We start from the raw sequence: 72,089 nt of genomic DNA on the forward strand, positions 1-72,089 counted from the left end.
CAATCCCCATCATGGATCGAACCATGTCCAATAAGGTCCGATTCCTCTTTCAGACACACCATTATGCTTGTATCCAGGAGAGTCCACTGAAAGAATCCCATTCTCCCCAAGATACGTCAGAAACTCATTGGAAAGGTATTCACCTCCTCGATCAGATCGAAAATTTTAATACACTTTTCAGTTTGTTTTTCTACCTCATTTCGGAATAGTTTGAATATTTCAAACGACTCTGACTTATGCTTCATTAAGTAGACATATCCATACCTCGATAGGTCGTCTATGAAGGTTATGAAGTAGAAATATCCACCTCTTGCACTTGAGCTCATAGGTCCCATACATCAGAATGTACCAGATCCAAGAGTTCATTGGCTCGCTCACCTTTTCAGTAAAAGTGACTTGGTCATCTTTCCAAGAAGACAAGACTCACAGGTTGGAAGTGATTCACAATCACCAAGTTCAAGAATTCCTTCTTGAGCCAACCTGTTTATCCTGTTCTTATTGATATGACCTAGCCTACAGTGCCAAAGGTAGACTTCTGACACATTATCTATTCTAGGACATTTACCGAATTTTGAACCACATAACAGCTGTGATAGTAAGTAAATTTATTATTTAATTATCCAACAAACATTGTAACACCATTCAAAATGATATTGTAAATATTTTTTTTTATTAAAAAATCATAATCGTACATGGCCAAAAGGCCTACAGAAATAATATTTAATAAAAAGTTTGGACAATAGTGACATTCACTCAGAATTACATTATGAGAATTGATTACAAGACTTATGATTCCTAAAGCTAGAACTGAACTCTGCTTCCATCTCCAACGTTCAGGAACTTTTCGCCTTCATCAAATCTCCTACTGACCTACAAACCCTGCATCGAATTACAAATATGATAAGGGCTTCTGGTATCTAATACCAGACAGTAGTATCACAAATGAAAAAGTTGCAAGGAGTTATCATATAATTACCTTGCTTCTTCTTCGGCCTGTTCGGGTCCAGGGAGGCAATGTATTGAGGACAGTTCCTCTTCCAATGCCCCTGCTTCTTGCAAAAGAAGCACTCCGTCTGGTTCTGGTCGGGCTTGCGCTTCTTGGTCTGACCCTGTGCAACCGTCCCAGCATAAGGCTGCACCTTCTTGTTCTTCTTCTTCTTTTCTTCTTCCCCTTCCCAAAGGGTTGACGATGAGAAGAAGACCCTCCCACTACATTCACCGACTCCTTATGGAGCTGGTGATCCTTCTCAAAGTTCTGCAGCAACCCCAACAACCCGTGGTAGTTTACTGCAGGCTTTGTCATTCAAAAATGAGTAAGAAATGGGAGGAAGGACTTGGGCAAGAATTAAGGATCGCATCCTTACCGAGCTGCTCGTGCAGAGGAACACCAGACCTCTATTAGTACATAAATTAATACTAAAGACTTGGACTTTAGTCTAAAATTTTTTCAATATTTTTACGAACTGGTAGCCTCAACCTCCAATTCGAGAATTACTTTAATTCCTTAATGGGTACTAGAATCCATACAGACTACACACGAGCCCAACTTTAGTTGGTCAACCCATGTGCATCTATGGATAGGTTCTTAACCAGTTTTTTTCTAAACAACTTCTAGTAATTGATTTTGCCCCAGAACCTAATCAGTAGGCTTTGGCCTCCACTGAAAAGATCTGGTTAGGTCCAATCATCAACATGACTTAATTTAGTGAATCAGACCAATAAATGATCAGGCCGACTTTGGCCGGCCAACCTAACCACCATCAAAAAGACTCAACCAAATTATCATATTATGAATGATAATTCCATTAGCCAATGAGCACCAGGCCTTTGGGCCTCCAATGATCATTGAACTAATGGACTCATTATCACTCACTTAATGGGAGGCTTTGACTTAGTTATCATTATAACTTAATCATTTTAGGGACCTAATAATTTTTGAAGATTTTATTAAAGATAGTAGAGAAGAAATCATCCAGCCAATTTCAATCCTCCCACTGACTTCACCAAGTCAGATTAAAAAAAATTAATTTAAGCTGACATTAGGAGCACCTAAATCAGTCACACTGATTTACCTAATGACATGGGTGAGCTCTAATCACCAAGTGATCTAATCAAAATCTAACTTATCATATTGGCCAGGTAAGTGAGATCAGTGGTGGAGATTTGCCATTAACTCGTCAATGATCGAATCAATACGAGTAGCTCCCGCTTAAGAATCACTGGTCAAAACTGCCGAACTTACCTTAGACACCAACCGGTTCATTAGTTTTAATTTTGATCAACTTAGTAAATAGGGCTCCACTGCATAGCCATGAATTAAGTCCATCTTGGTCTAGTTAAAGACATGGACCCATTCAACTACAACTATTGAAGTTGAGTCTAGAGTATCCTTGACCTAATCTAATTCAACTTTTGATTAGATTTGACCAATTACTCTATTTAGTCTATTTTTTAAGCTAACCTTAGGTCTAACCCAATTATGGACCTAATTCATCTAACCCATTGACCCACAAGTTTATGCAATTGTCTTAGGTCTTAATTCAAATTTTAGACCTACTAGACAACACTTAATTCTTTTAATTAAGTACTTGGACTGATGGGTCAGGATTTGGTATTTCAAAAATAATTTTTAAATTTTGAAAGATTTTATTTTCTGTTCACCAAATGTGTTGACTCATTTCACAAACGGGTCAGCACAATTCATAAACAGCAATCCTATTGCTCATTTCATAACAGAAAATAACTAAAATAAATCATAAATTTTTTTTTAGATCTAATCTAACACATTCATGATAAATTTTATAATTAAGTCCTTTCGCTGCTTCATCGGCATGAGATATAATTGCATCGGCACCCCTACCATCATAGGAGACCCCATCGAATGGAAGAGAGGGCCTTTAAACCCTACTTTTCTCCTATGACCGGACGGCCATGGCAACCAACCCAATTAGATTACTTGCTACTTGGATCAAGTATATCTAAATATACCAATTTCAAAATTTAAAATTTGAATTTCAAATTTCAAATTTCAAATTTGAGATTTCAACCAAATTTCAAATTTTGAATTTTCAATCTTTGAATTTTAAATTTTGAATTTTGAATTTTAAATTTTAAATTTTGAATTTTAAATTTTAAATTTCAAATTTGAGATTTCAATCAAATTTCAAATTTCGAATTTTCAATCTTTGAATTTTAAATTTTGAATTTCTAATTTTAAATTTCAAATTTAAAATTTTAAATAAATTTTAAATTTCAAATTTAAATTTTAAATTTTAAATTTCGAATTTTAAATTTGAACTTATAGATTACACCTTAATCTATGCATGCATATGTATATCATATTCTAGAACCATGCTCTGATACCATTTGAAGTGAAAATTCAATACAGGGGCAAAATAGTAATTTTAAAATTTTTTCAAAATTATTATTTTACAGCAAAATTATTAATTAATCTCATTAATTAATACTAGTTAACCCTACACTAGGATCTAAATATGATACAACAGCATGCATTTAAATTTGAAATTCAAATTTGAAACAGTAAACTTTTTACTGTACTGTGTTCAGAACACATCACCTTTTGCGGGTAGTCGATCACCGCAATCTGATCACCGTTGGAGACTCTGATCATCACATCACAGCCACATTAGTGTCTAGCCTCTGCGGATCATCCACACGAAGCTTCTGTCTGATCGGCTCCTCACGAATGCTAGTTCGTGATTTCACCCTTTTGATGGCTGATGTTGATCGAACTCCTTCGATCGATGTGTACCGACTCCTCGGACACTTCGGATCATCTGCACGATTGGTTGAGAGGTAGATAGATCTCTTCCTGAAATTTGGTGGACTCACGACACTCGTGGCACACCAATCTCACTTCCCGAACCCTAGGTAGAAACCCTAGGGTACACATCAAAAATCCTGTGCCCAATTTTCTTTCTTTTTCTCTCGGAAGGTTTTGGACCTTCACCTCACGCACAAGGCTTCCTCACGCCCCACTTTCTTTCTCAGAATTTTTCTACGCACGCCCCAGCTCCCTATCTCTTTTAAAACAGTTCAAAACGTGTCTTATCCACGTGAGAGGATAAAGACAAGTGGTTACACATTTGAATTCAAATCAAATTTGAATTCAAACTAAAACCAACTCATCCTATCCACTTGGGCGTGAGAAGAGAAGGTGCGAGTCTACTTTGTGCGTGAAAAGGTTTCACGAGAAACTCTTTCTCGTGTGAGATGTGAGGCGCTAAAGTGGATAATGTCATGTATGCGCAAGAGATAAGTTATCCATTCAAATTCAAACACGCTTTGAATTTGAATGGCTAACTAATCATCTTTATCCAAATATTAGCACATAAGAGTGGGCGTGAGAAGGGCTTTGCGTGAGAAAAAATTCATGAGAAGTTTCTTCTCGTGAATTCAAATGGACGCAGGAAATTTAAAACAAGGTGGTTTGATTCAAATTGAGCCAACCTAATTAAAATAGGTTAAGCATAATTAGATCAGATTAAATCAACATAATTAAGCTTAATTAGACTCAATAAAATTCTAATCAAATCAGGAATTAACTAAGCCTAACCCTGATCAAATCAGGGACTAAACCATCTTAGCGATTAGATCAACACTTAACCTAATCGGGTCAATCCAAACTGAATCCAATTCAATTGGACTTGATCTAAAAATAATTACTCAATCAAATTGAGTTAATTAGTGATCAAATCACTAATTAAATCTTCATAAATATTGAGTCCAAATTCGATGGGCAATTAGGTATCAGAGACCATCGATATGAAATCCTGATCAAAGAGTTCAAATTTTAAATTCAAAATTTTAACCCCGGTACCCAAAATGTGTGAAACTCATGATCAGATAATCCTAATTTTCAATCATAGAGTCACAGACACATAAGACTCATAATCAGCCATCAGATCAGAAAGAAACCTCTAATGTGTGTGACCCGCAGGTTCGAACCTAAGCCGGTAGCATAGAAATCAATTCCTGTACTAATCGAAGTGACCATCTAGCAATGGTACCCGACGATCGGATAGGTCGAATAGTCACAATCGCAACATTCAGAACCTACATGAATATGGTTACCGTATAATTCATCCCTTTTGACCCATGTGTTTAGGATGACTCAGGGTTAAACTGTCAATCCTGATTAGATCATCCGAGTCGTGCTCAACTCAATTAGTCCTGTGACTCCTCACTAAGACTATCCTGGCAAGATTTTGCTAAATTGAAACACGACTGTACACAGCTCCTAAACTGGAGTGGTCAATCCCATCTTGACACATGCACCAACAAGTCAAGTACTTGACTACACCCAGCAGCCTTCCGTCACTGAATTAAAAATTCAGGTAGTCTAGTGCCTAAGTGCAGTGAGTTACTTGCAAGTCACCATGGCGGTCTCAGGTCGGAGGGACATTTATACCCATATCCCATCGGAGCAAATCTTGACAGCAGAAATAGCTCCGGAGTCGGTAATGTTCAGTGCAGATGTACCATTACATCTCACCTGTATGCCATACCAGTGTCTCCACACTCCTTGGTTATAAACAACCAACCCATATGGCACACAACGACCTATGCTCGATAAACATTATCGTCCTTGGTAACAACGTATCATTTGATCGCGAACAGGTTTAAGGACTAAGCGACAAATCCTCTTTGTCGAGTCTAAATAGTCCTAAGGACTTCACCACAACACAGGAGTTCATTAGAAGATAAAATATTTATGATGAAAAAATATCAAAATAATTTTTATTTATTTATAATTCATGTACTAATACAAAAGGAGCACAACCGTCAACAGGCTGATGATTGGCTTTGGGACACTATTCCAACAATATGCATATGCTCATAATGCTCCACCTCGTACTAGACTCCCATTGGCTCTTGAAGCTCCACCTCATGCTGAGCTTCCTGTCAAGAGATAGTGTCCTCCATACTTTCTTCCCTTCATCACAATCCTATTGCCACGCATGACCTTCAGGATTCCATCATCAGCTCTCTATCTGTAGCTGTTTGAATCCAGTCTGCTCAGTAAAATTAGATTATTTCTGAAGTTGGATATATATCATACCTCACCCAACTTCTTTACTATTTCATCATGACTCTGTAAGCTAACCATCCCACTGTCCTTGGTCTCATAGCTTGATCCATCTCGTAAGTGAATAGTGCTCTCACTGCTTTCTAGAAAGTCAAACAGTTCTTCTCTACAATATACATGATGCGAACATGTAAAATCCAAAATCCATTGAAAAAAAAATAGATACCTCATCAGATATCAAAAGAATATTATTACTATCTTCTGTATCGCTATCTATCATCATCGCAGGAGCCTTCGTCCGATATTTAAGCTGTGGATAATCTCTAACTCGATGACCCGACTCATCACTCCGATAGCATCTTATCTTGCTTGAATCTCTCATTTTGGATTTGGACCATCGAGTTACGATCCTCTATTGCTTCGTCTTCTGCCATCACCACCTCCAGTCATCGTCAAAACTGAGTTTCAATTGAACTCGAGGCTCAGTTTTTTCTCTTGAGAACCTCATTCTGGAGTAATACTGCAGTCATCTTATTATCTTGATGGTACTCTTTCTTATTAGAAGAGCAGTCATTAAAGACTCAAAAGAAGGAAAAAGTGATGCAAGCAAGACTAACATCCTGTTTTTTCCTCAATCTTCTCACCAATGCTGAAGAGATCAGTAAGGATCTTCTTAAAGTTGCTGAGATGCTCCTGTACACTCTAGCCCTTCTCATCCATAGCTGATAAAACTACTTCTAGAGAAAAAAGCGTTGGTAAATGACTTCACCATGTACATCTTCTCGAGTTTCGTCTATATTATTGTTAAGAAAGTCTCGTCAAGTATATAGATTACTACATCATCCGCCAAGTATAAACTCACCGTCTCAATCTAGAGCCACCTCCAATCCTTTATCTCCATGGTAGTCGGCTTCTCCTCGCACAAGAGAATATCAATCAACTCTTGTTGGATGAGCACATCTTTCACCCTTGCTTGTCATAGGGAGAAATTATTTTTTTCATCATATCGATTGATCTCCACCTTGATTGAGCCTATCTTCTCTATTTTCTTCAATCTTGATCAACACTATCACAACTTAGACAATCTCGTACTCTGATACCACCTGGCTCTGATACCAATTATTGAATATTTGGTACCACTTATTGCAGCAGAAAGAAAAAAAAATAAAAAAAGCACAATCAAATATATAGATCAGCCCAAGGTTTATCTCCACAAGACATGCAAGACTTCACTATGAGAAAGAAAATGAATATATGAGCAGATCACACATTTTCAACTTTCATATATAAATCCTCCCTCAATAAGAAGCATTTACTTGTCATCCCTTACAAAAGCTCCCATAAAAATTTTAAGAAGATCCTAGCCTGTTGTAGCAGGGTCCTCTGATGCCCCTAAATGCTTCCTACTGCTCCAAGCCACTGCCTCAGCCCGTTCTCTGCCTCTCGAGTGCTCTCAGATGCTACACCTATTCTCAGATCCGTGCACCCATTTTATAGGCCCAAAACCTAGTTTGCATCAAAAATAGACTTTCACAGGGACTCAAAAATCTTTCCAGCCATTGAATCTTTCCCTCAAGCTCCCTTGGCCCTTGGATCGCGCTAGATCGCGCATCTACTTCGTGGCCATCAGATCGTGCAAGTAGCTCCCGTGATCCATGATTTTTGCCTCAAGGACCAGGGCGGTCCATAGCGCTCGGGTGGACCGTGACATCCACGCAATCCACATGGACTGCGTCAAATTCCTGCAAGCAAGGCTGCCTCACATGGGAGTGTGCGCGTGTCCTAGGCCATGCGCTGCATTGGCCTGGGCCTGCCTTCGGGCCTGCGCATTGTGGGCCTGCTAGGCCGTGCGCTGCAGCCCTACTATGCCACATTTCCGAACTCCTCGCATCGTACGCTGTATATTGAGCTTCTCTGTATCTGATGTTCGCTGCTGTGGGCCAAATTTGAGGTATCAAAATCTAACAGAAAAAATAACCCCGACTTTCTCATTGATGATATATGATTTTTTTTTTGGGGTAGTACATTAGGTTTCTACAGACTACAACAGAAGAAAATCAAGGCCTTCAAATGCGTTCTGATCATTGATGGTGATTTTTTTTTTTTTTTTCTGGTAGTACATTGGTTCCTGCAGACTTAAAATAAAGAAAAAAAATGGAAGATGCCTCTAAGCACTTTCTTGAGATGAAGTAGATCTTTATTTTTATTTTTTTGTTTGATGGTGTAGTGGGTTGCCGGGACTAAACAAGGGGGACAGAGCCTCCAAGCACTTTCAAGTTGATGAAGCAGAGTTTTCTTTTTTTTTTTTTTAAATAAATTGGGTTCCTAAAAATTGAAAAAAAGAAAAACATAAACAATAACTATATAAATCTAATGATTAGAAAATAAGACAACTCTAAACCTACATGCTATCCTCTTGGACCATTGATTTGCACCTCAAATCCTTATGAGAGACTATAAACAATAATTTTTTATTGCCAACATTCCAATTAACAATAGTGATTGAGGCCAATCATTCAATTAGCATCTAAATTAAAAAGAACTATGATATGAGAATATTTAAACACTGTGATTGAAATATTTAAATATTCAAATATTCAAATGTAGTATCTTAAATATTATTATTCTATTTATTTATAAATTATTTATCTTTTGAAATATTTTTTTAGAATAATATATATAGAAAATAGTTGGAATGACAAGTGAGACTAATTGGGAAGCTAAATGAGAAGAGATTATGAAATTGAACTATTTGATTGGGTGGATTATTCTTTTCAAATTATGAATACATTGGAACAAAAATAATATATGATTATAGTTCAACTTTTATGCATTGTTGTCTATTCCATATATTTGATGAGAGATTTTATTAACAAAGAAAGAGAAGGTGAATATTAAAAATTAATGAAACAGAATTCTAATAGTAAACATTATCATGACTTATTCTATATGGGGTCTCATGTATTTGCCAAATTATATGAAATACTTAGAAGCACTTGTCGGCTTAAGGATAATAGAAACAATTGTGTTAAGAAAAAATAGATAATTTTTTTTATATTTTGACACATAATGAGAGGAATGTACAATTTCACTTTTTTGGTATCATTCGTTAAAAACTATAAGTCGTCAATTCCATGAAATGTTAAAAGCTATTATTATTTAGAAGATTTATTTCTCCAACAACTAACTGGATTAGAAATTCCTCCATATATATGTAATAGTAATAGATACTATCCATATTTCAAGCTAAATACAATCTTACAACTCATTTTTAATAATTAATTATTTTAATATATATAAATATTTATAATAAAAAAATTAATGTGCTATATTATTTTGTCTAATTACTATCTATTCATCATACTTAAATATTACTATTTATATGTTTGAATAAAACTTGATGAACTGTTTAGATGTGAGAAATATACTGCTTATCTGTTTTTTCTTATTAATTATTGATATCAAATTAAGTTACCAAATGAGAACTTGGAATCATGTTTGTTAAACGTTATCTATATTCAATCAAATATTTTTTTTATTTTATTTATATTATTAAATTTTATTACTAATTATTTTAATTTCAATATATAATTTTCATATATAGTTATAAGTAAGTAATTAAAATTATCTTATATTTTTCTATTTATATTTACTATTTTAGTTTACTATTTATATAAATTTTAAATTAATTAGTTATTTACATAAATAATAGATATAATTAATTTAATATATTTTTATACAATTATAAATTATATATATTTTAAGTATATATTATCTTATTTTTTAATATAAATAAATATTATAAATAGATGATAATAATAATAATAATTTTTTATCAAATAATAATTTCATAAAAATATCATATACCTTCTCTTCGAGCACCATTTGCGGTGATCGTGCCCTTGTAGAAAAAAAGTTGATAGCGCCGAGTTGTTCAAATTTCAAACTTCTCGCCCAAAAGAAGCGAGAAAGAGGAAGCGGCGATCCCGGGACCCCCGCGCCGTCGGATGCGGGACACTTGTGCAGATACGGCAGGATAGAAAACCAGCCAATGGGAATCGTCCACGCATTGGAGCACGCGACAAAGGAGTGGGCCCCACCGTCCCCTCCACCGCTCGCGGGATTCCGCTTTTCGAGGATGTACGTGGCGATCTGGGATCGCGGCGCTGGCATGCGTGCAGCGTGCGGGACTCTTGATGCAGCCCCGGTGATCGGAGGCCGGCACGTTTCAAAGTAAGGGGGCGATGCGCTGGAGATTTGTGCCAAGGTCCTCTATTTCGCTTTCCGTTTCGTTGGATTGGGTGGAGGTGGAGCCGTGGAAGTGTTGGGGCGCCCACGGTCTGGTGCCCGTTGGAACCGCATATGGCGGGAGGTCGTTGTGGCTGAGGATTATCGTAACAAGGGAGCAGACACGTGCGCATAAACTTGGAGGTGGGGCCAGCGGAAATATGACGAGAATGGAGCTGGACCGCTTCGTCAACCGGACACTCCCGTCGGAGCTCTGAGGTGCTGCCGCGTGTACCTCCGTTTCCGTCAATTATATATTTTGAACAATAACGGACACATTCGAGGAACACGCTAGTAAAACCTGGAGGCAAAAAAAAAAAAAAAAAAAAAACACTTACAGTACATCCAAAAATATCATATCACGAACGGCGGCTGAAATACTGTACATATTACACAACTCAAATCTGCAGTGTTGTATGTCTTCCGATAGATACGTGTAGGAGCGAGAAAAATACTTTCTTAAAATTCTCCGAGCAGTATGCAAAAAGAGGTGTGCATTAGCCATTGGTAAGAGTTTAACTGGAGTTGCCGATATATGTCACATTCATCATTAAACAAATCCACAATGTATGTGGGTCAACTCAATCTAGCTTATCAATTAAATAGGTTGGGTTGAGCCCAACCATCTTCATCTTTTTATCTATTTAAATTTTATTTAAATTATTTGAGTAGGACAGATTTATTTTTTAAAATGGGTCATGCGGATTGCATTATCTATTTAATGAAGAGGTTGTGATTGGTTTTAGATTTTTGATCTATTTATTTTGTCAAATTTAATTGATAAGTATCTGACTTGACGACTGTTCGACTAAACATTGCCACTATTAAGTATATCTAATATCATGGACAAGAAAGCTAACAACACATTAATCATTCTACCAATTATCTCCTATTTGAATATATCTAGAATTTTCTCATATAGAGCATGGAAGCAAAAATTACTCATAAATATCATGAGTGTCGTGCGAGGCTCAAAGATGGATCCGAGGTTCTCTTGAAGAAACATTATTGCTAATATATTGTAATATCATAACAACAAATATAGATTATAAAAATATAAAATATTAATCAAGGTTGTATTTAAGCAACTATGTTGTTATTGTATAAAAATCCAGTCTCTATCTCTTTTTTTTTATAAAAAATTATGAGTTCCCAAAAGTACAACAATATAAAATAGATAAAGTTTCTATCTTTCAAAAAAAAAAAAAACTTGATTATGTCCACTAGCATATATGATAAAGTATTAATTCATATTGTTATATATTTGAATAATATAAAAACAAAAAAAAAAAAAAAAAAAACATATATATATATATATATATATATATATATAGAATCATTTCTCATGATCATACAAAACCACAATTTATGAGAGTGAGAGTATGTACTTTGCATCAAAGTTAAGTACTCTCAATATGTGTACCCAAGCTATAAAAAAATTAATCAAAGATCAATGAGTATACTAATCTTCTCTCCCTCACTCTCCTTCATCAAAGTATTGATGAAAAATCTTATAGACTTTTCTTTATGTGAAAGGGAGAGAGGGATGAAAGCTCTCATATACACAGTTGCTGATTCGCTAATCCATCAATATTCTCAATCTAACTAGAACTCTAATTCTTCGTCTAAGTAACTGCAAATGGAATAGGCAAATTAACCGATTAGACTAAATTATGCGTAGTCCAAGTTTATTAAAATAAAATGCATATATACAACTTATAGACAAGTAACTATTCAGGCTATATTAAAATATAAATTCTGGTACTCTCCACTTGGTCTATAATGACTATTTATCAATACCTTCTTCTATATTTTTGAAAGAATTTATTCAAAAAAGAACTTCGGATTTCACATGTTTAAAATTGACTTAGTGGATGTTCATAGATATTTTGAAGAAGTATCCCAATCAACTATATTCCACATCAAACTAAAATGTTTAAATCAAATAAAAATCATTGATATAGATTGAAGCAATCATATATCTTAATGACATACTCCCTCCATGCACCATGGTGTCGGTAAATTTCAATTAAACAAGTCATTTGCAATGAAGAGTATAGGCTATGATTAACTAAGATATTTATTAGTGGTCGATTATAATATCGAATTAATTACTCTTTTATTTTTTGTATAAAATCCATAATTATCAATTTACATTGATATAAATAAAAGTACTCAATGATTTTGATTACCATTGTGATAGCTAGAATTTTGAATATATGTAAATTATATAAGCTTACTTAAATTCTTGTTTTTTAAAGAGATATCACAACCAACAAAACATTAATAGTCCATAATCCAAAGTTGTGCATCATAGATGTTGGGGGTAATTTCATCCTGGCCGAAGACGTGAGCCTACAAGGAAGGATTGACCCTCATAGATCCTCAAATCTCGTGCTCTTTCAAAAATTTAAATGATCCTGATATGACAACTCGTCACAAAACAAATAAGACTATATCTCTTCAGATAAAATAGAGTTAATCACTTGATTTTCTCTCCGAGCCAATATTCCTGATGAGGTAAGAGATAACAAATATATCTCCCTCAATAAAAAAAAGATAATAGAAATACCTTACACAACCAAGATCAACCGCTTCTTATGGCTTTTCAGTCTCTGCCTATAAATAAATTAGCCTATACAGGAGATCTTAAGATTTGAAATCTCCTCTTATCACTCCTCTTTTTTGCTGGATTTTGACTTGAGCATTGGAGAGTTTCCGTCGAAGTCGCATCCGGTCAGAGACTTTTCTTACAGGTCTCTGCATCATCTTCGACCTGCCGTCACTGTCCAACTCCAGTTGATACGATCTCGAGATGAAAATCTGCATCAACAATAGATAACTATATTAACTTTATTATTTTCAAAATCAATTATATTTTATTTTTGACCGTACCATATATATTCCAAGTAGACTATTTTATTAGGATGAAAATTTTATAGAAATATAGATAAAGGAAGAAGAATGAAAGGAGTAACTAAAAAAAATGAGACAATTAGATTTTTGGTCTTCCTTGGCTATCTAGATGTTCACACAGCGAATATTTCTTTTTAGTGCTTTTCATTTTTTTTATGTTGTTTTCCCTCCTTAATCTCAATGAGATTTTGTTCTTTTGGTGGGTGTATCTTGATATATCTTGTTATTAGATTAAATATTCCATTTATACATTCTCCAAATCGATTTTATTTTTGTTTTCGTGGTTTCTTCTTCTAATCATTGTCATAGCCGCATTCTTAGCTACCTAGAGACGAAAAGATCATAGATTAAATCCCAAATTCATAAGGCCCAAAGGTTGGATAGGTATATAATGATATCATTAACAATTAACAATAATAATTGTATTAGCTCATTGACAATAAGATATATGTGAGTGTTAAAAAAAAAACTTGATGATACACGTGGAACTTGAGCCAAGAGAGAGATATATATCAACAAGCTGTGACAACATGCGACTCTATTTTATAAGAACAATTTTATACAGGCTTCCTTTGATTTGCTTCGGGATGCTCATTGTAAGAACTTTTTCTTTACGGAAATTTAATACTTGTCCGATACATGGCTTACTTTCTTAAAAGGTTCTTAAAGAAAAAACGGTCCAATTAATACATATAATAGACAATTATATAAAGGCGAGACACCTTATTCTCTGCCACCCAATATTCTATGTGGAAGACGTTTTGTGTCCCACAGCTTTTCCATTTCGTCTTTGACACGCGCCCCTACTAGTTCCCACCAACACGAGATCCTATTCCAAGGATATAATGAGCAAAAGCATACGTTACTTTAAGCTACTACACCGTTTTCATTAGTCAAATATTCACTAGAATACAGGAATGGAAGATTAAGACTCTAATGGCCACAAATTTAGCTGCAGCACTGTTTCCAATGGTCTCTTGGACTCCACAATAACCCACCGTCTAAACTAATGATGTTCCCATAAGGTGGGAGCCCTTTGATGACCATTTGTCATGGCCACAGCTCTGTCAACATGGTAGAATATTTAGGGAGAGGAGGGGGTCTTTGGAGGGGTAGCCGAACAAGTATTATATTGGCGATGCAAGTATAGAGAACATAAAAAAATAAAGGATTCTGTTTTGTGGCGCCCTAGCTAATTAAACATCCTTTTGTGATTCTTTATTTAGGGCTCATAGTACTTCTGAATCACCCATGGTTATTTGAACAACGTAGCGCATCCCTAAATTATATAATTTTTTGTTCAGTTGATAGCTTCTAGGTTGGACCACCCTAGATCAATGATTACCATTTGTTGTCTAGAGTCTTAACGGTTCTTTTTCCCCAACCACGTGAACTCATAGCTCTAGGTCACCAAGTCTGCATGTATTAAAATCTGTATGGTCTCCTTCTTTGAAGAACTATTTAAACTGGTCATGTTCAAATTTCTAATAGATGTCATGCTGAGAATATTGTTGGCTATATCAAGCTCAAAAAGATTTTTTTTTTTTTTTTTTTTGAGTTGAGCTTGAATAGTAGGATATTTGATTTGAAAACTTACGAATCTATTCAAATTTATACATAATAATAACATTATTATATTTATTTATAATATTTATTAATATATTATCAATATATTAATGTTCGAATTTGAGTTTGAATTTGAGCTCAAGTATGTTTCGATTGATATTCGAGTCGAATCAAATCGAACCGAATCATTTCAAGTTTTGCCTAAGCTTAGTTTTAGCTTAGAATATTAAGAGTCGATTAATCTTGAGCCAAATTTCAAACAAGTCAAGTTTGAGTTCCTATATACTTGACTCGGCCTGGCTCAATTACACTCATAGTACTATCAAATTATGTATGAAACACCCAACTATGATAAGATTATTAGAATGTTTGATGGTTTAATATTCAATAAAACTAATTGTTTTGACAATTGTCTAACTATATATACCATAAGCCTTTCTTATCTTCACTTTGTCAAACTCTAGAAACTATATATTTAGAACCTTCCGGCTAGTATCAAGTCAAGAGTTCTCTGTATTTTGAATAATTTTGATTGCTTGAATATCTGTTCAAACAATAACATTCTCATATTATTGAGACAAGGCTTGCTGAGGGCAGCTAATTTTAATTATATTAATTCCACTTGAAAATCTCTTGACCATGTCGCTTGTTGTTTTCTTTGTTCTTGCAGCCCATGGGTCTCTCATTGCACTCAAAAGCTTTTCTTTACTTTTCTTTTTCTTTCATTTTTTTTTTTAATGATTTCGCCTAGAGCTGCCAGAAGGTGAGTATTTGCTTGATCTAAATCCAACTTCCAATAAATTTGGGCCTGAAAATTCAAACTATTTCAACACATTTGTACATAGGTTGGGTCGAGTGGAGATAACAATCCTATGTGTCCCACTCAATTAAAGGATACAAGTTGGACTAGGTTGTAGACATCCAAATCCATCGAGGGAAATACTTGAGTGGGGTTCCCTTGATCCCGTCCCCTTCTTACTTTCCAAAATAACAAATAAAAATAGAGCGCCCCTACGATCCTTCGAAACGTGCTCGACCTTAGGATTTATTGCTTCTTTGTACAGAGATCATGGCGGCAGGCAGGTCGATTATATATTCCATTTAATTTCTCACATCCTCATCAGATGAAAGATTTAAATATATTTATATTCAAATACAAATATTATGACCAGCCCATACTCAACCCAAATGGATATTTGGACTGTGTCAGATCCATTGAGATATCATTTATAAGGACCCAGGAGCTCATACGAAAGGCTAGTCAGTAGGATTGTAATCGGATCGAATATTAATATATCCATATCCATATTTATTTTATTTGATGAATATAAATATAGATACAGGTATCCATCGGATGCAAAAATGTATATATATATTTATTTTAAATGGGTACATATTCAAAGCAGATAAAAGAATATAAAAATAGATATGGATATAAATTATAAATTTTATGATCAAAAAATAAAAAATATTACTAAGTAGATAAAAAATAGATATGGTTATATATTTTTTTAAAAATTTATTGAGTGCTATATCAAAATAAATAAGATTATAAATAGAATCGAAATATTCAGATATGAACATGATAGTTGTCTATATATATATATATATATATATTTTTTTTTTTTTCTTTGCAGGTATGGATGCATAAATTTTTGCGAATAGATTTGGATACGAAAGTAGATTCGGATGGATAATATCTGGTCTATTTTCATCCTACTAATTAGAAGATATTATTAGATTTTTTAATCTTGTACACTAGCTGATATAGGATATGAGTCCATAGACGGCTATTTCCATATTACTGGGTTTCACAGGTCCTATCGTTTTATCATTTCCACAGGTCCACTATTTAAATCGAATTTTGCTTACCTGGCATGGAGGGGTATCGGAAGGATTTAGATGAAAAAAAGCATTAACGGGCCCGGACTGGGCAAGAAGGGTGGTCTAAGAAGCCAATTGTGATACAGGACCGGCTGGGCAAGTGCAAAGAGATGGGCCGGCCCGGAACTCGCGGTCTAAGTTTCTCTCCTCCTGCTTCCGGCGAGCCTCTCTCTCGTGTGAACTTAGGTATATACCCGACCCTTCCAAAAGTTCCTGTCCTTCATTAGGTTTCTTTTTCTCTTCTACAACGGTGTACTTTTTCTTGTTTCCTTTTTTTTCTTTTTTTTTTGCGGGGGTGGAGATGTGGAAGGGTGGTGGCGGTGGGGGGTGCAGAACTTGTGGATAATGCTAAGATGGAAGTAAAGGCTGAGATGGATAGAACGCACAGTGCAAGCAAAGAAAATTTAGGCCAATTATCTAAGAAGTGGGTGGCCAAATGGCACTTGACCAAAGAAGAAAGGAAAGAGATGACCAAATTGTTTAATAGCATTGTAGCCCTAAAACCTCAGTTAGGATGTCCAAGTATGAAGAACTGAGCTAAAGAAAGGGCAAAAAGGTCGAGATATAGACGTTTGAAGAAAACAATATGTGAATTCGTTTAGCTTGCCTAAAGGGTCATCTGAATGGTTAACTTTAGCTCTCAAATGAACAGTTGGAAGAATAACTTATGCATGGAAGATTATTTGAGTTTCTCAAAGGATGAGCTCAAGGGAGTCAATCATATTTAGTTTTGTATTTCTTCAACAATTCTTGTTTAAAGTTGAATGTAGTTATTACATTTATGCTTCAACCAATCCAATTTATTTGTGATTTTGGTTTGGTGGATGGGCATAGTTCAGGCCATTTAAAGTTCTAGGACATTGGCACAAAACTTTGAATAGCTCACATGTGCATATCTGCATGAATTGGAGCTAAATTTGCCATCCAGCTCACATTGTGCTGATACGGGCAATTCGAACAGACCAAGTTTTGGGAGTCGATTACATTTGTTTGGAACTTTTATGAAGTCCTTTTTATTTTTAAGTATTGTCTGGACCTAGACTTGTTTTCAATAAAGTTTTGATTTTTTTGGCAGCTTAGTGTAACGGCCCAATTACTTGGGCCTGTAGCCCAGACGGCCCAACAACACAAAAAAAAAAAAAAAAAAAAAAAAATAGAGGAGGAGGAAGACTCCTAGCCGGAGTCATCTTCCTTCACGATTCCGGCAAAATCGGACTCAAAGAGTCCGGCTAGGGTAGGAAACCTCCACTATAAGATCCCCCATCCTTCCTTTAGGAATTTACAACAAAAATTTCGAAGTAAATCAAGGGATTTGAGAGATTTTTCTCAAAGATTTACCGTGGTGGTTGATCGGAAGAAAAGGGGTCGCCGGAGCTATTTTTGGCCGCCGGAACAAGGTATGTTCCTTCTTCCTTCCTTTCGGTTTAGTCTCTCCGGCCATGGGGTGTTCGGAAGCCGACGAGGTGCCGGTTCGGGCTCAAACAGGGATACCCTGTTTGTGTGATTTTTCTTCCTTCTCTACCGCCGGCAACAAGGAGGGTGGTACTGCCGCCGACACGGTAGCATCGCCGGCGTCGGGACGTTGCCGGGGAAGGTGGCCGGAGGTGCTCTCTTGGTCGGGATGAAGGGAGACGTTCGAATGGGGTTCGGGTTCCCTGTTTTCGAACGTGGGGAAGAGAAGAAGAAGAAGCCTCTTCTCTCTTCTCTAAATAAATAAAAAAAATATAATAATAAATAAATAATATATATATATATATATATATATATATATATATACATATATACATACACATATATATATATATATAAAAAAAAGGGGGGGGACATGGGTATGAGTCAGATGACCTCAATATATATAGAAAATTTATTTGGTTAAAATAATTATTTTGTTTGATAGGAGAATAGTCCAACGACCAGGAGGACAACGAGTAGGGTTTGATTTCCTGACTATAAGGCTGTGAATTTGAATTCTCATTTATCAAGGTAAGAATCCTGTACATGATCATCACTAAATATATGTTATTTATTTGTTAGACTTATATGTGGAATTTGCATTATCGAAATTATAATCGGTGAGTTTTCTATGCTCGAGACATTGAGATATGACTTATATGAATATTTTTTTTAAATACGAGTATATTATGAAAGAATTTTATGATTGATGGTATGAGTCTTATAGACATGATTTATCAATTTCATGATTCTGTAAGTTGAAATAATTCGATAAAAATCAAGAATTAAATGGAAGGGATGTGTTTTGGACTAGCCTCGATATGTGAATTAGCCGGCCAGGAGCTCATGCCTGGGACAGCCCGCCAGGAGCTTATACCTGGGACAGCCTCTCACGGGCTTTCGTACGTGGGACAGTCGGCCAGGAGCTCATCCTGGGACAGCCTTGAAAGGCTTTTATGAAAGAATAATTGGATTGGAAAGCGATTGAGGTATGGTCTGGGTTAGTCCAAAGCCAAAAAGGGATAAAACATTGACAGATCGAAAATGTGAGAAGATACAACATTTAATATGAAATTCAACAATGAATGAAGATTTCACCTGATGATGTATGATGACACATATGCATATTTGTGACATTATTCCAGTTATTGTATACCTAGGAGATTTCTCAATTGCATTGGTTTTAGAAATATTACTTTTATTTACTGGCTTGATGTACATGTGCAGTGATTCTTACTGAGCTGGAGAAGCTCATATTTTCTTCTTATTTTTTTCAGACTCACAGGATGCTTAGTTGGATGGTTTGGGTGAGAGCAAATGAGGACTGAAGCCTTTAGTAATTTAGTTAGTTTAAATTCTCTGATGCCAATGAACATTTGAATAATTGTATTGAACAAGTTTACATTCGATTTGAAGCTGTGACATCGGTTGATTGATTTGGTATTTAATTGGTTACTTAAAATTTTGAAGTGTTAAATTTTAGGCCTTACATGATCCTCAGGGCATTGCTCTAGGATTGTGTGGTCGTGTCTCGTGCCCAACTCAGGTGCTGGGTTTGGGGCGTGACAGAGTGGTATCAGAGCCTAGGTTTAAGAATCCTAAGGTTTATTTTAGAGAGAGAGTATATGGGTAGACTTTTAGATGAAAATTGACTAATATGAAATATTATTCTTAAATTCTTGACTAAAGTGAAACTGTGTAGGTTGACATGGCAAGAGGGACTGAGCGTGGGCGAAATCGGAGACCTACTCATTTTGCAGATGGCTCTCATGCTTGGGAGCCAGCTACACCCCAAGAAAATGCTCCACCCTCATCGAATGATGATGCACTACAATAAGAACATCCTACTGAGCCTGCAGAGGTCACTCCCGGGGAAGAAACTCCAGGAGAACCTGAAATTCAACTTGGGGAACAAATTACTGCAGCTCAGTTAATGCAAGTACTGGTTCAACAACAAGTGGCTGCGAGGGAAGATATGAGGAGGATACTGGAGGTGCAACAGGGACAACAACAGCAGATCATACAATAAATATTTCAGGAGCGACAGTTCCAGCAGCAACAAGGAGCTGAAAATCAGTATGAACGTCAAATCAATTTGTTAGACTTCAAGAAATATGCACCACCAGCATTCTCAAGGACTTCAGATCCTATGGAAGCTGAAAACTGGCTAAAAGCAATAGAGAAAATTTTTCATGCTTTGAGATGTCCTGCTGAAGATAAGGTCACTTTTGCCACGTTTATGTTACAAGGTGAGGCAGCCGATTGGTGGGAGATGAAAATTGGAAAGTTAGGGCCAAATGATGTACCTTTTACATGAGAAGAATTTAGAAAGGTTTTCTATGAGAAGTATTTTCTCCAGAGTATCCGACTCCAGAAATTTCAAGAGTTTGATCGACTGATTCAGGGCCACATGACAGTTGCTCAATATGCAGCCAAATTTGAAGAATTGTCAAGATATGCCCCTGCATTGATAGCTGAGGAAAATATTCGAGCCAGAAAATTTGAGAATGGGCTAAAGGAGAGAATCCAACAACTGGTGACTGTTTTTGAGCTGCCCACTTATAAAGAAGTCGTAAACAAATGCTTAATAATAGAAAAAGGACTCAATGATGCTCAAGCAGCAAGAGAGAAAAGTATGAAGAAAAAGGGTCGAGCAATTGATTCTCAAGGTCAAAGTAGTCGAGCCTTCAAACCAAAGACCCCAAAACCAAGCCAGACTGCCGTTGAAAGTAAAACTCAATCTCAGGGGAGCATTATTTGTTATAGATGTGGAGGATCCCATCTTAAACGAGATTGCACATGGCCTGGGGGACAATGTTACAAATATGGACGAGATGGCCACAAAGCAGTTGTATGCCGCAATGGAGGAGAATCACAGAGACAGCAGATGCCTCAAAATTATCAGAATACCTCCGCAAATCGAGCACCCCAAGATGTACAAAGACAAGATGCGGGACAACAAAAATCAAAGGCCCAAGGACGAGTCTATGCTCTTACACAACAGGATGCTAATGCTTCTAACTCAGTGGTGACAGGTACTGAATCGATCTCCTAAAAGTTGTTATATATATATGTCATGAATTATTATATGCTTAGATATATAAGGACATATAGCCCTGAATGATAAATGAATATCTGACAGGTATGATTAAAATTACATCCAACAATGTCTATACTCTTTTTGATCCTGGAGCTACCCACTCTTTTATAGCAACTAGTTTTATTAAGAAGACTAAAGAGATGTCTCCTACACCTTTAGAAAATAATCTCTGTGTCTGTACACCAAGTGGAGAGGTGATCTTGGTTAATTCAATTTGCAAAGATTGTGTACTAAGTATTGAGGATAGGAAGATGAAAGCAGACTTATTAGTCTTAGAGATGAAGGACTTTGATCTAATCTTGAGGATGGATTGGTTAGCAGCATATCATGCTACAGTTGACTGCTTCCAAAAGACAATAATGTTTCAAATTCCAGATCAGTCAGAGTTTAGTTTTAAGAGTACTAAACCCTTCTTTCACCAGAAGTTCATCTCAGCTATTCATGCTCAAAAATTTTTTAAAAAAGGATGTGAAGGATTTCTAGCTACTGTATTAGATACTCAGAATGAGAAACTCAAGTTAGAGGATATCCCTATTGTGAAAAATTTTTTTGATGTTTTTCCAGATGACCTGCCTGGATTACCTCCTGATCGAGAGATTGAATTTTCTATTGACTTGATCCCTGGTACAAGTTCAGTTTCTAAAGCCCCTTATCGAATGGCTCCAGCAGAATTGAAAGAACTACAGAAGCAGTTACAAGAGTTGTTGGATAAAGGATTCATTAGACCTAGTGTGTCACCTTGGGGAGCTCCAGTACTTTTTGTGAAGAAGAAAGATGGTAGCCTTCGGCTTTGCATAGACTATTGAGAATTAAACAAGGTAACAGAGCGAAACAAATATCTTTTACCACGAATCGATGATTTGTTTGATCAGTTGCAAGGGGCTCAGGTCTTCTCAAAAATTGATCTTCGTTCTGGCTACCATCAGTTGAAGATACAGCCTGGAGACATATCAAAAACAGCCTTTCGGACTAGATATGGGCATTATGAGTTTTTGGTCATGCCATTTGGTCTGACCAATGCACCGGCAGCCTTTATGGATCTCATGAATCGAGTGTTTGCATCATACTTGGATCGATTTGTAGTTGTATTTATTGATGATATTTTGATTTACTCGAAAAGCTCACTCAAGCATGAAGAACATTTGAGGATTGTATTACAAACTCTGAGGAAAAAGAAGCTGTATGCAAAGCTACAAAATATGAATTTTGGATGAACAGTGTTACTTTTCTCGGGCATGTCATCTCCAAGGAGGGTATCTCAGTTGACCCAAGGAAAGTGGCGGAAGTAGTTGTAACACCCCGGTCTAGAATCAGCCACAGCCAATAAAAAAAAAAAAAAACAGAGGAGAAGGAAGACTCCTAGCCGGAGTCTTCTTCCTTCACGATTCCGGCAAAATCGGACTCAAAGAGTCCGGCTAGGGTAGAAAACCTCCAGTATAAAGATCCCCCGTCCTCTCTTAGGAAATTACAACAAAAATTTTGAGGAAAATTGAGGGATTTGAGAAATTTTCTCAAAGGTTATCGTGGGTGGTTGATCGGAAGAAAGGGGGTCGTCGGAGCTTTCTTTGGACGGCGGAACAAGGTATTCATCTTCTCCTTTTTATTCTCCGGTCATCGGTGTTTTTGGGAAGCCAGCGAGGTGCCGGTTCGGGCTCAAACAGGGATACCCTGTTTGTGTGATCTTTTTCCTTTTCTGCCGCCGGCAACAGGGACGGTGGCACTGCCACCAACAGGGTAGCACCGCCGGCGTCGGGACGTTGCCGGAAAGGGTGGCCGGAGGTGGCTCACCTGGCCGGATATGGGGGAGGCGCTCGGAAAGAGCGCGGGTTCTCTGTTTTTGACCGCGGGAAGAAGGAAGAAGAAGAAGAAAAGAAAAGAAAAAGGGAAAAGAAAAGAAAAGAAAAAGGAAAAAAAAAGAAAGAAAAAGAGAAAGAAGAAAAAGAGAAAAAGAAAAAAAAAAGAAAAATAAAAATAAAGAAAATAAAAATAGAAAGAAGAAGAAGAAGAAGAAGAAGAAGAGAGAGAAATTTTCTCTCTCTCCTCTCCCTCCTTTCTCTCTCTTTTCTCTCTCCTCTCTCTACCTTCTCTCTCTACATTTTCTCTCTCTAGATTCTCTCTCTAGACTTTTCTCTCTCTTTACGGATTTTGTCTCTCTAGGATCTTTTCTTCCTCTCTGATTGCATCATGAACCCTAGGATATATTTGAATTAAAAATATGATGAATTGAGGTTGCTCCGAAATTCGTGTGGTAGGTCTGATTTCAGTCCGATCCTATTCGAAATTTGTAACACTTGATTCATATTGAGTCATCCTGATAGGACCTCTGATGATCTCGACCATGATTGCCTCATCGGAAGGATACGAAGGTTTCTCTCTCCACTTTCTCTCTCCACTTTCTCTCTATATAATTTTCTCTCTCTTCATGAATTTTCTCTCTCTAGAAGTCTTATGGATCAGTGGAGGATCCAGATACATAGACAAGTCCTAATTTTGGTTAATCCTAAGAGAGATCCTCGATCTGTGTTATTAGGATCGATTATCGATAATTTTTTCTATATGTGATTTTTATATTGATCAGGGTTATGAAGAGATGATTGTCTGCATATGATATCGAGTGGAATATCTTGTTAGAGAAATTCATAAATCAAAGAAGAACATTGATTTCTGTGTTTGGATCAGTCATCGGTAAAGGTAAGAATTCCTGTACATGATCACTATTATATATGCTATTTTACTGTTGGTTTTGCATCGTTGGTTTTGCATCGTCGGATTTGAGATCGATGAATTTATTATACCTGAGATACTGTTATTTGATTTTGAGCATGAGTATGTTATGTCAATATATATGTATCAAAGATTGATAGCATGATTATATGGATATGACATATCTGAATTGATTATAATGCAAGACAGAATTGATTGATGAAATCAACACATAATGATTAAATGAAAAGAAAGAGATATATGGTATGGACTAGCCTTGTCATGTGGAACAGCCGGCCAGGAGCTTATGCCTGGGACAGCCCGTCAGGAGCTTATGCCTGGGACAGCCCCCACTGGCTTACAGGTGGATCAGCCGGCCAGGAGCTCATACCTGGGACAGTCCGTCAGGAGCTTATGCCTGGGACAGCCTCTCACGGGCTTTGGTACGTGGGACAGCCGGCCAGGAGCTCATCCTGGGATAGTCTTGAAAGACTTTTTAAGTGGATTCGATCCGGATGATGACTGAGGTATAGAATTGGATAGTCCAGAGCCAGAAAGAAAATGTTAAAAGTCATGTGATTATGAAAAGAGAAATGAAAGATAAGGCATGAAACAATTGTTGAACAAAAGTGTTTCACCTGTTAACATATGATGATGCATCTATTTTGACAAGACAGCAAATTTATGAATGTTTGCATTATTCTGGACATTGAACATGAGATTTTATATTTTATTGCTATTCTTTATTTTCAGGCTATATTACTATATCAGTGTGATATGGAAATTCTTACTGGGCTGTAAAGCTCACACCCCTTCATCTTTCTTTTCTTTTCAGAGATACAGGATATTCATGATTGGCCATGGCTTAGATTTATGGGTGAGCAGATGGATAGATAGAGTGTTATAGTACCTGATCAGAGAACTGAAGAAATTTAATTTGTACCTATACAAAATTTTATGAATTATTGTTGAAATTAATTGTTATGGATGTTAAGGTTGTAATATTTATTTTTGGCCTTGCATATTCTTTAGGGCTTGCTCTAAGGAGTGTGCGGCCATCACGTATCCGACCCGGATGTTGGGTTTGGGGCGTGACAGTAGTTGACTGGAGCCGACCTACTAACGTATCAGAGATACACAGCTTTTTGGGATTAGCTGGCTATTATCGAAGGTTTGTGGAAGGTTTCTCTAGTATTGCCATGCCTCTATCTCGTCTAACACAGAAACAAGTAAAGTTTGAATGGACAGACGAATATGATCAAAGCTTTCAAGAGTTAAAAAGACGATTGGTGACTGCTCCAATCTTAACCATTCCATCCGGGATGGAGGGTTTCACTATCTATAGCGATGCTTCTCGTAAAGGTCTCGATTGTGTTTTGATGCAAAAAGAAAAGGTGATAGCTTATGCCTCTCGACAATTGAAGTTATATGAGCGAAATTATCCTACTCATGACCTAGAATTAGCAGCTGTGATTTTGCTTTAAAAATATGGAGGCATTACTTATATGGGGAGCATTGCGAGATTTTCACAGATCATAAAAGTTTAAAATATATCTTTACTCAGAAGGAGTTAAATTTGAGACAAAGAAGGTGGTTGGAACTATTGAAGGACTATGACTTGACAATAAATTATCATCCCGGGAAGGCGAATGTTGTAGCCGATGCTTTAAGTAAAAAATTTTCTGGTGTATTGGCTGCTCTAATTACCTCACAAAAGCCTATATTGCTGGATTTGAAGAAATCAGGAATTGAAATACGACCACATGATTCTCAAGTTCAGCTTGCAAATCTTGTACTACAGCCTACTCTGATTGAAAAGATTAAAGCAGCTCAAAAGGAGGATTCAGAGTTACAAAAGGTCATAGATGCAGTGGAATCCGGTATACAGACAAAATTTTGGATACATGAGGATGGGTCATTGAGATTTGATAACAGACTATGTGTTCTCAAGATTTCAGGATTAAGAGACGAGATCCTAGAGGAAGCTCACTGTTCGGCTTACACTATGCATCCTGGAAGCACAAAAATGTATCAAGATTTGAAAAGAAATTTTTGGTGGTCTGGTATGAAAAGGGATATTACACAATTTGTAGCCCAATGTTTGGTATGTCAACAAGTAAAAGCTGAACATCAAAGACCAGCAGGACCACTGCAGTCTCTTCTTATTCCTCAGTGGAAATGGGAGCATATTACTATGGATTTTGTGACTGGATTACCTAAAACGCTTCGAAATAATAATGCTGTATGGGTAATTGTTGACCGATTGACGAAATCAGCACATTTCTTACCCTTTCGGATTGGTCTTTCCTTAGAAAGATTGGCAGGCTTATATATAGAGCAGATAGTACGACTGCATGGAGTACCAGTTACTATTGTGTCAGATCGAGATAGTAGATTTGTTTCTCAGTTTTGGAAGAGTCTTCATAAAGCTCTTGGAACCAAGTTAAATTTCAGTACAGCTTTTCATCCTCAAACTGACGGACAATCTGAACGAACCATACAGATCCTAAAGGATATGTTAAGGGCTTGTGTCATGGACTTAGGCGGAGCATGGGATAATCACTTATCATTGGTTGAGTTCGCTTATAATAATGTTACCAAGCAAGCATTCAGATGGCTCCTTTCGAGGTATTATATGGAAGAAAATGTAGATCGCCCATTTGTTGGGATGAGGTGGGAGAAAAAAAACTGTTGGGACCAGAAATAGTGCAACAGACAGTGGAAAAAGTACACATAATCCAGAAACGACTTCGTACGGCTCAGAGCAGGCAAAAGAGTTATGCTGATAATAGAAGAAGGAAACTGAAATTTCAAATTGGCGATCATGTTTTTCTGAAAGTTTCTCCTACTAAAGGTATCATGAGATTTGGAGTGCGTGGTAAGTTGAGTCCAAAGTATATTGGTCCTTTTAAAATTTTAGACAGGATTGGAGAGGTTGCATATCGGTTAGCTTTACCACCGGCTTTATCTAGCGTACATAATGTGTTTCATGTATCAATGTTGAGAAAGTATATTCCAGATCCAAGTCATGTGGTGAGTTATGAACCTTTGCATCTTCAGAAGGATCTGACTTATGAAGAATATCCAGTACAGATTGTTGACAAGAAAGATCAGGTGTTACGACATCGAATTATTCCTTATGTGACGATCCAATGGAGCAATCATAGCGAGAAAGAGACTACATGGGAACTCGAGACAGAAATGAAGATCAAGCATCCACAACTATTTGAAAACTCAGGTATGTAAATTTCGAGGACGAAATTTTTTTAAGGGGGGGAGATTGTAACGGCCCAATTACTTGGGCCTGTAGCCCAGACGGCCCAACAACACAAAAAAAAAAAAAAAAAAAAATTCAGAGGAGGAGGAAGACTCCTAGTCGGAGTCTTCTTCCTTCACGATTCCGGCAAAATCGGACTCAAAGAGTCCGGCTAGGGTAGGAAACCTCCACTATAAGATCCCCCATCCTTCCTTTAGGAATTTACAACAAAAATTTCGAAGTAAATCAAGGGATTTGAGAGATTTTTCTCAAAGATTTACCGTGGTGGTTGATCGGAAGAAAAGGGGTCGCCGGAGCTGTTTTTGGCCGTCGGAACAAGGTATGTTCCTTCTTCCTTCCTTTCGGTTTAGTCTCTCCGGCCATGGGGTGTTCGGAAGCCAGCGAGGTGCCGGTTCGGGCTCAAACAGGGATACCCTGTTTGTGTGATTTTTCTTCCTTCTCTGCCACCGACAACAAGGAGGGTGGCACTGCCGCCGACATGGTAGCATCGCCGGCGTCGGGATGTTGCCGGGGAAGGTGGCCGGAGGTGCTCTCTTGGTCGGGATGAAGGGAGACGTTCGAATGGGGTTCGGGTTCCCTGTTTTCGAACGTGGGGAAGAGAAGAAGAAGAAGCCTCTTCTCTCTTCTCTAAATAAATAAAAAAATATATAATAATAAATAAATAAATAATAAATATATATATATATAGATATATATATATATATACATATATACATACACATATATATATAAAAAAAAAAAGGGGGGGGACATGGGTATGAGTCAGATGACCTCAATATATATAGAAAATTTATTTGGTTAAAATAATTTATTTTGTTTGATAGGAGAACAGTCTAACGACCAGGGGGACAACGAGTAGGGTTTGATTTCCTGACTATAAGGCTGTGAATTTGAATTCTCATTTATCAAGGTAAGAATCCTGTACATGATCATCACTAAATATATGTTATTTATTTGTTAGACTTATATGTGGAATTTGCATTATCGAAATTATAATTGGTGAGTTTTCTATGCTCGAGACATTGAGATATGACTTATATGAATATTTTTTTTAAATACGAGTATGTTATGAAAGAATTTTATGATTGATGGTATGAGTCTTATAGACATGATTTATCAATTTCATGATTCTGTAAGTTGAAATAATTCGATAAAAATCAAGAATTAAATGGAAGGGATGTATTTTGGACTAGCCTCGACATGTGAATCAGCCGGCCAGGAGCTCATGCCTGAGACAACCCGCCAGGAGCTCATGCCTGGGACAGCCTCTCACGGACTTTCGTACGTGGGACAGCTGGCCAGGAGCTCATCCTGGGACAGCCTTGAAAGGCTTTTATGAAAGAATAATTGGATTGGAAAGCGATTGAGGTATGGTCTGGGTTAGTCCAAAGCCAAAAAGGGATAAAACATTGACAGATCGAAAATGTGAGAAGATACAACATTTAATATGAAATTCAACAATGAATGAAGATTTCACCTGATGATGTATGATGACACATATGCATATTTGTGACATTATTCCAGTTATTGTATACCTAGGAGATTTCTCAATTGCATTGGTTTTAGAAATATTACTTTTATTTACTGGCTTGATGTACATGTGCAGTGATTCTTACTGAGCTGGAGAAGCTCATATTTTCTTCTTATTTTTTTCAGACTCACAGGATGCTTAGTTGGATGGTTTGGGCGAGAGCAAATGAGGACTGAAGTCTTTAGTAATTTAGTTAGTTTAAATTCTCTGATGCCAATGAACATTTGAATAATTGTATTGAACAAGTTTACATTCGATTTGAAGCTGTGACATCGGTTGATTGATTTGGTATTTAATTGGTTACTTAAAATTTTGAAGTGTTAAATTTTAGGCCTTACATGATCCTCAGGGCATTGCTCTAGGGTTGTGTGGTCGTGTCTCGTGCCCAACTCAGGTGCTGGGTTTGGAGCGTGACACTTAGTGAAGGAGATAGAATTCTCCTTTAGTCTCCTGTCGCTAAGAACCCTTTGAGGCAAATTTGTGGTGCATTTGGTCAGTCAGGAGAAGAGATGTAAGGCACCCAAGGAATCCTTGTTTCATACCATAGATTAGCAACGTGCAGATGAGTCAGTTGAGCTGATAAAAGGCTTATAATTAGGGCTTTTGAAAAAGAGTAATGAATACTGGTTTTCGAGGATGAGCTAGGTTTGGCTCCATTTCCTGCTTCTGTCTGATCTCTTGCTTCTTTTGTTCATCTCTCCTGTCCTTGAGCTCTTTAATTTCATTGTTATGAATTGTCATATTTCTGTGGAGATTAACTTTTTGTTTCGTTTTTCAAATTTACTCATGATTATAGTGATTCGAATTACTTTGTTCATCAAATTGATCCCTTTTCCTTCCTATGGTTCACCTTTTCAATGTGTACTTGCTGATCCTATTGAAGTATTAGATGTGCATTTTATATTGATATCTGTGCGAAAATCAACCTTGAAAACTTGAATTCACTTACATGTCACATGTTAATCATCATTGATCATCCAATGAAGCCTAGATTCCGTTGTTAAGGACCAATATGTTTATGAAGACCTAAAAATAGAATATCTACATCCTCTTATTTGTTGTCATTACCAAATAATGCATTGTCTGTCTCATTTCCTGTAACATGCCAGCAAAGTGACCTTGTGACCAAAGTTCTAATTTTCTCGACCCTCTAGGTCTTCGTATGCATATGCAAGCTATCCCTAATTGGTGACTCATTACTTTGGTACCAAAGCAAAATAATTTTGTTTTGTTCTCCTCCTCTCTCCCCCACCCCCACCCCTTTATGACGACTGTAAGTACGAAAGTGAATCCTCAACACTTATTCTCAAGGCTTCGAGGGTAGCGTACAAGTTGTTGCTTATCTAGTAGAAGGCATGACATATATGAAGTCTTTGGTAGTTGATATGAAGAATAATTATATAGGAGCCACTTGTGTCTATCATCCTTAAAAGCCAATATTTGAGCTCATGGATAACCTCCTGAAATTGGATTTCATTGCACATCCTTTATCCCCCATCTATTCCTACCGTGATGCATGAAGAGTAGAATGTCAAAGGATTGTGATGCTGGTAGGAAAACCAAGCTGGAAGTTGCTGTGCTTTATGGAAAACATGAGTCAGAGACTTAGTTAACTATTTATTATGGTTTAGTCTATTTGATGAGGTTAGGTTGTCAATTGCAGAGGCTAAACTGCAAGGATAATAAAGATTTGGTGGGCAAAATATCAGCTACTGCATTACTGTTGTCCAATATTGTGATTCATGTTGCATATTAGATGGATGATGATTTAAGTAAAGGAATGCCAATGAAAATATTTTCAAAAGTCTGTTTTATGTCAGAGTGGCATGCCCAAGGTAATTAGAACATAGCCGCTGATAGCTTCAGTAGCAGCCAACAGTAAGCCAATTTCAAAGCTAATGCACTATGAGTTTCCCGTGAAGATTCTAGAGTACCAATCGAAATGTAGTGCTACATATGCAAGATTGATGCTTGAGAACCCTCATCATATTTATCAATGAGTTGGAACTTATTGCCAATGTTAGTTCGAAAGTTTTAAATCCTATGGGATGGAGTTGTCCTAGTTTTCTTTGGAATAGACATGCCACCATCCTGCCTATCCCAACAATCGCAACAAGGATATCTTAAGATGTGTCAATTTGGATGTCCGGATGATTAGGGGATGGTCCATACTAACAGTTTGGAATGTACCATCTTCCAGCATCCTGCAGGATCTTTCATCTGGTTTTGAAACCATACTATTATTAGAGCTGAGAGAGAGAGAGAGAGAGAGATGACAACAAATTTTATGGCAACACAGAAGAAAACCATGCCTTTAGTTTATCCTTAGGCTATTATTCACCACCCAAGTGAGGATGCCAAAAAAGATTGAAGTTAGACCAACATTTTCCATGATCTTGAGTCTAGTGGCGATTGCCATTTTTGCGCCATTATCATTGTTCCTATAGCTACATTGATGTTGTGCTGGAAGATGTTATCAATAAACCCAGGTTGGAGATTGGGCCTTGCCAAATCCATACAACGTGGAATGAGCAAACAACATTGACTTGAAGTGTAGGAAAGTTGTTTATGCCACTAAAATTCTTATAAGGGCCAGCTGAGAGAGGTTAGTGAATACCAACCTTTTAGAAGAAAAAGAAGAGAATTAGAGGCTAGGTTCTAATTGATTCTTCTATCCATCTTTTCCCTCCTCTAATCTTTTCCTTCTCATTAAATCTCTTTCATATCATTGCTGTGGATACTCCTAAGTGTTTCAACACTTGCCAGTTCTATGGAAGCATTATTGAATTTGCAGTTTATATTAAGTGCCTCCACATGGCAGCCTAAAAAATCTAACTTCACTCATGTTTCAACTATTGCCCATCATTGATCTTGCAGTTAACCCTAAATCTTTTTACTTAGACCAAAACTTTTGATGGAAACCTAAATCCAGAAATTGGTACCTTTATAGGGTGTTTTCAGATGCACCAGAAAATCATGATATTTCTCAGGTGGAATGAGACAACACAATAGAAGCATATGTCGTGTCTTTGTGTGTGCACATATGTGTAGATAAGCTATTAGGCGATTCCAAATTTATCAAATATTGGTGTGTTACTCTGTATCACTCACTAATTCCGATCTGACAGAGGCTTGGAAGCTCAAAATTCTATATACTGATACTTGGATTTTTTTGTTTTTTCTTGTTTTCCCTTGGCCCTCTCTTTTTTATGCCATTTCTCTTGCTCATCCAATCACCAAGTGAGTTGGGATCTACTAGGCACATCAGTTGACAGGGTCACGTATAAATGAGGTGTTTTGGTGGGCATGTTTACATCCCTTTCACATGTGTATAATATGTTTTCAGTACGAAACCTTTCCTTTTTTACCTGGTATAATCTCCATGCTTCGCAAATTATTCTAACTCACCTCTTTGTATTGCCACCCTTTAAGTGTCCCAAATTCTCCCACTCAAGCTGACTAAAAATTGTGATAAGGCTGGATTTTGCCATCCTAATTAAGATTACATTCTTGAATTCTGTTGCTTTTCTGAGGATGATTAGAGCTTGCTGTTTGACAGTGGGCCTGTTCCATTGGTTTGGTCTTAGGCAATCCCCAAATGAAGATTTACTATTGGAAATGTAAGTATAGGAATTAGTTCTGAGAAATGGATGCTTCATATGTTCTTATACCTCTGAGAATCTGGATTTTTATTTTGAAAATACATGACTCTAATTTGTCACACACCACTCATGAGGTCAGGTACAGTTATGGTTAGTCTTCTAGTAGATTATCTACACGAAAAGTATTCAGGAAATTACATCTTTATGTTATAATTATTTTTGGGGCAGATGGCAGGTGCTGTGCTTCCCTCAATTGATGTATACAGTTTCAGCAGATTACATGTTCCATCCCATCTTCCAATATCTGGAGTACCTGATGTTTTTTCTCTAAGTGATCTGCATGACTGTACAGTGTCCTCAGTCCAGAGGAGTTTCCTTGAAGACAAGTGCCACTCCAAGGATGGTTCTGATGTCACACAATTGATCATGGAATGTTTTAAGGTATGTGCTGAGAATTGTTTTACTGCACAGCGGCCTGAAATATCTGATGTTGTAAACTATCTGGAGTACTTACTTGTAGTCCAGGAACTCGGGTTTTACCATAGAGAGTCTCTTTCATGTTGATGGCTTCAATTTGAGCCAGGTAGCCACTGATTAACACATCGGATAGTTCTTCAGCTTTAAGAAACAGCTTTTGTTGATATCTTATCATGAACATCTATCGAACTTGGTCGAATTCCATTGGAGGCTACTTTTTTTTTGTTGGGATCAAGATGATATATAGCTGTAATGGCTTTTGCATCATACAAAGTTGAAAAAGCTTTGATAATTTTGTATGTGAAATCTTGCACATGTGAATGTTAGCATTTCTTTTTCCTGTCATTTCTTTTCATTTTCTTCGTCCACCGTCTCACTAGCTCCTATCTGTAGATGTTGGCTGGTGAACCATATTGCCTGTTCAGGAAATCTGCGCTCTATTGGATTGATCTCAAGCTTGGCTTGCTGTTGTGCTAGATGCACCTGGATGAAACTTCAGACACATGGCTAGCAATTTGATATGTTGTTTCATCAAAGAGCTATTTGAATTCCAAAACTCAATGGATGGTCTCTTATATCATTGTTTCAAGTGTTTTAAATTGGAAGCATTCCCTAGCTATTCACATTCTGGAGACTTGAGGACATCTTTATTGAGCTAGGTGCTGGAAATCCACCTCTTTGATGTGCTACAAGTAGAGAAAACAGCCGGTGGACAAGTTGTGGACTGCTCAATCTATGTGACATGGTTGATTCTTGGGTTTGTATATTTGCACTTATTTTTCTTCTTGGGTGCTCTAAGTAAGATCTTGCTACTGTTCCGAATCATTGAAAGGACTAGTGTGGTCATCCCTATCAGGTAAACACTTATAACCATGTAAAAGATTGATCTAGTAAGCACCACTCACAAGATTGGCCTGATAAATGCCAGGTTGATTCATTGGTTTCAGCTTGTTTCAATGGCAATAGCATTGAGTCAAGATGGCCATCTTCCGATTCGGCATTGGAAGCCAGTTGTTGCAACTTAGCCATTAAAATAAGCTTGGAGTTGATTCATTTGGTACTTACCATGCTACTGGTTGGCTCGGCAAATTTAAGTTGCACTCCTGAAGAAAAGAAGGAAGCAACATTATCATTAGAGTGTTCTCACAAACAATGTTTTGCCTACATTTTGTTTCTACTTAGCTACCTTTGGTTAAAAGGCAAAGACTTCGAGATAAGATCAAAATAGGGTTATTTTCTTATATGCATATGAGTTGCTCGTTGGTTTGAAGATTAATTTTCGCAAACAATAGCTAATAGGATTGAATATTAGCAATGAACAAACTGAAGGTTTAGCAATAGTATTGGGCTGCAAAGTTGTTCATCTTTCAATCCAATATTTGGATATTCTCCTCCATCATTCGGTTCTCAACCAAAGAGAATAAAACTTTCTACTTAAAAGATTATCAAAAAAGCTCGGTGGATAAAAGAAAGTGACCCTCTCAACTGCAAGACGGCTAACATTAGTAAATACAACATTCCAAATAGTTCCTATTTTTTGGATGCCCATGCTCTAAATTCCAACAATGATTATCTAAAAGATCAAATATGCAGAGATTTCCTTTAGGAGGATCAAACCAAATGTAGCAAGATAAAATATCTTGTCAGTTGGAACCAGGTTTGTCGCCCCAAAAAGCTAGGTGGGTTGGGATTATCTAATCTTAGCATTTTGAACCAGTCTCTTCTTTTAAAGTAATGAAGAAAATATTTCTTAGAACAGCAGAAGCCATGGTGGAGAATAATTCAAATGATATACTATTCTCAAAAACCTTCATCACAATCTTCGACTTCTATGAAGAAGATTGCTTCACCATTTTGGAAAGGTGTTTTAAAGATATTTGCTTTCTTTCAGCCAATCTCCTCCCTTATAGTTGACAATGGCAAGCAAACTTCCTTCTGATGGGACATCTGGGTGGAAAGAGTTTCCTTATAGGTGCACTTTTCCAACTCATTTCTTTTAGCCAATGATCAGCATACTAGTGTAGCATCATTCATGTCTCAAAAAAGATGGGATGGAAATTTTAGGTCTCCAATGAGCTCTGTGACTCATGTTGAGTTCCAAGTTTTATCTTCTATTCTTCACAAGATCAAACTAATCAACAGTGAAGATAGTAGATTATGGATCTAGGGCTCCTCTTTCTTATTCTCTGTAGAAAAATGCTATCACTTTCTTATTCGTGGAGGGGTTGCCTCCCATTTTGGAATGATAGTTTGGAAGCTGTCTATCCTGAAAAAGGTAAGGATTTTCGGCTAGTTATGTTTTCATAATCGAATTCTTCCTGCTGAGATGTTGATTGAAAAAGATGTGAGGGCCATTGATCAATTCCCTCTCTGCTGCGACCATGACGGGACAACTGGTCACCTTATGCTAGGATGCATCTATGTCAGAAGTTTCTGGAGCCAGTTCCTTGGTAATTTCAATGTCTCGTTACTTCCAACCCACTACCAGGATTTTTGGATGGAATGGAGAACAAATAATTCCAACATCAAGATGACCCACATATTGGATTGTCTAGCTGCCATTGGATGTTGGGTTTTTTGAAAAAAAAAAAAATAACAGAGCTTTTAGATCTGAAGCTCAACAGCTAGAGAAGTAGCTAAGCAAACAGCTTTTCTATTTCATAGTTGGACCTCTGTCATTGACAGGGAAGACTTCATTAAGACAAACCCGCTTCTCGGCTTTACATAGAGCATGGATGTAACGCTGTTACTTAGTGCAGCAAGAAGGTTTCAATGCTGAAGGCCTTGGGCATTGCTGAAAATATTACAAATGAAACAGCAACAAGCAAAATACTGTTGCTGGATTCTTGTATCCACAGGCATACTCGTTTGGGTTCTTTAAACAAGTATTATGTAATCTGGGGGCTGATATTTTGTGGCTTTTCCTTGAAACCTGGTTGGAGCGCGTCCATCAGTGAGTGCTTCCTTGTTTTTGTATTATTCTATTATATCAGGTAATTTTAAACTGAGGTGGAAGCATCCTACTTTTTCTGTTCTCTCTCTCAAAAAAAAGAGGTGGTTTTCTTGCTGCTCGGTTATCCTGTCTCCATTCCCGAGAATTTAAAAAATATGTGTTTAAGAATGCAGAACCTAAATGGAAAAGAATTCTCTGGTGCTTGATCTTGAACTCATTACAAATGGTGACTCCCTGAAACATTTTATCCTGCATCTCAATTAATCTTGTCGTAATTAAATTAACAATTATTATTTTTCATATACCACAATGCATTGTACTGACTACCACGGCCTTTCTCTTTTCTTTTTTTCTTTCCTTCTTTATTGAACTACAATTTCATAGTCAAATAAGTACGTCTCTGCACGCCTTCATTCATGTAAAGATAGTGTAAAATACTTCTTAAGAGTTGATGGAAGTAGATACGGTACTAAGACCAGCCAATTTTGCTATAATTTTCTCATTTTTCATTACATGACACTATAACAAGTCAAGTTAGGACAAAATATTAAATATCCAGGTCATTCGCTTCCCGTGGGACATGTCTTATTTTAAATATTCATCAACGGTGTAGACATAGGATGCTTGTCCACAGACAATGCGTTGACGCCGATTCTGTGTCCTCCATCCACCCACCAGGCCTAGAAACGGGCAGGATTGGCTGAGCATAGGCTGGCTCGATTGTTGCTGGAGCCTGGCTCAAAATGCTTGACTGAAACCTGAATCCGGACCGAACCTGATCAGGTATACAGAAAATTAAGATATTTTTGATTCACAGTCAAAATCGAAATCAGAATGAATTAGAAAATGAATCAGAATGGCTGCATCCCTTAACATAGTTGATTCGTGATTGAAATCGTAATCGAAATTAGAATATGATTTAAACAGTAAGAGAATAACGATTTTAGAGCATTAAGATATTCGCATTTCTTCAGAAATCTGAATAGAAATGAATCTCTATCCAATCAAATAGCTCAAATGGACGTTGCTCGTTTCTATTTTCATTTTAGAGTCCAACTTCCATCAACTAAATTGCCCATAACGTGCGAGAAGAGAGAGGGCACCTTTCAACAATGAAAGGGGAAGGGAGGCATATCTGGTTTTAGGTAGGAGAACTAAGAAGGCAATCCTACTTTGATCCCATTCTAAGCATTCTTAGTCCTCTATCAACTGGCATCTCTTGATTGGACTGACTATCAAACTCTATATATCTATGCACAAGGGAGAGAGATTTGTAATGCTCTTCTTTACTATTTACCATACCCTACGTCTCTATTTGTACAGCTCCGGCAAATAAGAGAGAGGCTGGGCAATGGATAATAATCAGTGGATGTGGATGTTGAAAAGGAAGGAGAAAATTGGATGGATAATAATGATGCTAGTAAATTAACAATGTCCCATCCACAATGCGTAAATGTGAGAGAGATAGAGAGCACTAAGTCAAGACATCAGAATCAGAAGAATTGATCACTGAGATGATTAATAAATAATTAAACTATATAACCTCGTGAAACTATTTCAAAAATTTAAGTTGATAGAGAAAAAATCAACAACGCATATCAAGCTTAACTATCCCCTCATATGCAGCTTAGATCATGCACATAGGTGGGCAACAATGATTAAAATGAGTTGAGATAATAAGTGCATTAATTAAGAATTTCTATTAAGATAATTATTGAACTAGTTAAACAGATAATTAGATCTTTATTAAACTTGAGATATCATGTTAAATGACCATTTTATTCCAAATGATTAAGTTAATAATGAAAGAATCAATAATGCATATCAAGCTTAACAATATCCCTTACTCGAATCATGCAAATGGAGGGACCATAATGATTGGAACGAGTTACACTAATCAATAGATTGATTAATTAAATAATTGGCATGGAAGGATTTTGAACTCGAATGTACAAATTTAAGTTTTGATGTAAATTTAACTAATCAATTGCTCTGAAAACTAAAGCTAATAGAAAAAAGAATCAATTATATATATCAAGCTTAACATTAATTTATCCAAAAAGCATAAGTCGATAAGAAAAAGTTTACTAATATATATCAGGCTTAACACCCTACCCTACAATGTGTAGGCTGAGGTCATGGACATAGCGGGAGAACAATGATTGGAATGAGTAAAGATACTAACTTGATTAATTAATATAAAAAACCAGCATGAGGGGGAATAGAATTCATGACTTCCGGCAAATATGAGTTTTGATGCCATATAATTGATTAATTGATCTCAAAAGCTTAAACTAATAGAGAAAGGGCCAGCATAGATATTAGGCTTAACATATTCTTTCACTTGCACGTTAGTGTGACAATGCTATTTAATGTACATGAAGATAAATGCTTTGGTTAATCTTTTTTGCTCCTTTACATTAGGGGCTTATGAAAATCTTGGAGCCTTTTTTTTTTTGTTTTGATAGTAGAAGCCTCTTGTTCTTGCATGCTCCCCCTCCTTTCTCTACGTAATACATAGACATAAATTATACAAACACAATACATACACATATAATGTATATGCAAATGCTCATACCTATGTTTGTGTATTTACAGTGCGGGTGTATATGTGGGTATTTACAGGTGCACAAACAGTTCTTGAAGGAACTGTTTGTTTGCACGTTGAATTTTGGCAAACAGGTTATGTGAAAGTGGAGACCTAGTTCCATAAGTATCAATTTTCAGTTTTAATGACTTATCAATTTTGATGAAACAAGTTTTATGAAAAATAATCAAATAATTAATTTTATAAATCTCACTTATTTTCAATTTTTAAAATCTATTTGACTAAAACTTGTAAATCAAACAATCCCAAATTATAAGATAATGAGTACCTTTTTCCAAAAAAAACAAAAAACAAAAGTTGATAACTCAACGAGTGGCCGAGTTTGGGAAAAGACTGACAAGTTTATCTCAAGAACATGATCATGAAGACAAATGGCAATAATTGAGCAAACATAGCATGACAAGTGACTTGATTAAGATTAAAACTTCAATAAGATCATGCTTGTAAAAAGTGGGTACATTTGGTTAATCCAAAAGGTAATTTTAAGCTGACTGAATCAGGCCCCAAATTTGCTCAATAAGTCTACTCTCTCAACTTGATTTCAGCCATTCACTTGATAAGACTATCAGTTTAATGTGCAACTGACATGCCTAAAATTAGAGGTGTAACGTGCGATATGATCCAAACACCAATGGATCACACAATGCGCAACAAATTAGCTTTATCACCCAAAACCAAAGTATGTGTGATCCAAAATTTATGCATGGATGCTATTATCTCCGCTGGTCGGTTTGTGATAACATGACTGTTGGTAAATATATGCCAGGCCGGTGATAGAGACCTGTTTGACATCCATAAGCAAAGTATCACACGGCAACCTTATATTTCTTCCAGAGAATCTGTTCATCATTTGAAAGCATATAAAAGAGATTCTCCAATTAAAAACCGCGAGTATTGGACTTTTGAAAGCAAGTTACAAAGCAAAAATTACCATGAAAGGTCTACAGAGACCTATTGATATCATGTAACCAAGAGTAGAAAGAACCTTAAAGATTAAGCACACGTTTGATTTACGAAATATGGAGGTGAAAAAGATAATTATAATTGAAGAGAAGTTGGAGTTCAAGAGAAGAGGGAATGAAAAAAAAAAAATTATGATAAAAATCTAAATGAATTTTGAAATTTTTCATGAGATAAAAATTGATGATTCATTTTTTTCCAAAAATATCATTATAAATATTATTATAATATTATCTTAATATTTATATTAATATAATATAATATTTATATTAGTATAAATATTATAATATTTATCAGATATTAATATTATTTTAATATTATTCTAATATAATATTTTTATCAGTATTAATATATTAATATTATTGTTATATTAATATAAATATAATATTATTATTTATATAAAAATTAAAAATAAAAATGTATGATTTTATATCTATTAAGAATATAATAGATATTATACATAATTTTTTTAAAAAATTAGATGCTTAATTAAATATAAATCGTTCAGGAATAAAATTTTTAAAATAATTAATTAAATATATTAAAATTATATTTTTAAAAAATTATTTTGAAGTTATTTTTTGAAAAAAAAATTCTCTCTGTGAATCAAAGGAGAACCCACGAAAATGCCTCTTTCATATTGGATTTGGTAACAACATTCTTTTTGGGTTTGATTTGGTTTGCTTCTACCTTCTTCCACAGTCCAAAGGGTCAGAGAAACACGCAGCCTGTCTCCATCCCAGAATTTGAGCGCTCGCCAACGCCATCTCTGACGTTAAAATTAAATAAACTAAGACGGTGACGTGCAATTATATGCAATGTATAGAAACTTCCAAAAAGCTTCAAAGCATCAAAACCTGAGCTTTCTCCAGCTAGAATTCACTCTGAGGACGTCTACGATGGCCCCGCGGCAGCACGTCCGGTGGGCGAAGACCCGGCAATCTTACCGCCGGCTCTGGATTCTCCTCTGCATAGCCTCGCCGCTCCTGGCGCTCGTTGGGCTCCACGCCGCCGCCGCCGCCGCCCTCCGCCGGGTCAACGCCCTCGGGAGGAGGTGCGCGCTGGAGGCCGTGGAGTATTCGGGCGAGGCGGCGGCAGGGATTCGGCCGAGGATAGCGATTGTGAGCTTCTCGGAGGAAGAGCGAGTGGCGGCAGGCGGCGGTGTCGGGCGGCGGTCGTTCCGGGGTGTGATGGAGGCGGTGCGGGGGAATAAGCGGGCGTACGCAGAGAGGATGGGGTACGACTTCTTCGACGCACGGCGTCTGGTCGATCCCAGCCGTCCGCCGAGCTGGAGCAAGATCCTGGCCGTCCGATCGCTGCTCCCCTACTATGATTGGGTCTTCTGGAATGACGCCGTGAGTTAGTTGCCCGCGCGCTGGTAGCGTTCGTTAGTTGATTTATTATAAATCACCAACTAATCTTTTTCCTCTTTCTCGTTGTTAGGACACGATCATAACAAATCCGGATATATCGTTGGTAAGGATGGATTTTTTGTTTTTTTTCTTTTTAAAAAATTATTATTTTGATACCTTCATTGAGTAGTAGGATTGCAATCTAATGATGGTCAATTCTAGTAGGTTATAAATTTCTGAAGAAAAAATGAAGACTCTATTTGTGCACATGGAAAATTCTTGGAACTTGCATGCTATTAGACTATATAATATATGCTATATATTACACCAATTCTCATGAGTCATGATGTTTCCTTCATGCCACATGAAAGTAAGGGCATTTAACAAGACTGCACGAAAGTTATAGCATTAGTTTGAAGAAAGATCAAGACGAGCATAGTTTAAAGTCCCTTTTCATCTCTTTTTTTTAGGAGAATATTCTGAATGCAGCAATTGGACATAGTGATTTCCAGGCCTCCCCTGATTTGGTAGTGACCGAGGATTTCAATGGAGTGAATGCAGGTAACCATCCACGATCATGAGTTTCTTCATTTCTTCACTTAAAGTTTATTTATCATTGGCTTAATTTAATAATCAAGGAAAATCCTATTTTTAGTGTGAATTGGTTCTGTTTTGTTCTGATGGTCATTTAATTTTTTATTCTCTTATCTTTCTACAAATATATATAAAATGATGCATAAGTATGCATAATATAAGCATGTATAAATCAAGCACAAACTTGTCAAAAACAAGACAAAATTGTTCATAAAATACATGAGGGACTAGAAGTTAAATGAAACATGGACAACCTTTATCATTAAAACGACACTCAGATCAAGAATCAAAAATTAATTTTTCAACATAAATTTCAATAATTAAGCACCCTCCAACCCTAACATATCCAGGTAATAAACATTTTTGTGAAATGCTTTAGTAAACAAAATCGCTCAAAAAGGGAAAAAAGTATTATGAAAACTAATTTCTAAACTTTATTTACCATGTCAACTTCAGAAGGAGAAACATAAGAGTTACAAATACGCTATGTAAATTAATTATGAGAGCCTTCCAATCCCGGGTGTACCGACCCTCCTATTTCTTATGCCTGGGTTTAATTTAAAACTGCCAAAATATAGCAACTTGTAGAGTAGGTGAGATTCGGAGTCACATCACATTGAGATCATGTACACACAAGTCATTTACGTATTGGACTAACCAAAATCCAGTCAGGTTAGTGAATTAGTTTAAGTTTTTTTTTTTTTTGGTTTTTGCGGAAATTTTTACCATTTTTTCTTGGAAACCAGGGTTTTAAGAATTCGATCTCTGAAATTGTGGATGACTGTACCGAGATAAACCAAGATATGAACTAACACGAAGATTTGAAAATTCTTTAATTATTTTCATAAATGTGAATTATGTAGAATTGTAGATGTCTCCGCTGGTATATTTTGATATGAGAAACTACTACTTTTGTTCATTAACTGTCAATCGTCCACGTGGTTATAAATAATTAACCGCCAATCATATATAACTAGAAGTACAATGTAGCATTAATTACGTTGGCTGCAACTTTGCCCAATTATTTGGTTGCAAATGTAATTGATTCCTATATGTGCGTAAGTTATAACTCAGTCTAGGTGTTCAAACCGCTGGAGGGCAATCCTGCGGCCTTCTCCTATATTTTGAGGCTGGGAGAACTTTATCCACTTTGATTGCCTAGTTTAGTTGGCAGAAACTTGCTGGTGTCTATGGCTAGCCATTAAAAAAATATATATTTTTTAATTTTTTAATTTTTAAAAAATAATATTTAAAAAATAATATTTAGCAATATTATAAAAAGTGAAAAATAAAAAAAAAAAAATTAAAATAATTATTTTATATATAAATAAATTTTTTTATTTTTTAAAATTTATTTTTTTTATTTTTCTACGTCTAAAATACTAAATCAAAAAGTAAAGAGTCCGAACTCTTCTCTTTCGTCGAGCTCTTCACCTCCTCATCTTTTTTCTCTCCTTTCTCGAATCCTTCTCTTTCATCGAGCTCTTTACCTGCCATCTCCAAATGTTATTTTTTGATTTATAGCAACGTAGTTATCAAACATATTTTTTATTTTTATTTAATAATAAAAATAAAAAAAATATTTTTTAAAAATTAAAATGTGTAACCAAATATATCTCTGGTAAAATAAATGTATGGTATAACTCAAACTTTTAGCCGCAAGTAGGTTGCAGTTGAACGGTGCCAAATCAAATAACCTGCTGTTCAAACTCAATTTGATTTAGAATACCCAAGTCCGAAATTTGATTCGCAATTGGTTGAGCCTGAATATCCATATTTGGACTTGACTCAACTGAAAAATAAAGTAATAACAGATCGATCCAATTTGACTATAATATTAATCGAGCCATACTTAAGCTCGAGTTTAAATTTTGATTATAATTAAAAAATATATTTTTAAAATAAAATAAAATATTATATTATATTTTAAAATATTAAATTAATAATATAAATTATAAAATATAATATTATTTAATATATATATATACATATTTGATCAGACTAATAAAATTTTGAGCTAAATATTTTATTACTAAAGCTCGAGCTCAACTTAGCAATAGTTAACTCAAGTTCGAACTGCCTGCAAGCTGCTTTACTCATTTGCATTTCTATTTGTATGTAGAGATGGACAACGGGTTGGGCTGCTCATGGCCCGACCAGCCCGGCACAAGATAGGTTATGCTAGGCACAGCCCATCAACTACAGTATCGTGCCGTGCTTGGCACGGCCCATAAGAGGGGGGCTGAGCTGGGCTGGGGTTTTTTGGCCCACGAGCCTGGCTTGGCACGGCCCATAAGGGCTTGAGTCGGCACTTCCCATGGGTCAGGCACGGCACGGCCCGCGTGCCAGTCCAGCCCTTTTGAAATAGGCCAGCCAAGACACGACACATTTGGCACGGCCTATTTATAATTTTTTTAAATTTTTTAAAAATTATGCATAAATAAATTTAAAAAAAAGTTAGGGACTAAGGATTTAAATATAAAGCCACCTTGTTAAATAGGAGGTTTGGCGTCAATCCGTATCAGTTTATTAATAAATATCAAAATGGTATAAGAAGGGAGGGGAGCTAGATCTGACTTCCAGAGTACAATGAGGAGGGAAAGAAATAAAATAAAATTATAGAAATAACTCACCTCAATAATTAAAAAATTTAACATAATTAATAAAAATAGGTAAAATCATACCAATTTGTTTCTGCTCTCACTGAACTCCTTCAAGACTCTCTCTCTCTCTGCTCCATGCTTTTTTGTGCTAGCTTGATAAAAATCTTACTAATTGTCGATCTCATTTATGTTGTCTTCATCAAAAAATATAGTAGAATATCCACCTTTATCTTAAAGTCTCGCCTCCACATACAACCAATTTTTGAAGCAGAGCAGCGTCTCCACCGTTTCGCTGGTCATCCGACTTCTCTTTTCATCAAGAACACGTCGATCTGCACTAAAGCGGATTCCAATACTATTATGGACATCGGCACAGTTAAAATATCGCGTGCAATAACAGACAAAACATGATATTGTTAAAAAGACATTCTCTTGTGTAGTACTTGGATACTTACTAAATACAAACTAAAAATTAAATTACTAGAATACTTGCAATATTACGAGAAGAGAGAGAGAGTAGTAGTAGAGAAGGGAGAAGAGTAGATTTGGTGTGGTTTGAATGGGAGAGGAGGGTGTTATTTAAAGAAATCCATAATTTTTTTTCCAAAATACCCCTCAAAAAAGCCGTTTTATAGCTGTTGGGAGGGGTAAAAAGATAAAAAAATTAAAAAATAGCTATTTTTGACCTTTTTGGCCGTTATGGGTTGAAACGGGTCTGGTTGAGCCGTCCCAAGCTAGCCTGTAACGGCCACGGCTCGTAATCGGCACAAACGGGCCATGTAAGGCATAGGCCATTTGCAATTTTTTTTTTTTTTAAATTCGTAGATCAACAAGCCAACTGATATGACCCGCCATCAATCGGAGCCTAAGACCGTGTCGGGCTGAGGCCTGATGCTAATCGTGCATACTGGCATAGCCCATTTAATAATGGATCGTGCCAGACATAACCTGTTTAGCCTCAAGCCCAACGGGCCTGGCAGGATCATGCCACGAGTCAGTACCTTTGTCTATTTGTAAAGTTGATTTGGCCACGAATCAATATAATTAAAAAGATATTGTTGAATTTAATATACCCATCAAAATATGTCAATGGTACGGTTCAGTACCCTTATCTATTTGTAAGATTGATTTGGCCACGAATCAATGTAATTAAAAAGATATTGTTGAATTTAATATAGCCATCAAAATATGTCAAAATAAATTATATAATTGACTCGCCTGCATAATGACCGCGCAGTGCACCAAGTTTCATGCCTCAGTATCAAAATAAAAAGGGTTGCATGCATCCAAAAGAAGAAAAGAAAAGAACGTTACGTGCATCCAAATATATCCTTAGCTATTTGGGAGTCAATATATGCAAGGGTGCTTTGGAGACCTCCGCTATTTGCCTACTCTACTATTTTGTCCGGATGAGTTAGCTAAGACATCTTGGGAAGCTACAGTAACATGGTCAATGTTGAAGATTGCATGTGACATTTATTCTCTATTTCATTAAATATTATTAGAAGGAAAGATTGAAATATATTATGAAGCTATAAGGTGTTCAAAAATGCTAGACATCTATAAAAAGCCCTTCATTTTTTTTTCTTTTCTCTATTTTTTTTTTCTTGGTTGGTTGGGATGGGGGTTGAGGATTATAAACCTAGACCTTTTAGATCATGAAGGATAAAGTTGAAATTTTGGCTCCAATTTAAGACCCTAACATTTCCTATTTATTGCTCCAAAACTTGGGTTTGCAACATTTCCACGGAGGACTTGGAGCGAAACATAGTAGCATCATTAAAAATCTTCTCGAGACTCCGATAACTAATATTGCATAGCTTGATTTATCTGATGGTGTTGATTTAGAAAGAAAGAATTAATAATTTTATTATTCTAGTGCAAACTATTATAACTCTTTATTAATGGGTCTTTCTTGTTCATCTATGATTCTATTCTGCCACTTACCCATAAATTGTATATACTTTTTCTCTAATGAAGATTCAGAATAACTAGTTCAGATGTTGCTTGAGAGAGGAATAATGTGAGACCATCAATTAGAAGTAACAACCGTTGCTGGTACAGTTAAGGAAGAAAAACAACCTATCTATCACCTTGCAATCACCGTTATCAATGCTTTCTTACAAGTAATCACATCCATCCAAGTTTTTGTACTTGTAAAGCAAATGCTTGATATCATTGGATGTTGGATATTTTCAAAATAAAAAAATAAAACTTCATTTTAAATCAAAAACAGCCAACCGTTTGCTTGGCATCTTTTCAAAATAGCACAACGTATAAATAGCTAATTAATCCTACTAATCAGAACAACACACAACTACCAATGCATACCTAACGCATGACTATTAATATTAACGATACATGAGAATTAGAACAGCACATTCCTCTTCCATACCTGAGGCAAATAAAGTCTTAAGAAAAATGGTATGTTACATGTCTTGAAGCCATTTTCATCCCAAGATTTTATATTTTTTCCTCTTCTTTTGCCCCAATATCAGACTAACATAGCACTTCACAAAAAACTATATATATATATATATATATATATATATATATCAAAACCATGGTTAATGCTGACATGGCAATTTAGTATTACCATCCTCATGTCCGCAATAATTTGAACCGGTCATACCAAATCTCTAATGTCATGTGGCTAAAGAACTTTGTGCATAGGCTCTTGTGTATGATATGTCAACTAAGAATTTGAGAAAAAAAATTAGGCCCGAATTTGCTAAAAAAATTCCAATCACATTTTTTTTAAAATTTCTTTTTCCAGGAGTCTTCTTTTTCCGGCGATCAAAGTGGAGCGAGAAGTTTTTGGACACGTGGTGGAATCAGACGTCATTCGTGCGTTTTGGGTCCACGATAAGCGGTGACAACACTGCATTGAAGCACCTCATTAGCAGCCTTCCTCCCAAAGAGCTCAAAAATCACGTCCGCACATCACCAATGCAGTGCCTCTTCAACTCCTATCCTTGGTTGCCCACGTGGAAGAATGCCTACCGTCTGCTGTCCTCACCTCTGAAGACGTGGAAAGGTTCTCACAGTTAACCTCCTATACCGCTTAGAATACAAGATTTTTACTTACTTCCATTGAATTAGCTTCGGGTTCGTTTATTTCTTTGGTAATTAGGTTCGTTTATTCAGAATAGAGCTTGATATTTCTTTTTCAGAAAACAAATATAACTGAGCGCTTATCATTATGTTCATTTTTTAGTGACGATGTGATTATTTCCCTGGAAAAAAAACTTAGATTGCTAGTGATTCAATATTGAGAGTTGTATGATCTGATTTTGAGTTCTGTGATTGTTTCGGTTTTAGGAGCATATTCGAACGGGGACTTTATGGTGCACCTTGCTGGCTTGGATGAGAAGAAGAAATGGGCTGACAGGATACTAGATGAATTAAGAGCTGAAAGGTGACTAACATAGACAAAAGCACAGAAAACTTGCAAGTCAAAGTTTCTCAGTTGAGTCTGTTCATGAATTGTAAATTATTTATTTCTTGTACAAATAAAAATTAAAATATAATTATAGAAAAAAAAAATGGTTCAATGCAAAAGGTTTCTGTTATTATAGAGTCCGGAAAATATCAGATACATGTGGCTTTATCCCATGGCTCAACCTTCCTATTATGCCACGACTCATCTTAAAAATTTAAATATATCTATATAATCATATAAATAATAGAAAAATTAAATAAGGAATTATAAGATTCGTCTCTTACGTGCAAAACTATTATTCCACGCATAAGTCAACTAAGTCAACTTTTAAAATAGCCGTAGTTTACTTTACAAAAAAAAAAAAAAGCCGTAGTTCACCAAGGCCTTGTGTGGTATCTCCCAATTTGGGGGCAGCTCACAGCACAAATTCATTACTATTAGATATTTGGCCGCCACAAGATTCCTTCCCGACTTCCGTTGTTGGTTACTTCATCGACGGCTTTCTTCACAACCCCGTATCTCTGAAGTTCCATTTCCGTAAGCTGCACTTCTTTGAGAGAGTAAAACCGTGGGGCGTGCCCCATTTTTCCCCGGAAAAAAAAAAAAAAAAAAAAAGTTGGGGCGGGGGGGGGGGGGGGAGAAAGGGAGGGTTGTGGTGGGGGGTGGGGTCCGGGCGGGGGGTGTAGGGGTGGAGGGGAGGATCGCCTCCGGTATGAGGCATGGTTGGCATTAGCGTAACTCATTAGATGGTCATATCCATGTAGAAAACAGGACATACAATTACAAAATAAGAAAAATGCACCAGACGAGATATGGACATGCAAGGAGATCAAAGCGGAAGCACCCAAAGGTTTTGTCAGATTCCTAATGATTTCTCAATCTAGCTACGTTTTCTCCATTGTAGAAATATTCAAGAGACTCCTATCCAAATTTGAGTAGATTGATAAATTAAGAGTGCATTTGGATCAGAATCGGAAAGAGAATTGGAATGACTCTATTTTCTGACTCCTTTGATTCATGATTGGAATCAAAAATGAAATTGACATGAGATTTGAATAGAGAGGAGAGTTGAAATTGAATTTTAGAGAATTAGGATATTCTCAATTTTTCCTAAAAATTGAAATTGGACTGGAATTCCTCCGCTGAAATAGAAGCCAGTTGTTTTCATTCATGGAGTGTATAGGATTATTAATTATGTTGAGGAACTTTTTACTAACTTTTAATAAGTAGTTTTTAACTCTCCGCTTGTAGGAGAATAAATGAAAGACTGTTGCATCGAAGCATCTTTTAATTCAAATAATTTCTATTTATTTTGTTCTATTTTCAGGACAATTGAAGACTTAGACCAGGGTTGCAGCATTCAATCATCTATCGGAAATCTAGCTCCCATATGTCCTTTTACTTTCTCGAATCTAGATTTTGGTGCATATTTGGCAAAAGAAAATTGAAAAAAAAAAAAATTAATAGATTTTCCATTTTTTTCTCCTGAAATCTCCTGCTTGAATGAGAAATGGTTTCCCTTTCCCTAAATCTAAGATAGCTATTTCAGATTCTTACCCACTGGAAAAAAGTATCGTATATCAAATTTAACTAATAACAAAGCTCCGAAAGCCCCCAACTCCCCCACTCTCCTCCATTATTGCTAGAACCCACTCCATATGTCCTCGGCCGACCGTTCGCTGGACCAAATCCCGGCATCCCAACCGCCAGCTCTGGCCCCTGTCCCTTCCGCTCTTCTCCCTCGCCTCCCTCCGAGTCGCCGCCGCGCCCACGCCCTCGGCGGGCGGTGCTTCCCGGCCGCCATCTCCGCGAATCTCCACCCCGGATCGCCATGGTGAGCTTCTCGGCGGAGGAGAACGGCAGCGGCGGCGGCGGCAGTCGTTCGGGAGATGGGGAGCGGGGGGCGGGAGATAAGCCGGCGAACGCAGAGAGAACGGGTCCGACTTCATTCGTTGCAAGGCGTCTCGTCGATCCCAGCCGTCCGCCCAACTGGAGCTAGATCTCCGCCGTCCGATCTCATCTCCACCGCGTGATTGGGTCTTCTGGGACGACGCAGTGAGCTCCACGCTCTGTCTCTCTCTCTCTTAATTAAATTAATTAAATCAATCAATTAATTTAATTTTTAATGTCTGGCTTTTAATTTTCAGGACACGATGGAGACGAATCCGGATGCACGGTTGGTTAAAGCATCAATAATGACTGTAGGATCACAATCTCACGGTTATCCATTTTTAGTTTTGTTATATTTTTTCATTTATCTGTTAAGGGTACCCCTCTGTTTCCATAGATGAACCTCCTTGTCAGGCAAAGGTCGATAAAAGTGGAGTGTAGCTAGAACGTTTTTTTTTTCCCCCATTTATCTGTTAATTTTTTAGGACAATATTCTGAAAGGGGGGATTGGGCATGGTGATCTCTAAGCTTCTCCTGGTTTGGTGCTAACTAAGGAATTCTATGAGGTAATTTCAGGTAATTCATTCACCACCATTATCTTCTCTTTTCCCTTTTCTTCATAAAAAAGTATATGCTTCTGGATGCATCACATCATCAACGAGTCATGCTGAAGTAATTTCCAGTAAGCACCCTTGCTGGGCAGACCTATGTTGAGCTAAAAAAAATTAGAAGGCATTACCATTTTGCAAATGCTTCTGCATACCACTGCATACATTACATTGTTCAGGATTTCCCAAGTACATTGTGATTGTTTTTATATGGATGATAGTGATGGAATGTAGAGGTTGCTGAATATGCAATACTTTGTGGCACCATCTGCAAAATAGTATTATTTGTACATTATCAAAATTTAAATATTATGGGATGCATCATCTAATACCCGCATTTGAAACTTTATCTAGTTTTGCACACTAGGCAACTCAGATTGAGGATATTACAAGATTTTCAAAACTTGATCCACTAATACCATCATCAAATACTGCGAAATGGCCCACAGGCAGGCTAATGTCGACCTACCATTGGAGGAGTCTCAAGTCCCTGAATTAGGCTTAAGATTTTAAACTTGGATATCTTGGAATCTCAACAGGACATCAAGAGAGACTAAGATACCAGTCATGATGAAGCTCTGGGAATTTTTAAATTATCATTCATAATTTTGTGATACCACTCTTTTAGCCAATTAATTATCAATTCACTCATTAATTTGAGTATTTACTGATTTGCTAAAGAATATATCTGTGGGTATGGTGGAGACATTTTTGTGAGGCTGTTATTATGAGCAAGTCACTTCACTGACCTCCCTCCTGTTCTAGTGGTCAAAGCTAAGTGCAGTCTGGTAAGGTACATTATCTGCTATCAAGCCCTGGAAGTTAAGTTTGCCTTGATGGGAACCATGCCATGGTGATTCGCTAGGTTGATTATTACTTGGCCATCAATGGTCGCGGTTATTGCTAGACTGATCATTAGTTGTATATTGACGGCCTGGAATTCGATGGTCCTTGTGATTTCTGTTTAAAATACACGATTACTAAAGTGGTACCAGTTTTCAATATGAATGAGCTAAAATTTGTCTCGTCTTCTTCCATATGATCCTGAATATTCATTCTCGGTGTACTTTGCCCCCATGTTTATATTTATTCTTATCAACTAAATCCATTGTTTTCTTCTTTCTGCCCTAAGATTAGTCTCTGATATATTCATATGGCTCAAAATGATCTCTCATCCTCTGTATCATATATCACAGATGACTAAGAGAAAGATTATGTCAAAAAAGAAGATATGGGATTCTGTCATCTGTTGATGGAATGCAGAATTCCACCCAATATGTGTTGATTTAATCATTTATCTTATGTAATAACTTTATATCCATATGTTTCTGAAAGTTTAGACCCAGTTTCGTATTATGGAGCACTTCCATCCATCTTAAGTTGCAGTTAACTTCCTGATAGAACTATAGCGTGCATATAAGAATAAACTCCTAAGACTTTGTTCTATTTCCATCTTGGCCCACTTATGCACCTTTTGCATTATGTATATAATATCTTATATCCTCCATTGTATTTATGCATCTCATGATCTTAGTTTCATTCATCTTTCTGTAAATGTGCTGAAATATACAAGAGCCAAGTATTTGAAAATCTTGCAGAGAAAGCAATGTAGCCTTTAAAGGTAATGAATGACAAGAAGGATATGTAAAAGTGACCTTGTATAGTCTTGCTTAAGCCTTGATGACGAATATAATGATTATGCGATACATGGCCTCTTTGTTTACTTCTTTATTTCTCTAATGATCAAAGCTGCAAGGAATATCAGGTTGAACTAGAAGGTCTCTCATTATCGTTGTTTTCTACAAGCAATTGGTGCCTTTTTTCTCCTTCCCCTGAGAGCAGGATATTTTGAACTGGGGAAGCCATGTAGCAGATTCCAGATATTTACCCTTCTCAAAATTTGAGTTCATCTTGGATGCAGTTTCCTGGAAGGTGGAAGCAGATAGTTTTATTGTATTTACCCTGTCAATGGTGTTAATTCTATTCTAAAATGCAACTAATGTTTTGAAATTCGTTGCTGAATTTTGGTGAGCTAGAAAAGCGATACCAGTTAAGTGAAATTGTAAATAAATCCGAGAGGATAGATAGCTGCGAAAGTAAATACCATAAAGAGAAAATTATGCTTTTCAGGGAGCTGTCCGATGTTGAAAACTAGCATAATATATTTTTCTTTCTGAAGTAGCTGGCATGTTAAACCTGATGACTACATCAAATTTCATGGTGATGTGAGATCACTAATGCAGCCCTAATGGAAATCGGTGGGCACCGAATACTTTTCCATGACATTTGGTGAATGCATGCACCCATAAATAAATGGAAATTATTTTTATTTATTGTTATTACTACTGCTATTATTGTTATTATTTTTTTCTCTTGTCATGGTTTGTGGGTTGAGATTAGGTGGAAGTGTTTTGGTGCAGATTTTGATTGTTTCAGCTTCCACTACACATCCTCGAGGCTATAATACTGCTGCTGCTGCCTTTTTCTTATATGGTGTTGGGGAGGAGGGAGGCAGGATGGTTGGGATTATGTGGAAGGGGTGTTAAACTGCAGATTTTAATCGTTTCATATCACAATGCACATCCTTGAAGCTATACTTCAAGATGGGTTTGGGATAATCTTGTGTTTGCAATCTTTTGTGATCATCTGCTCAAAGAATTGATAGAGACATGGGATAGAGATGTTAGAACCAATAGCATCCTAATATCACCTAGCTCTGATATCAAATATTAGGAACTTGATATCACTCTGATATCAATTGTTAGAATATGGTACCTCTCCGATATCAGTTGCGGATCGATGTCTTACATGGACTTGGATGTTAATCCAGAAAATTTGAAGAAGAGAACAAAGAGAATGTGGAAATCTGGATTGGATCGTGGATGAGAATGTGACAGAGAGAGATGGCGGCTAGGATTTTAGGAGAAAAAGCTCAATATTTATTCTCCTATTTCTTTCGTATTACAATGACTTATATATATACCAATACAATGGGTTCAACGACTCGAGTTCAAAAAACTCCCTAGGCTAACCCAATATATAAAAGCACTCACGGAGCCCATGTACACCTATGTCTCACATGCTTTCATCCCTTAGACTTAATCCCAGTCCAAACTCTTGGTTAGCCCCCTTAAGACCTATCAAATCAGGTCTTAAGACCCTAGGATCAAAATCCAATTCTAGATCCAAACAGAAAACCCATGCTGTTTTGCCCGCAACACTGAGTGGATCCAGTTTTAGACTGAATCGACTAACCTGGGATTTAGTTGACTCAGACTGGCACTGAGTCGACTAACCTGCATACTGTGCCAGTTGTTCCGAGAAGCCTGTCTTCTGTTTTTCTGAGACATAGTCGATCTAGATTGAGATTGAGTCGATCCGCCTACGATTTAGTCGACCAGTCTCAGTCTGAGTCGACCAAAATCTCTGAATCTGCTATTCCTCCGCAGCTTCAACCCTGGCTCTGGTTCTTTGCTCCACCTTATGTCATTAGGTATCCGAAGCTCCAACCAAACCTTTCGAAGTTCTCGTTATTTGAACCTCGAGTCTGTAGAGAACTACGCACCGTCTCCACCTTAGGACCACTCATGTCTTAGCCTTAGGATTTAAACTGGTCCTAGCCTTCTGGAGCCAACACCTTGGCTCCTACTATGACCTCCCAAGCCTTAGGAGCACCACCAAGGCTTAGGAGCACTACACCAACTCCTACAAGAGAGGTATGTCTACCGACTACCCAGTTGACATAGACTTCCATTTTTTTCCATTTTTTCTGAGTATATTTTTCATGGTATGGGGCTTTTATGAAGGTCACTCTTCTGGATGTTGACCAAGACTTTTCTCCCTTTGTCTCCTCTTCCATACGTCAAATGCTACATTATTCATTGCAAACATGATAAGTAAATAACCTGGGCACTAAATTAATGGTCTCCCAATAGTCAAGTTTCTGCTTCTTCCAAATTATTGGAAGTTTACATTTCAGGCAATATTTCATTGTGATGAACAGTCTCCCAGATGCTATCACGAATGGTTCTTTTCATAAAGTGACCGAGGTAATTTGCCTTAATTTTGCATTGCTTGTTGAATTAGTTGTTTGTTTTGCAAAACTGTATGAGTTCCCGGTGGTCAGGAACCTGAAGCATCAGCTTCTCCTCAATGTCTACAAGATAGTAGAACATCTGATATTAAGAGATCCATTTCAAGTCCATGCAGTGAAAAAGAAGATGCTAAAATTTGGTCTTTGATGGTGCCGAAACCCATGGAGTATGATCAACTAACCTCTTACCATCTTCCCTTGAATGTTAATTGTAATAATTTCCATTAGTTTGGTGAACTTGCTTATATATGTTGTTCAGGTTCTGTCTCATTGATGGTTCTGGATGTTGAGAATTGCCAATTGCTGTATAATTCTTTCACTTGCTTTTGTTTTCTACTTTTTCCCTGTTTGGGTCCTCTGCCTTTGTAAACTCTGTGCATCACAATAACTTCTCTGTATCATAGAAGTTCGTTGTGTATGGAAATAAGATGACTGCGTCACAAATTCAGAGATCAAAGATAAAGAGCTTTGGTTAATATATTTTTGATTCATGTTTAAATTACAAAATAAAGTGTGACCGATGGCTTTTCTTTTCTAGTTTATACAAGCAGCAAAGGGTGTGTGGTGTTCTTAGGAGGCTGTCTGGTTCTGTAAGTAGCCATTTAAGAATCTGAAAATTGGCTGGGTGATTCTGTGTTTGTGGAGACTGGTTTGTGTTCTCTTGCCCTCCCTCAGAGACCTCTAATGCTCTTGTTTCATGACCTGAATGAATCTTGGATAGGCACTTGTAGCATAACATTTCCTAAATAAAGAAAGAAGATCTAGGCTACTGTTAAATTAGACTTTAAGTTATCCAGTTGTTTCTGAGAATAGACCAATACTTATATAAGTCAACTTCTGTTTCCGGGATTTGATAGATCAGCAAAATGATCTGCACTTTTATAGGGGGTCTTCCCTCGGTCTTGTGGCTTTTTATTTCTAACCTGGATAGCTTGGGGGCCAAATTGACTTGGTATCTGATGTACAATTCAATTTTTTTTGGTTGTATGGTCATGCTTTGCAACAGTGATGACATGTGGAACCAGAGATTTAGGTGTTGGAACTTGTCAGGGCTTGGCTATGTGCATGAGACATTATATTTTGCACCGCCTGCGCCATGCCAACGCCGAGATGTATTCCTATGGGCTAATCATCGAGATGAGTGCACGGTGAATTGGATCTATAGGAATATATTTTGGTGATTGGAATGGTGCATGCAGTGTAGGGTATAATTTACATGTGCGCATGGGGTTTCCCTCGCGGCTCACCAGCATAGTGCAAAGGACTACAGAGCCTGGCTTTCAAACCAAGCAATAATAAGCCTAAATCTTGCTGGTCATCATAATTGGAAGGTGCAGGGGCAGATCTTGACACATAAAAACCCAGTGCAGGGAGTCCATGAATCCAAGCACCCAACCTTATTTATGACTCTGGACAATCCAAGAGTTAGTTCCTTCTCAGACCCAAAGGCCCAGACCATAGAGATCCTGACACCAGCCCCAGTGGATGGGGTTTATGCTTTTGCTTTCTTCTTTCCCTTCTTTTCCTCCTAGTGCTATTGTTTTGCAAAGAAGGCCCATTCCACAAATCACAGATTCACATGCAGTGCCGTCGCTTTGCTGACAAAAGAGCGAGACGTCTCTCAAATGAATGACTTGAGAGACTTATTTATGACAGTTTTGCAATGCTCGTTTTAAAAGCCACAGTGTGCGGGCTGAGTTGACTGATGGAATATTTTCGTAGCAGAAATGACACCTTAGCCAATCATGAGGCTTGGGGCTCTGCCCAAGCTCTGCATGGCCCATCAAGCCATCTGCACAGCCAATCAGTAGGCCACAGAACTTAAAAGAAACCCTAGAAACAAAAAAACTAGTGAGGTTTTATACCACACAACCTTAGAAAGGTGGTAAAACTGCTCTAGCTTTAAGGGGGCCTCAGTGCAAGGGGTACAAAGGATGCTTATAAATTGCAGTACTTTTAGGTGGAGTGATTCAGAAGCAAACTCTAAGCTCTGCTTGGTAACATCTGCAATTTTGGCCATGCATCCCTATTAAAGATGGCCTGGAATTAGCAAACAAAGGGTGCATGCAATTGGCTATTTTTGTCTCCCAAATCTAAGGCCAGGGTTTGGTGGGATCCCTTTGTCCTTCTTGGGTCATTTCTAAAGAAAAGTTGCTGTCTGGTATGCACCTCCAAGTCACAAGTTCTAGCCATGGTTGCGCATGTTGCTCTTGGGGAATAATTTGAGTTGTACCATGAATCCAATGTTCTTTTGTGCTCCGTATCACATGCAAAAGACTAGATACTATTCATGAGCGAATGACAATATCTTCCTGTAACTGGAGCAATGCCCGCAGTATTTCTCAGATAAAAAAGCGAGGGGGAAAGAATGCCCGTAGGCTACAAATATGAAATATATTGCACGTAAAACACAGGCCACCAGTGGACTTATTTACAAGCTATGCTACGCGATATGACAAATTCTAATACTAACTTGAATAAGTATTTTGAATATGTTGAGCCTTTCTGATCATAGTTTGATACAAAAGGTCTAGCTTAGAAGAATAATTAGCAGCAGCTGCACGTCACACACATCTTTTCTTTATAATAAAAAAGGGGGAAAGCTTGCTGGTTACGGTCAACATGAAACTAGCTTGCCTACTTGCACAATTTCTTGGTATTTTGCGCTAGAAACTAGCCTGCCTTCGCTAAGGTTAAGGTTAAGGAGGTAGGGAATGGAAAATGGGAGGGGGCGCCCCTCTCTGTGCAGCCCAAAGTTGTCAAGGTCTCATCCACTTTCTAGCTAGTGCATCATACTGCCAAGGACCAAGTTGATCAGATACAGTGTACTTCTACACTACTCTTGTCAACGAGCGCATCGATCTCCTTCGTCCTAAGATTCTGCTCAAACTCAAAAGAAAGACAAAAATTTAAATTCTTAGATCACGAAAGGAGCACCAAAAAAAATTCAAATTGGGGAAAAAGGTATTCCCAATCCACGAATGGCATCATTCCTCGTATGAAAGGAGGGAGACATTTTATTGGCATAATTTGCTGTGAAAAAATAAACTCAAGCAAAACAAGAAATGGAGTACAGAAATATGTTAATTTTCTGTTTGACTGCTTATAATTGGACTCCTAGATCTAGTTCCTAGCATAGGCAATTTTCGAGCTTTCAACAAATTTAATGTTAGTGCAAATCTGCATGAAACTCCAAATGCTTAGCAACAACTCTAGTTACCACTCAACGCCCAAGAATAACAAAGAGAGCTTATACATGATTAATGTATTTTGTCATGAAGTAGTAGTAGAGCATTGAGAGATGCCAAGCATCAAAACTAGAAGGGAAACCCCAAGAACCAATCCAATAATGGTGTCCCCAAAGAGCAAAAACTCTCACTGAGGTAGTCTTGTCATTAAACCAATGTCTTGTTCCCTTAGTGCCCCTACCATCCAGTGCCCACTCCTCTCACGTGCAGACCCTGGAGGACTCGGGAAGAGTTGGAACAAGGTGTTCGCAGAAATGGCAAAGGGCATAAGTTTGCAGGGTCCCGAAGTGCCACATTTGATAAGCTTTGCCCAGTTATAGTAACAGACATCTGCAGGTGGTGCCGCGAATGGGATTTTCAGTTTCGGGGTTACAATTTGATGGGCACTTCAGCAGCCCCATCACTCTCCGGTCAGATGAAATAATAGTGCTAACAAGTGAAACCAAAGGAAAGCAAAAGAAAGAAAGACATAGTAGAGATGGAAAAAGAGAGCAAGAGAGGCTCTAGGTTCGGTTTATGATTACGCTGCTCAGGTGAGTGAGTACTCAGTAGTACTTGCCTTCTTCTTTGGCTGCATCTTTCCAACTTGTCATAAAGTCTCCTTGTTATCTGTTTTGCTTAGGCTAGAGCTCTTGTGATGTTTTGTAAGTTGGAGTACTGAACCAAAGGATCCATGGAGAAGGGTGGTAGAAGCTCTAGAGACAACAGCGACAATCATAACAGCAGCAGCAACAAGAAGGTTAGAGAGCCATGGAGTTGTACCCAAGTGGGAAAAGGGGACACTGTTTGTAGTGACTTGATAGGAGGCTTCTTATGGCCTCCAAGGTCATATACTTGTAGCTTTTGCAAGAGGGAATTTAGGTCAGCGCAGGCCCTTGGTGGTCACATGAATGTCCATAGAAGGGACAGAGCTAGATTGAGGCAGTCTCCACCATGGGATCCCCCACTTTCTAACCATACCCCTAACCCTAATCCAAGCGGTACCCTCATCCCTAACCTTAATGTTTCACCACCTTCTAACGCTAGTGATACTAGGCTTTCTCCAAGGACCTATAGATTCCCCTCCCTTCTCTCTCCTCTCAACTGTTTCTCTTCCTCGTCATCTTCGACCTCCTTAGCTGAACTGTTCAGCTCCAGAGGTGGAGATTTGAAGGGCATGGAAGCAGTGAAGGCCTTGTTTGGGGTTGAAGAGTTGAGAGATCTTATGAAGGAAGGCACAGCTGATGAGTTCAGAAGGGAAGGAGAGGTTGTGAGACTGGACTTGGAGATTGGAACACGAGGTGATTCGGAGGAAGATGATTTGGATTTAGAGCTTCGACTTGGTTACACTTAAAAGTGTATGATTTTATGCTACTTTATTTGGTTATCGTTTTCTTCCATTTCCTAGCTAGCTGCAAGTCTACATCTAGTAGAAGAATGATGAACAGTATATTGATGAAATGTTTCTGTTTAAGGTGCGAGTTATATCTTTTGGTAGAGAAACTAGATGGACTCATCTAAATATGATCATATATAAGAGTCATATATATATATATATATGTATGATCATATATCAGAATGAAATGATGCTTGTTGGCAATTTGATTTTGTTGTTATTTGTAACTGCTGATGCTGCATTATGAAGAATTCTGTGATGCAATTATCCCATGAGCTGAAAACATAAATCCTCTTTATTTTGGACTTTCTGGCATTTCTTTTCAAGGAAAAGACAGTAACTGGAGCGATATTTGATCTTCACAAAAAAGAAATTTAAATAAAAAAATATGGTTGGTTTATCGATTCCGTTTTTCTTCCCTCCAAATTTAGCTTCCGGGTGCGGAAGAATGCTCCAAATCATATTATTTGATCCCGTTGAGTTTTTAATATGTAATTGTAATCCTAACCAGTTAGGCATAAAAGAGTTTACTACAGTAATTTTCTTTACAAAAATTTAGTGCATAATTAATTTCTTTTTTCTTTTTTTGATGTAAAGGGAGGAAAAAAACCCACCCAAATTTATTATAAAAAAAGAGAGTACAGAAAATATTAAAAAAAAAGAGAGAAAAGAACCCCTGATACAGAGAGAGAAAGATAATTAATTCATATTTATGTCACTGAAAAGCATTAAGTTTTACAAACTGATGGTATTGTAAAGGATAAAGTATCTATGGTTAGCATAAATGTTATAGCTTATTTCTTCTTTGAGATCATCTTTCGCCATGCTGTTAAATTTTATACATTAAACTTGTTCATGCAAAAAAGTTGATGTATGAGCATATATATTTGATACAACTCGCCTCTTAAAAATTGAAGTTAAACGGCAGGCAGATATCGCAGTGATTTTTCTTAATAGAAGAGCTATGAATTACCTGATGGCATGGATCGATCATTTTGGACAAAAACATAAGACAGATGAGTCCAATTTAATCATTCCAATGCTTAGAAGAGAATGTCATGGGTGGATGATTCCCTCGAGAGTCTTGTAACATGTGATTCCAAAGAAAATAACATGGCACCTATCTTTACATTTGCAAAGGAAATTAATTTTCTGGTTAACCTACTTCTCATGTAGATTTTGAAATTGGAATTCTTTGAGATGAACGTCCATCGAGATTAACTACAAAAATTAAGAACATTGCTGCATTTTTCACATGTTTAATTCGGTGCCCGACCCCACCTCCCTCCTTTGGCCCCACCTTTTGAGAAATCCTTGGCACTCCCTCTTGTTCAATGTGCAATTTTACGTCATGCTGGCAGCCTTTATAATCAGAACTCTGCAAACACGCATGCCTGGGTGATAATAATGCCAAGATGGCCGATCCCTCTTGAGAGTTCTGATGCTGCAATTCTGATATATTTCATCTCAGTTTCTTTCTCCCACAATTACTTGGACTTGTTCACATATATATAGTGTCCATGAGCTGTTGCAAACCTTACTCCTAACTATACCAAAGAAGCAAATATACTTTAAGGAGGAAGTTTGTCACCTGGTAGCTATTGCAAATGTAGCAAATAAATTCTCCAAGGCATGATGGTATCTTGTTTTCCCAACAATTTGAGATCGTACAAAATACTCCTTCTGGTGATGTGCGCACCCGCAAATTGCCCTTGTAAAAAAAAAGAAAAAAATGATCTCCTCTCTCTCTCTCTCTCTCATGAGTTATGATCTTTGAGCCTTGGTTTTCTCTTGATATGCGTTTTCGAATGACTCCTCTTTTTTTTTTTTACATTGTATATGTGTATTTTGTGAGTGTTTGTGGGCAGTGTTTGACGAGCCAGGGAATGATGGCTGTTTCCATAGAAGGGGGGAAGGGATAGGCGTGTCAGTCCGAGATGAGAAAGCGAAGTCTAAAGAGGATTGGGCATCTCTCCCCGGACATGACGGGCTTTGTTTGTAATGAAAGCGTGGAGATCATTACATTGAGAGCGTCCAGTAGTTGGAGGAGGAGTCAGGTTACTTGGTTTCATGGGCACTTCATTCATTTGCAAGGAAAGAAGGTAGAGGGAATGTGAGCTTTTTAAAAGAAGCATTTAACCAAAAACCTTAACATCACATCCTTATATTGGCACGCGAGCCGACATCTATTGGACCCACAAGACTGGGAAAATGCAATTTTGTGTTTGGGAAATTCGTTCTAGTTGACTGGCATTATGTAGCTCCCAGTTACATATATGTATAACATATTATGTAAATAAAAAACAAGTACTGATTATTGAATCGATTCGTCTTCGTATAAAACGTCCGTAAAATTTATTATATAACAAATCCTATATGATAGAAATCATATAATCAATCACATGGGAGATTGACAACTCGTTTTTACTTGCAAAGAGTGTGATCGACGATTTCCTATGTCTTTTGATTATATACTTTGGACTCTTTATCATGTTCTTAAGTGCTCTCCTCCTTTTTGTCGATTTGAATAGCATGAATTTGCAATTGGGGATCTACTGAGAGATGAAATAGAAACTCTTTTCCACAATCCAAAGAGTTTCTTAGGTTTAGAAGTAGCAAAGAAATACTGGAGATAGAAATTCAAAACGAAATGATCTACTCTCTTATTTTTTTATCCTCTCTTTTTACTATGGAGGTGGTTTGGGAAAATTTGTGAGAGTTGTGATAACTATACAAGATTATCATGTAATAAGCCCTACTTGAATCGGGCATGAGTGTACCCTCATAGACACCTAGCCCTAGCACCTAACACTAGATATTTCATTGATTGATAAAATTAAGCACCAAACTAATATAAAATGAATAAAAAAAGATATGTTGATGCGAAAAAAATTGATATGTCCATTAAGCTAGAATTAAAGAGAAAGAGCCATTTCATTTGAGACCAATCTCAAGTACCAAAGAAAGATCGCAATTTGGAACGAACAAAAATACCTATTTGAATACTTAAACCAATACTTCTTGTACTCTAAAATGATGGCAAAGCAATGACATTGTAAACAATTGCTAAAAAAACTTATGTCAAAATATTATGTTAAATTGTAATATCAGATACATATATTGTTCTAGTTCTAGGAAATGAAAAATTATTGCACCTTGAGCTGTTTTTCAGAGAAAAGATGGGAGGGGCTGATCCCCATCTTTTACCAAACATCCACCTACATTTTGAGGGTGACTTTGACCATCATTGAACCCCGCCCGTTGCCCAGGTGACGAGGTGTGATATCATCAAGAGCAAGCATTGGTGGCAATACTTTGACTTGTTGGTTATCTTAATCGCTTCTTTAAATTTTGCTGTAGTACTTTTTTTATTAATTTTAAGAAATGTTATAATTACTCTTGATTGTTTTTTTCTTGACAGGCACAAGAGGAAATTACCGACCAGCTAGTTAATAATCCGTAGATCCTGTCATCCAACATGGAAGGAGAAATCAAGAGAAAACACCATTTCATCTCCGGCGGATAACAACAACAATGATGATGATGATAAAGAGTAACAAATGCCAACCCATCTTCTTCTTACTTCTCCATCTAATTTCAATAGCTGGGGCATTGCCACGGCAGTGGTAGAGAACAGAGTTGGAATGGATGTTGCACCCATAATGTATTCTCAACATCTCCTAAGAAATCTTCCATCAATTTTACTGCTCATTCAGCTAACCGATCAACAGCTTCATTCCCTTGGAGCGTGCGTTGTATGGAAACTGGACTGTATTCTTGTGAACTACCTACCAGATGCCAAGTAAAATAGAGTTAAAAGATATGGTTGGACCGAGTAAAAAAACACTAGAAACCACATTTGCATATAATTGGGCCAAGAGAAAATTTGTGTTGTAAGATTAGCGAGGTTCCACATTAGCTGGGTTGCTCAACATTTTGGACCCAAAAACCAGCCCATTCGGTCGATGTGTTTTGTTTGCTGGCACCAAACCCAAACCGGCAAATATTAGAAAAGCCCAAGCCAACCCAAACTGCGGGCCGCTGTGGACCCTCTCACATGTGATTTGATGTACACAGAGAGCAGTGAGGTGTGACAGGCCTCGATGACTTAGAAGTTGACCATCCGATGAAAACAAAACTCTGTTCAAAGGGGGGCAATGATATGTCCACCGATAGACTCGGTCTGATGGCGTCAGCACGTCCGGATAAAAGAAGGGCCCGAGTCCAAAGGCCTTCTCGGGTGGTACTAGACTAGATTCGTTGGATTCCATGGTCCGGCCGGAACGATCGCTGTCCTATTGTCGTGTGGGGACCACAAGGACGGGGGAGACTATACCCAGCTTGAAAGTTGGCCCGGTCCGAGTCCGAATATACCACGGGCCGGCACGCATCAGTCCTTTTGACTCCTCCTTCTTCCATATGGTGACCCAGATCTAATCCTGCAAAATATTCTCAGCTGTGTGGTGACAATTGACAAGAGTCTACCTGTGGACCACCTCTCCTGTTTCCCTTTTTTTTTTTTTTTTTTTTTTGTCTTTTCTTTGGAATTTGGTCATTCTCGTGGACAAAATATTCAATTCACGTAACATACGAGAGTACCTAGCTAGATATATAGGTGTGAATCCGTTGCGGTGGTTGTCGTGAGACTTTTGCTACCAATAAAAGTTGACAAATACAGTCCTATCTTTTGTTCTCATAGCCCGCCCGGGGGGGCGGGGGAGTGTGTTTGGGGGGAATTGAAAATTGTATGCATGATATTATGAATAGTATTAGCAGGACTTCTGTATGAGGTTAATGCACCTCTCTATTGTGGAGATTTTCCGCAATTTGCTAAGCATAGGTCGTGGTCAATTGGAAACTAACACCCATGTCATGTAAGTGAGCTCAAATTTGAAGTCACTTTTGTGAGAATTTATCTAGACATATGTTTAGTCCTATATTGATTATGCATCGGATAGATGTTGAATACTTATATAATACCTAGAAATTTAAATAGTACTTCCAACAAGTAAATGTTATCAGAATATATTAGATTCATAATCTATATTAACTATATTCACTGGAAAGATCTTGGATGCTTATATAAACTTTGGAATCCAAATAATACTTCTTTGGCAATAGCTTTTTTGGATGAGATCCTATATTGTGATAACTTTTTGGAGTTTCATTTAATATCCACTCATTTTGGGTTGCAGTTGGCATTAGCATCTTGTCTCAGAGGGCAAAGCTGTATGTCAATTCTATTGCTCTTACAACCAAATGAAAAGATATTCACAATCATAATAGAATGTGATTTTTTTTTTTTTTTATGGTAATAATGTGACTTCTTAGGATATGTTTAACATTCACAATGGAAGTGTTCTTTGATTACACATGATGGAGCTTTGCTTTTCGGCAAAGCATGCATGAACTACGGATGGTTTATCAACTTTGGGAAAATAGGCCTCTATTTAGTTTAGTTGAGATGGTGGATATTGACAAGACAGTTTGCTTCAGTTTCTTGTACAATGATTATTGGATTGATTAATTATTCAATGTACACAAAATGCATGATTTTGACATATATAGAATAGAAATTGTGAATCTATGGTGGAAGCAAGATGTCATCAATGATAACAAATCTTAACAATCTAGATATTTCTACTCTAATCTGGTGCTTATACATGATGAGTTGAGGTTTGACACTTTAAACTATGGGGTTTGCCTTTCAAATTATGCTACAGTTTAAATGTATCCTCAATTGTTATCGAGTTGAATATGTGATGCTTTGAGTTGCCTCCATGACAACCGCTGCTTTAGAGTTCATTTTTTCTCTTAATTGGAGTAGGGCAAGAATTGGTTAAGAGAAAGATGATACATACTGTCCAAAGTCTTGCATTAAATAGTGAGACTTCTATATATATGTTGAGTCAGATTGTTCTTCTTTTTTTGACTTTTATTCATGGAGATAGAGTCAAATAGATCTTACATTTAAAAATATTAAATTTTAAAATAAAGAAAAAAATGATCAAAATTAGTCAAGTGTTTATGTCTTAACTTTCACATTAATTTTATCTTCTATCACATTGAAAAAATTCTTCTCCATTAGGAGAGATACTTTACTAATCATTTATTAAACATAGTAGAATATGTTTAATCAAGCATTTCGGAGCCTTAAATAACTTCAAATCATTATATCTATTGATGAGTTGTCAAATTACAAATCTCATCGAGACCAGTGAGATATTGAAAACTGCACTATATATGATAATTATAAAATCTAAAATATTTGCTATGCAATCGAGTTCTACATGCAGAGATCTTGCTCCCGAACATTATCTAGACCTATCCAAAATAGCCTAACTATTGTTGATTATGTATTATGTCTACTAATCCTTATGGATCTAATTTAAACTATTTTCAGATTTAGAGGTTGAATTGGCTATCATTGGCAGCGAGAAACTACCTTATCAATAGAGAAGATCTCCATAATCTAGATTTCATGGCAAATCACTCTTGTACGTTGAGTCATTTCTACTTTTAGAAGGCTAAAATGAGATGAGATTAATCATGGAAATTCTCAAACTTTGACAAATTTTCCCTTTATCCATAATGTTAATCTAATGTAACCTAGAGGTGGCTAAAATTTATAAATAAATATTTTTTGTTAGTTGATGAGCCCTCATACTTGTGTCATATGAGCTGATCAAAATACCAATACTGTACTAAGACAGTACCAGCATAGGATCCAATCACGAGATTATGAACGTTGGATACAACAATAAAATTATAAAGCAATAAAAAATATACGCAGATGGAAATCCATGTGAGACTCAATTTTATTTTCTTCCTTCATGTTATTGCAAGTCCTTCTATGTTAGCATTCTCCAGCGATGTCTATTAGCTACGTGCAAAAGGAAAATGTTTCTTATTTCCAAGAAAGGAACAATCTACAGTATACTCTCCACTTTTGCCAATTAATCCATCATCAATCATAGGATAGGCAAAGAATGGAAGTACAAATTCTTAAATTTATGAGTAAAAGGTAATTCTTAAAATCTGGAGAATAAGTGGCAAATAATCATTTGAGGAAATATATGCAGCAAATATTGGAGAAGTAGAAACTCGGCAAAGAATAATTGAGGCTAGGAATGTCCCAACCTTTCCTCAAACAAATATTTCCTATTGAAGAGGAATGCCACTATACTTCATTCAACCAGGAGTTCAGCCACTTCCAGATACCATCCCCTTAAAGCTTGAAGGGTACGTGTAAGCACCAACTAGAAAACCAAGGTAACTACGGATTTCCCATCTTAATATATACTATGATGCCATAGATTATTTAAATGAAAAATAGCACTCAATTTTTTTCTTTCGGGAAAAAACAGCAGCAGCTATCAGAGATTTTTATGGATATGGCAAGCAACCTACGATACCTGTCACCTTTGCACTTTGTGCTTCTGCACTAAAATTTAAAAAGTGTCCATGGGAGAAGTACCTCACTTCTTTCATGTTCCTTCCAAAAAAAAGAAAAAAAAAAACAGCATTATGTGTGGGTTTTGGAGCAAACGAGATCATTATTAACAAGCGTTCGTAAAGTTCATGAACTTCCTAAATTACTCTTTGGTCACTTTTTGGTTGTCATAGGGAACAGTTTAGAAAGCTCGGAGGCACCATCATAGAGGGGGTATACGTTCCTACATAGGTTCACATTAACGGCAAGCATTCGAAGTAAGTATGAGATTCCATTTTTATTAGTTATACAAACTGAAAACCCCTATGTTGCTAGTCACAAGTAAGGGCGTAGGAGAGAGTTCAAGGAAGCCACCGCACTCTTGCTTTGGCTTCTCTTTTTCTTTCTTTCTTTTTTTTTTTTTCCCTGAGGAAAACCATCCAAAAGGAGATGGGAGTTGGGAGCAAGAAATTACCATGGTTACCAAATTTTTTGTTTTCTTTTCTTCTGAGGAAAAAAGAAAACAATAACAAAGTTGATTAAACGTAAGGCCCAATTGGCATTGCTCCGGTTGTCCATTTTTGTTTTCAAAGCTTGAGAAGAAAAATGATCTAGACCAAACAACATGTATTATGAAACCTTTTTCTGTTTTGAAATTGCTACAAAATCTTTAGAGCAACAAAGATTTATTGCATTCAAGAACAAGTGAAAAATATAGTTAAGCAGCTGGGAATGGAAAAAGTTTTGTGTAAAGCTATCTTCAACATTCAATTTCAGTGCGGTATTCACTGCTTTGTAGAGAAACAAAACACAAAAAACAACAACAATGCCAAACTCGCCCTTAACTACTAACTCCGCTACTTACTACCACTACCAAAAAGTTATTAAACCAAGATACTAGTTAAGTGCTTGATAAAAATGATGACGCACCTCCATGATAACACAGATAGTATACTTGGATGGTAATATAGAAGATTTAAGGAAATAATGCATTTTCTGTTTTTTTTTAAAGAAAAAGAATTGGGCAAAGCCCAAGCCGAGGAAATATATAGTGCATTTCAAGACCCAAAAATTGCATTATCACATCATGAATGATCTAGAAAGCACAACAGTACAGGATGTATTAGTGCAACATGAAGAGTTATTGTTCTTCAAAAAACCGATGCTCCGAGAAAAATATAGACCAAGAATTGAAGAGAAAATAAATGAATATATCTTCCAATTTTGCAGAACTAAAGACCAATATTAGCAAACTAGAGCAGCTACGAGAAATACTAGAAGCGCCGCATGAAATCCATCTTATATAGTACATTAATTATTTTCATATTTTGTCCAAGTAAAGATCGTGTAGTACGGATCTTCTACTTCCTCTACCGTTTTCAAGCAACTAACTGAGCAACTCAGGATTTTGTAGTTTACAAATGAAAGGAAAGCAAGATGGCAAATTGTATGGTCGTAAGTTCTTGTTTTATATGTATCGACTGGTTCATCGTACTTGTAGCTAAGCAACTCATGTATACTCGATTAACCAATATAGTTGTTACGATCTATATAATAATGCATAAAAGGATATGCAGCTACTATGGATATACTGACATCAGAGGACATCTATAATATTGCACTTTGAATATTACTTGCGGTTGGAGATTGCAAAAATTTGGACAAAATTTAATGGCAAACAGTGAAGAAGAAGCTATAAAGTGCACTTCACCAAATTACTTCAGAAGCTTTACAGAAACTCCTCATGCCATATTGGGAAGCTTCACATACATTGAAATTATTCGATCTATTAAGTTGTGTCTTTCATTACTAGCTCTTTGGAAGTTAAAAAACGTCGTAAAAGTTAGAACAAATATAAACATATTCATTACCTTATGATTCAACTTTAAATAAGAAATATTATCAAACAAATCAAATTGTTGATAGTTCAAGTAAAACAACAGATATGAAAACTTCAAATGGCTCTAAGTTTCATCACACCTCTACATTACTCACCTCTGGTATATTTCTCCTTCACAGATCCCATTTGAATTTAATCAATAGTTCCAGGCTGCTCCTTCGTCTTTGCCAACATCAGTCTTCATAACCCTTCTGCTTCTTCCCTGAAATACTGATGAACTCAAACGACTAAGAAGTACATCAACCTTTCCTTGTAACATATTCTCTTGCAGTCATAAACAAATAACCAAACGCAATACCCTCTCTGTACAGTAAAAGCAAGCTAGAGCACTATATATGCAATGTTGTTCACATAACAGCACAGTTTATTCTAGGGCTGATGGCCCAGCCTAAGCTCTAAATCGAGTTCCTCTTCATCATCATCATCCTTCCTCTTCTCTTCTTCACACACCGCTCTTGAGTCGTCATCAAAATGCGTGCCCAAGCCCAGCTGCAGCTCCTGACCAAAAAGGCTCAGCTCGCCTTGCCTCTGCGAGCCCATATCATCATCCGCAGCCACCCTTGTATCCCTACCACCGGAAGATGATGCCGGCGGGAAGTACAAGTTATAGTTCTTCAAGGACTCGGAGACCCGAGGATAGAAGGTCCGATTTTGGTTGGAGTATGGTTTATTATATCCATAGCCTTCTGAGTCCTCTTCGGCCTTTCCAGAGACCGAAGACGCCATCCGGCCATGCTGCATCCTAGCTCGATCTTTCCGGTGGATGTTCATGTGGCCGCCCAGGGCTTGTGCGGTGGTGAACCCCCTCTTGCAAAACATGCACTCATAGTAGGATCGCATGGTCCCGGCATCATCGCTCGCTGGCTCCGGGGAGCCGGCCTCACCGCTCGACGTCTTGGTGTCCTTGTTGTGACCACCTTCCATGTCCAACTCCCAATCTAAGGAAGGAAAGATCAGGGAAGAAGGGAGGTAGGGAGGGATGGAGAAGATTTGGGGGGAGACTTGTAAAAGAAGTATTGGTGTGGGGACAACGACATCAACATTGCTATTGTCAGCGTTTCTCAAGTGAATGGGAAGTGAGGGGGACACGGTATTAACGTCTAGCTTTAGGTAGTATTCTATTTTGGCCGGCATTGTTTCGTTCTGGCTGACTGCCTATCTTTCCACATTCCTGTCGCTATATTATATTTGGGCACCGCTTTTCCTCAGCTATAGCTTTTGCTTCTTGTTGATGCCAAGCAGGGTTCTTGACAGGGGAAACGCCCTTAGACTTCTCTTCCCATCTATATCAAAAATCTCTCTCTACATGTAAAGCACCACATATGTATTCTGTGGAGCCTATCTAGACCTGCTTGGACCTTGTGAGACCTTTTCCCATTAGCACATACTAGGTTTACTAGCTAAGGCATGCAGCAGTGGTTTCATAAATGTTTAAGAATGGTTCTGTGATATATGGGTCTAATTTTGAACTTTTCATATAATCTTTGATAGCGTACATGACGCGGTGGACTGATCGAGTGCAATATATATACTGATCGAATATTGTTTGTCGATTGTGAGCCAAGTCAGAAAATTCTCCTGCTAATTCCGCAAAAAGCTGAAGGTCATCAGCTCTATGAGAACACTACGTCAACATCTAAAATGCATGACTTGAGATCAAGTCGTGCCGTCAAATGCATACATACGAATTCATCTATAAAGTATTGATCACTGGGCTAAGTATATGTAGGGTAGCGAGAAGTACCATGCTTTCATATATAAATGTGGACTGTATGGATTGTCTTGTTTGCACTTGGCTATAGCTTTTTGTTGCAAGAAAAGGTCATCGCTTATGATAAAGAAATTAATTTTGAAAAAGCTTATTGATCCAGTTGATGATCAATTTATAAGCTTCCAAAGTATGTAGTTTTTTGGTCCAGGCAACTGATCCTATATTGTTTATTTGCATGATTGTTTTAATCTCTGAATAACGTGACCGGCTTTTTAGAACTTAAAAGATTCTAAGCAATTATATATATATATATATATATATATATACACGGATGGTATTTCTTTGTATTTTTGCTAAGCCCTCAAATAAGTAAAATATTTGGGATGTTTAGAACCAATGGTCTGGTTGAGGTGAAGGTGCATGTTAGAAACAAAGGAGCTTCTGTCCGCTACTGATCAGCATGTCTGTCCTCAATTCTTTGTTGGGAGAGGTTTTGACTCGAAATAGTGATGCTTCCACCACATTCTTGGTCAAGAAATTTTTGTTAGGATGATGTCCACCACAACTTCCTTGTTAATATATATATATATATAGGCAATATTACCATTTTATGTAGAAACCATTGGAATTAATTACGAAAGTATTTTAATATATGCAGTACTCCAGCTTCCTTTCAATTGTTTAAACTGTTTTCAAAATTTCCTACAGTACATACTCTGAGGAGAGGGGTACCATGTGCATTATAACCAACAACAAAAATTTAATTAACAGCTTCCCCCCAATCTAGCTTCGATATACAAAATTCATAGAACAATCAGGAGGAGGGATCCTGATATTCTAGAAATGTATCCTAACACATGGAGTACTACGAAAAGGAATTGGCAGTGCTATTGGCATGGGAGGCAGCCAAAGATGAGCTAGCTAGTTTCTTAACACAACTAACCAGCGCTTAGCAAGCAATTTTTTTCATGTTCCACAGTTTTGCTACCACTGATTGCCACATGCAACGTAGAAAACAAGGCCCATCCAATCAAAACGGAATGCCATTTCATCAGTACAAGACTGCAACCTCATTCATGTCATCTGCTGGTCAATAAGGTGTTTATTTAATCAAAACTTAGAACATCATCATAGCATTATTGAAAATTAGCAAGGCAGACAGCTTGTGATGAACTGAACCCTGGACAGTTATAACACACCTAGCTTACGAAAGGAAAGTGGGCCCTTCAACGGTGGATGGAACTGGCTTACTCGTTTGTGTGTTCTTAGGGTTTTCATATGGAAGGAAAGTTCCTCCATTTGTTTAAGCCCTAAAAACCTGAGAGATAACATAAGTGGTGACGCTAACGAAGCGTCATCGGCTGGTAGGGGAGCGTGAAATGCGCTTTTGGAAAACCGCGTCGAGGCTTTGAGCGAGCATTCAAACGGAGAAATTATAGATGGGCGGCAGTCAGCATTTTTGGGGCCCTGTGAGTTGGACGCAAGTAAACAACGCTCCACTCGCTTTCCAACTGCTCTCAACTTTGCGCCTGGGACGTTCTTCAATTCCTTTTTTTTTTATTATTAATTATTTTTTTAAAGAACCGGCAGCTTCACAGTGCTCAAAAATAAATATATCCACTGTATCAGTCTAAATAATATTCCAAAATAAATGAGTAAACTTGAGGAAGCCTCCCAAAAGTATTGGATTGTTATGATCAGCCATACACGAAGCCATCCAATCCGGCCTCCCATTTGCCTCTCTAAAGATATGAAGTAATATTTGCTATGATTTTTCTAACATCTAGCATTAACGAATTAGTGGGTATCTGATGCACGGCCTGTGTAGAAATCTAAGATATGACTGTTTTGGAGTCTAAAAATTATCAGACTCGTCACCCAATAGCGTGAGCTTAATTGTGACCCAAGCGAGGGCTATGGGATGTCCGCGTGCACCCGCAGTCCCGCATAAAATCCTATAACAGACATTTTTCTCCGTCAATCGATCATGGGGATTTTAATTCCTCCAACTTTTGTGTCTAGAGGTGAATTGTATCGTAAAACATGATGACACACACTATTAGCTCACGTAACTAATTCCTCTCACTTGTATGATAAATTTTAGATGGGATAATTTAAATAATGTTGGGCTAAGTGTTGAAAACTAGCTCGTCCTGTTTGCTAGTCGAGCAACCGAACCAAACTTTGAACCGAGAGCTGGCTGGCCTGTGAGAATATTAGCAAACAACAGTTGGAAATGTAATAGTGCATTACAACATTCTATTATCAGTCCTACTGAAAAATAAGTATTTAAGAGCATATATCTATTTTCGCAATTAATGAAGCAGTAAGTCATATTTCTCTTGCACAAAAAAAGCTATGTCCACATTTTTCCTAAGAGGCAGATGCACTAGCCTACTCATCAGCAAACGGTACCTTGAGCGAGCACAGCCTCATTGGTTTAGTAAATTAATTGAAAAACTTGGAAAAAGGTGAA

At 37.1% G+C, this 72,089-nt stretch overlaps 3 protein-coding genes and 1 long non-coding RNA gene across 7 annotated transcripts; 3 read left to right on the top strand and 1 right to left on the bottom strand.

Annotated features, from left to right (window-relative positions):
- Window positions 1-16,822: 16,822 nt before the first annotated feature.
- On the top strand, window positions 16,823-33,713 carry LOC140856929 (uncharacterized). Its single transcript, XR_012140466.1, has 3 exons — window positions 16,823-16,888; window positions 32,596-32,808; window positions 33,238-33,713. It is a non-coding gene; the product is annotated as an uncharacterized lncRNA (long non-coding RNA).
- Window positions 33,714-40,168: 6,455 nt separating this feature from the next.
- LOC105043051 (uncharacterized alpha-1,2-galactosyltransferase C637.06) lies at window positions 40,169-52,196 on the top strand. Of its 4 annotated transcripts, XM_073256239.1 has the most exons (9): window positions 40,169-40,720; window positions 40,809-40,841; window positions 41,188-41,278; window positions 46,691-46,951; window positions 47,236-47,332; window positions 48,684-49,411; window positions 49,504-49,557; window positions 49,732-49,822; window positions 51,697-52,196. In XM_073256239.1, the coding sequence occupies exons 1-6, from the start codon at window positions 40,184-40,186 to the stop codon at window positions 48,802-48,804; spliced, it is 1,140 nt and encodes a 379-aa protein (XP_073112340.1). In that variant the 5' UTR covers window positions 40,169-40,183; the 3' UTR covers window positions 48,805-49,411; window positions 49,504-49,557; window positions 49,732-49,822; window positions 51,697-52,196. The 4 variants fall into 4 exon arrangements, with proteins under 4 accessions (XP_073112340.1, XP_073112338.1, XP_073112339.1 ...); XM_073256237.1 differs by having other exon boundaries at window positions 49,504-49,822; XM_073256238.1 differs by having other exon boundaries at window positions 49,732-52,196.
- Window positions 52,197-57,868: 5,672 nt separating this feature from the next.
- LOC105043099 (zinc finger protein 11-like) lies at window positions 57,869-58,528 on the top strand. The gene has a single exon (XM_010920520.3). The coding sequence runs from the start codon at window positions 57,869-57,871 to the stop codon at window positions 58,526-58,528; it is 660 nt and encodes a 219-aa protein (XP_010918822.1).
- A 9,743-nt stretch (window positions 58,529-68,271) lies between these two features.
- On the bottom strand, window positions 68,272-69,036 carry LOC105043101 (uncharacterized). Its single transcript, XM_010920521.2, has one exon. The coding sequence runs from the start codon at window positions 69,034-69,036 to the stop codon at window positions 68,272-68,274; it is 765 nt and encodes a 254-aa protein (XP_010918823.2).
- Between the last annotated feature and the right edge of the window lie 3,053 nt (window positions 69,037-72,089).

Source organism: Elaeis guineensis, chromosome 4, assembly GCF_000442705.2.
Source record: "Elaeis guineensis isolate ETL-2024a chromosome 4, EG11, whole genome shotgun sequence".
NCBI lineage: Eukaryota > Viridiplantae > Streptophyta > Magnoliopsida > Arecales > Arecaceae > Elaeis > Elaeis guineensis.

Bases quoted from the DNA above. Each gene is read 5' to 3' on its own strand.
- LOC105043051 (XM_073256236.1), top strand. From the start codon at position 40,184: ATGTATAGAAACTTCCAAAAAGCTTCAAAGCATCAAAACCTGAGCTTT. The intron at 40,721-40,808 runs GTGAGTTAGTTG...TCTCGTTGTTAG, and splicing joins GGGTCTTCTGGAATGACGCC to GACACGATCATAACAAATCC. The intron at 41,279-46,690 runs GTAACCATCCAC...TTCTTTTTCCAG, and splicing joins TTTCAATGGAGTGAATGCAG to GAGTCTTCTTTTTCCGGCGA.
- LOC105043099 (XM_010920520.3), top strand. From the start codon at position 57,869: ATGGAGAAGGGTGGTAGAAGCTCTAGAGACAACAGCGACAATCATAAC.
- LOC105043101 (XM_010920521.2), bottom strand. From the start codon at position 69,036: ATGCCGGCCAAAATAGAATACTACCTAAAGCTAGACGTTAATACCGTG.